Source organism: Panthera onca, chromosome A1 (assembly GCF_046562875.1).
Source record: "Panthera onca isolate mPanOnc1 chromosome A1, mPanOnc1 haplotype 2, whole genome shotgun sequence".
Lineage (NCBI taxonomy): Eukaryota > Metazoa > Chordata > Mammalia > Carnivora > Felidae > Panthera > Panthera onca.
This window is the reverse complement of record NC_138339.1, coordinates 3,994,922-4,066,226: the sequence shown is the minus strand read 5'-3', so window position 1 is coordinate 4,066,226 and position 71,305 is coordinate 3,994,922. Positions and strand designations below refer to the sequence as shown.

The following is a 71,305-nucleotide window of genomic DNA, read 5'->3' as shown; positions in this document are numbered from 1 at the left end:
ATGGTTTATCCATTCTGTTGATCAATAATCCACATGCGACTATTATAAAGGTCTTATGAAAGACTTTTCATACACACAGACACGTTTATTTTGGACAATTTACCCAGGAGTGGGATTACCGTGTCATAGAAGCAGATTTACCACTTTAAGAAACGGACAGTTTGCCACAGCGGTTATATTCCCGCCTACAACGTGTGAGAGTCACCGTGTCCTTTGTGTCCTCCAGGCTTTTCTGTGGTCACCCCTGTGCATTCCAGACATTCTAGTGCAATATGTGTATCATTACATCATATTATAGCCAATGCTGCATTGGGTTTTTAATGTGCAAGCTTCTTGATGATTAATAAAGTTGAGTAGGTTTTCACAGGTTTATTGACCTGTGTGTGTGAAGTGCCTATTTGCCTTTATCGCTTTTGAAACTGTATTGCCCCTTATTATTGAATCCAGGAGTTCCTTATATATTCTGGTTACAAAATACTTGGACTTATGAATATGTCTTCATAGTCTGTGACTTGCTTATTTCATTGATAGTGTTTTGTGATGTAGAATTTTTTCTTTCCATGAAGTCTAATTCATCATTTTTTAAATTTTGTGAGCATGTCTTTTGACTCATTAGAAACCTTTGCTTACCCCAAGGTCACAAATATAGTCCTTTGTGTTTTCTCATTTTCTTGTTTACATTACCTTATTTTCTTGCTTACATTACCTTTACATTTTGGTCTGTCTTAACTAGGATCTTGTATGGAGTGAATTCCATACAACGTTTTAAACGGATCTCATGCAAAGCACATTGTAAGACCTAAATTACAAGGTATTAATATAGAGCAGTGGGATGGTATACTCCTTCCTTCCTCAATTTGGCATTTAATACAGATTTTGACGACCAGCTTTCATACACCTGGGGGCATAAGACAGCCCCCTGAGATCTGCCTGCTTTTCTAGCATTTCCAGCTACTCTCAGGGCCCCACTCGGACCTATCGGCCACACTTGTCTATCGCTGTCCGTGTCCTTGCCACCGAAATAGCACTTTCTTTGCATCCCTTTCTTTGCATCTCCAGATGGATTCACCTCCCTTGATTTCTTCCTCTCTCTACTTCTAATACACACACACACTTATCATGTCCTTTATATTTATACAAATGCATACCTTTTCTGGTGCTCTTTATTGCTTCCTACAGATTCAGAATTGGAGCTGACATTATTCTTCAGCCTGAAGAAATTATTTTAGTGTTCCCTGTAGAGAAGATTTCATCGGGAGAAGTGCTCTTAGCTTTTCTCTTCTCAACACTTATTTCAGTTAATCTTTTCATTTCGAGATAGTAGTAGATTCATAATCAACTTTAAAGAACAGAGGGATTCCGTGTATCCTGTACTCAGTTTCCTCCAATGATAACGCCTTGTAAAACTACCCTACGATACCACAGCCAGGATACTGACACTGGGGCAGTCAAGATACGGAGCCTCCATCACTACAGGATCTATTATGGTGCTCCTTTTAGTAACACCTCACACTCTCTAACCCGTCGGTGACCCCAAGTGACCACTAATCTGTCTCCCCTTTCTGCAACGTTGCCATTTCAAGAATGAAATTACACAGGCTGTAACAATTTGGGATTGTCTTAGCTTCGTTTTTTAAGGCTATTTTTCAGGATATTGAATTCTGGATTGACAGCTGTTTGCACGTGTACGTACGCGTGCGTGCACGTACACGCGTGCGTGAACATCCTCTATTTTTCCCGATTTTGGTGTTTTCCGAGCATTTTGGAATCGTGCGTTGATGTCTTTCGTCAATCTTAGACCATTCGGAGCAAATATTTCATTAAATTTATTCTTCCTCATTCTCTTCTCCTTCTCAGATTCCAATTACAATGCTGCACTATTTGATATTGTCCCGTAAATTAAGACATTTTTATCTATTGTTTTTTTCTGTTGTTTTATTTTTTAAAATATTTTTCCTCTTTGCATTTCAGTTTAGAGCCTTCCAATTAACCTGTCCTCAAGTTTACCGATCATTTCCTCTGCTGACTCACTCTGATATTAAACCCAATAAAATATTTATTTCTGATACTATATTTCTCACTTCTAGCATTTTTACTTGATTTGTTTTATACTTTCCACGCATCTGCTAAAATTCACCCTCTGTTCATATCTCCTGCACACTTTTTCCAATAGATCATTTAACATATTTCTAGTTATTTTACAGCTTTTGTCAAATAATTCCAACATCTGAGCCACCTATGGGTCTACTTCTATTTACTGTTTCCTTTCTTCATCATGGTATATGAGAACAGTAGAGACTGAAGTAAATAGTATTTTTATCTTAAAGGGCACTTCCTTTCTGGCTCAGGCCACTGGTTTGGAGGGACCGAGTAAATGTGTCTTACAATTAAGCCAGGTCTGAGCTTTTTGGCAAGTTTAGTTAATTCACCACGACCTTCAAATGTTTTGAGAATGGGATTAGGATTTTCCATTCTGCAGTGCTTGGGGTCTGGGCTGTGGCAAGATTTCCCAAATGTCTTCATGTTACCCAAACCGCCTGTTTTCCACACCATGAGATCTTGAGATTTACAAGTCAACCGATATTTTGAGCTCTCTTTGCATTCTGGTGCAGCCACGGCCCTTGGGGCACCTGTTCTGCCTCGGTACGTGGACGGGCTCTCTCCGCTCTCCCACCCACCTGCAGCTAATGCCCGTGGACAATCCCCCAGGTCTCTTGCTCATGCCCAGCCCTCGGCAGCTGACAATCCACAGCGCCTCTGACTGACTGACATCAGTTCTCATGTGCTGCTTCTCCCCTCCTCTTGTAGGTGGTTGTCTTGGACTTGGAGGAGGTGCCAGGAACGTTGGGGGAATCTCCAGCTTCCTGTCCAGCCCTGATCCTGAGCACTCGAGGAGGGCCTGTGCGAAAGATCGGTTCTGTGACTGGGGCTCCTCGGGATTCCAATCTGTCAGCTTCGTGTGGCCATGCAAAGACTTTTAAAATTCATACCCACTTCTCCTTATCCCCATCTACGGCAGAACCCTGTTTCTCTTGTATGTACACCAAGAATGAGAGTTGCTCTGGGTCTCTTCTCGCCTCTGAAAACCTTGCCATTTCTTGCAATTAAGTTCCTTATGGGATTCCCCCCCCCCCCCCCCCCCACACACACACACACATTTTAAGCTCTCTCACTGGTTTGGAAAGACCACAATTTCGTGGCTTATACATCTTGTTTGGGTTATCAAGAGCATCAGTCTCTTGGGAGACATCTTCCACGCCTCTCACCCTCTATTTCCTATCATTTTTTCTCTTGAGTTGTTTTCTGTAATTATTTGCAGAGCACTCTTATACCAATATCTCCTGATTTGTAACTGATCTGCTTATATCCTGTCTCCTGGCTTTATACTTTGAGATACACACGTGCGTGTCTGCGTCTTGTTTTTAGTTCTGTTTTTCACACCGATTGTCTGATAAACCTCCATCATCCCTTGTCCTCCTGTTATGCTTTCATATTCCCGTCCAATTTCTTTGAAATGTGAAATACTTATTGTGTGTATTCTAAATCTGGGAAATAAGACATACACAAAGTCCATAAATCTGGAGTTTGTTCTTACTGGAAGTTCTCGTCTCTTCAGTTGTTTTATGGGTATGAGTATGAATTCATGCTCCTTGGAACTTTACCGGTGGGAATTCTTTAAGGACTGGGCTTTAAAAACTCTTTCCTCCAACAAGCATTTCCATTCGACTTTTCCAGGTGCTTTAGCACAACTAAATTGGGATCGCTGTAAACTCACCTGGAGGGACTGGGGCCACATAAGTGGTGCACATTCCTATCCACACTCACCAGTGCAAGACGTGGGGTAGGAATTCTCATGCAAGATACTGTTTTGTGTGTGTGCTGGGGGTGATTTTTCCTGTTCCATCCATAGCTGGGATGGAGGGGGGGGATCCTGTCCCTACCTTCTCCTTCTGTGTTTTTTTTTCCCCCCCTTGGCTTGACCTAGAATTTCGTCCCTACCTGGGTCCTGGCTTCATGGGGTGCGGTTGTCACTGATGGAACCCGTGTTCTTCTCTCCCCAGGCCTCGTCACCTCTCCCCTTCCGTGTGGCCCGCACACCTCAGTCCGTCTGCCACCTGAGACTGGCTTACTCCCTCCCATTGTCACACAGGCAGACGCTGAAATGATGCCTCCCCGAGTGGATTTCAGCTTCCTTGTCCTGTCTCACCTTCAGCAGATTTTCTTATTTTCTGCCAGCTCAACTGTGCACTATGTTTTAAATGTCTTACTCAGCATTTGTTAGTTTGCAATTCGGCAGGATTCCTTCTTTAACTTTTACTACCTCTGTTGGGCTTTCCTGACAACTAGTGTGCAAGTTTGTGCTTTCCAGGGGCCTCAGGATCTGTATTTTTAAAGCACACTCCAGGACCTGGGTTAAGTGCAGGACAGTTGGGCAAATTTCCACACACTCGTCTGGATGACCACTTTCCAGAACTTTCGAAGGAGAGAGCCCGCTCCTTCCTCGGGCCAGTGGCCCACTTTGACTTTAAAACCTTTGGGTTAAAGTGGCTTTTATATTAGCCTTTACTTTGGCAGCTGTACATGCTGAAGCGAATGTAGATATTACTAAGTTTAAAAGTAAGGTTGAATAAATCCGTGCCAGCTTCGTAAAAGGGAAGTGCGTAATCGATTCTGGAATTACATGGAAACGCCATGAGCCGGTCCAGGGTGAAAGTGGAAGTAAGTAAACTTGGAATTCTTCACACACGGTCATTTTCCCTTTTTGCAGAGAAGAAACGCCTCCTGCACGGATACGCACGCTGGGGGCAGATGATGGCACGGGCACTAGGAACAGCGGGTTCGAGACTGAAGTCACAGAGACCTGGCCGGGTCTGGGGGCAGTGGGGCTGAGAGCACTCGTTTGTCTGCCTCGTGTGGGCCACTGGCTGTCCCGCTCTGCTGGCCGGGGCACACCAGCAGCTCCGTTCTTCTGAGACAAGGCGAGTGGCTAGAAATCAGGGCTCACCTCTCAGATACTTTTGTTGTGCCTTTGCTCAGTCTACCTGGATCTGACTCAGGAAACACCGTATCCACGGCCACTGACACTTCACGAGGTTGCTAGAAACAGAAAGAAGCTCCTACATTCTGCATAGTGCTCTTTACAAGCCATGCTGTCACTGACTGGAGGTCACCTAACCTGCCTGCCGCTCAGCTCTGGAGGCAGCCGCAGCGATGCCCTTCCCCGATTTTCAAGCAGGCTCTAATGCAAACAGAGATACAATATTCCTCTGTTTTAATAAAATAGTCTGTCTTGAAAAGCTCTACCGAGCAAACAATTTAAACATTTAACCGAATGAAATTAGTGGCACTTAATTACTTCAATCATTAACACAGAAGATTGTGATATTTGGGTATAAACATGAACATGTAAAGCAAATCTCCCCTCTCCCCACCCCGAAAAAAACCCAACCGGAATCAACAAGAAGACAATAAAGGCAAAAGAAAGCAATCAAAATAATTCCTTTCCGATGGTGAAAGGTTACTAGCTGTCAATTCCCAAACCACCAGGATCCTGCCCAAATGCTATTAGAGCATTGATGGGCTTTGCTAATAAAAAGCAGTGTCGTCGAGGTGAATGTCTCCTTGATCGGGGATCATGGGGCAAGCTGAGGGCAAAATACAAGGTGGTACCATCCCCCCCCCCCCCCCCCCCCCGCCACAGTGTATGTGTGATATTCTCTGGACACTCCTGGCTACCCAAGAACCAAGGAGAGGGGTTTAAGTGCTTGCTATGGTGGTGTGGGAAACTAAGGCAAATGAAAAATTAAATTCCCTTACTGCCTGCAGCCCACTGACAAGTCCTTGAAACGGGCTGAGTGACCTCCCTCCAGGAGCTCAGCTGCCTCGATGACGACACTTTGCTGGGGACAAAAGAGCCCCTTAGCTTTTAACACTGTCCCAACCTCGAGGACCCTGTAAGCCTACTTCCTTTATCTCACCTGCCCTGGGACATATGCCGGCAATCCTACTCCAAGCTTATGGTCCCCGATACACATCTGAAAGGGCTCATGACTGAGGTTTTATTAAACGGTAATAAGTGGTGTTTCCCTAGCAACAGCCACCCCTCAAGGTCCTGGAAACCTTGCTTCCAAAATACCTTAGAGACTTACTCTATCCCTAACCCCCTCCCAACCTGAGGTTATATAACGAGTTACCCGTCAGGACCCCAGGGCAGCTCTTGTGCCCACGGGTCTCGTCCCCGTGCTTTAATAAAATCACCTTTCTTGGGGCACCTGGGTGGCTCAGTCGGTTGGGCGTCCGACTTCGGCTCAGGTCATGATCTCGAGGTCCGTGGGTTCGAGCCCCGCGTCGGGCTCTGGGCTGACAGCTCAGAGCCTGGAGCCTGTTTCGGATTCTGTGTCTCCCTCCTTCTCTGACCCTCCCCTGTTCATGCTCTCTCTCTGTGTCTCAAAAATAAATAAATGTTAAAAAAAATTTTTTTAAAAATCGCCTTTCTTGCACCAAAGGCGTCTTCAAGAATTCTTTCTTGGTCATCGGTTCCGGCTCACCCCACCATCACCCTAAAACTTCATCATCCTGAGCTCAAGTTCTCATGATCTGAATCGGCATCGTTCAGGGGTACTGTCTGTATTTTCTACAGAACAAAGTTTTAAGCCCCACCGAAATTTCTTGGGTGACTCATAGAAAGATGTGACGTATGCGATGCGCGTCTTCTGTCTCGCTACACCCAGACGGAAGACAAGTCCCAGGGACGCCAACAGCCTCAGGAAGTCACAGGAGAACACAGACATTCCCCCACCCACCCTCCACCCGCAGGAGGGTGCGCGCTCCCGGCCCCAGTGGTCCCACGGAGGCTGCCCCGTGATTAACAAGGAAGGGTGTGATCTCTCAGCAGGGTCTCTGAAGGTCCCTGCCAGAAGCCCCTGCCCCAGGGGGAGCCCCGCCACACCAGCTCACGCCGCCTGTGCGCCCCGTTCCTGCGGCCGGTGCAGCGCGCCCCCTGCAGGCCGGCCAGGCTCCGACGGGCACCGCCTGCACCAGATTTCTTTTAAATCCCAGGCACCAGGGTTTTCTTATTTTAAGATTTTTCTTCTCCCTCTCCTTTCTCTCCACGCGGCCACACTGTGGGATCTCAGAGTGAAAGGGGCGCAGGTAAAGGGCACGATGTAAAAACAAACCGTTCGCCATATCATTTCCTTGATCTCAAGCGGGCTGGGAAGGTGGGGGTGTGCAGTTGAGCAAAGCCAGAAATCAAGCAACGTGAACCGAACAGTTCCTGGAATTGTATTTACGTCGCTTTATTTTTTCCCCCATGTCAATGTTTCTATTTACAAATTAAAGTTATGTATTTCACAACGGCATCGGAATCCAGAAAACTAATTTCCCCATCACTAAACAGATAGGCTGTCCGAACAGAAAGACGCAGGGACATTTTATTCTGGATGACGGCTTCAGGCTCCCTAAAAATACGAGTCCGGAAAGGTCAGGAAGGAGTGAGTGCTTTAAAAACTATTTTCCGCTCCACTGCAGATTTAACAAACACGTCTCCAAGGTGCAAACAAAGGCTGGCCCTGGGTGGCGGAGGCAGAGAGGAGGCTGTCTGAACAGCCCGCTGAGTCACGCCCCTCCTTCCGCCCCCCGTAGGTGGCTCCCCAGGACAGCACGTGTCCCTGGGGCCTCAGGCTGAAAGGACACTACAGACCCTGCAGGCATTCCGGGGACCGCCCTCTGAAAGGAGTCCCCAGCATTCAAAAGAGCACTTCTTCTGCATTTGAAGGGGGGGGAGGTCCACCTGGCTTTCTCCGTCAGTCTCTCCTTGATGTCCCCAGAAGAGAAATGACTCTGGAGCACTGGCTGCCACCACAAAGGACCCGGACTCTGCCTTTCTAGAGGTTTCCACACTAACGAGACTCCGGAGGAAGTGAACACCCGACGACTGGCAGGGCCTCCCCCTCGGGGTCCCTTTCCTCTTCTCCCCAAGGTCCCCAGGGTGACGTGAAAGCGGACGAAATCCTGACAGCCTCCGAGTTACTGGTGGGGGCGCCCGCCGCTCAGCAGGGACGGGGCTGTGGGGGCTTCCCCTTAACCCTCCTCGGCCCAGGGCAGGCGGTGGGGGAGGGGGGGGGGCGGCCAGGGCTCCACGGAGCAGAAGAAACCCCCGCAGGCTAAATGCCTGTTTTTGAAAGACTCTCCACTTTCTCCACAAACGTACTTTTTCCCCAAAGGAGAAGCATTGGTGGGAAAACTACAGACAAGCGGGTCACTCCCGACGTGCCAGTGGTCTTCCTGCGAGGGAAGTTTCCGCAGCTCAGACTTGGGTTGCCCAGACACCTGCAAACATGACTGCTGTTTGCTATTAAAATAAGGCAAGTCGGGGAGCGCCTGGGGGGCTCAGTCGGTTGAGCGTCCCATTCGGCTCAGGTCACGATCTCGTGGTCCGTGAGTTCGGGCCCCGCGTCGGGCTCCGTGGTGACAGCCAGAGCCTGGAGCCTGCTTCGGATTCTGCGTCTCCCTCTCTCTCTGCCCCCCACCCCCGCCCCTCACACTCCGTCTGTCTCTGTCTCAAACATAAATGAACATTGAAAATATGAAAGAAAATAAGGCCAGTCCTCAATTATCTGCTAGTGACTGATGGGCAGATCGAGGTGGGCTTTCCCCAGTGCCTGTGGGAGCAGGTGCCTGGGCCCCCAAGGGACACGTGGGGGTGGTACCCAGGAAGGGCAGAGTGCCTGGCAGTTGTGGTTTCGGCCCTATTGTCAATCGTTTCGCTAACCCCACTCTGTCACTTTCCATTAGTCCACTCGTTCAAGGTGGCCTTAAATACCGCATCACACAAAGCAGGTGTAGACAGACACTGACTTGGTTGGCTCATCATAAACACAACCCCCCCCAAAGTTACTAGGTGGTCGTGTTTTGAGGACTGTCAGGAAACCCGAAGTAGGATTCCTCCGAGGTCAGAATGGTTCCCCTATTTGGGGGTTGCTGCACACGGATCAAAGCTGGTTTTAAGAGTCTGACCGGTGTTGGCGTGGACTTCAGGGAATCCTACGACGGCCAGCCGCCCGAGTTGGGGTTCAGGTATACAAGCCACCTGAGTGACAGCTGGGTTCAGAGCCACCACACGGCCCTCCCCGCCTTCAGGGGGAGCAGGACCCCAGCGGGAGTGCCCGCTCCCAGAAGGCTAAGGCTGGAGTGAAGGGACAGCCCTCCAGACCGGACTCCCTGCCACCTTCAGCTTCTGAGGGCGCCCACTTACAAGGGTACACGTGTCCCCCCCAGTCACTGCGGGCCCTCCCATCCCCGCCAAGCCGGCAGCCTCCCCGGAGGACCCCGCCCTGCAGGCAGGGGAGCAGCAGACAGGAGGGCCCGCAGCCCCGCTGTCAGTAAGCTCTGGGTCCTCGGCAGAGAGGGGTGAGGCGGGCACACGGTCCCCCACGTTGGCGTCAGGCCATCCGGTGGGAGTCGGGAGCGGCTGGCGGATGTGGAAGGAGCCGCGGGCCCAGGAAGCAGGCCGGAGGGAGACCGGGGGGCCAGCGTGTGACCTGCTTCCCTTTTTAATTTGCTCTGTGCACACGGTACAGAATTAACGCGGAAAATTAAATTAAACCTTGCACCGGGTCCCCATTTAAACTATTAAAAGTGGATACACGGTAACACACTTACACCCAGAAACATGGCGACAAGCAGATCAGCTGTGAGCGCGAAAGGTATGGGGGGTCCAGGGTTGACATTTCCCAGCCCTCGCTTTCCTCTTCCGTCAGCTGCGCACCCGTGATGCAGGGTGACGTTATCCCACAGCAGCAATTACCGAGCATGTATTAAGAAAAGAATATTCCAGGGGCGCCTGGGTGGCTCAGTCGGTGGAGCGTCCGACTTCGGCTCAGGCCGTGATCTCACGGTTCGTGGGTTCGAGCCCCGCGTCGGGCTCTGTGCCGACAGCTTGGAGCCTGGAGCCTGGAGCCTTCTTCGGATTCTGGGTCTCCCTCTCTCTCTGCCCCTCTCCGCTCTCGCTCTGTCTCTCAAAACTGAACAGACATTAAAAAATAAAAATAAAAGAATAAAAACGAAAGAAGAGAATATTCCTAACGATGCACCAATGACTTAGAACAGACTGTGGTTCCCGATGGCGGGAGGTTACCGGTCCCTCCTCTCCCCCTTCCCCTGAAGGGAATGGGGGGGGGGGCCGTGCCCCTCGCGGGAGGCCTCTTACCCGCGGCCCCAGACCCCCCACTCTGGCACTCGTGGGCGCAGGGGGGAGGCCGGGCCCTCCGAGAACCAGGGGTGGGGGGATCGGCCCGACGGGCCCCTGGCCCCCGAGCACAGAGCCCCCAACAGGGCAGCACCAGCCGCCAGGTATGGGCACCAGGGGCCCCAAGTCCTCCCCCAAGAGCCGGCAGACGCGGTCGCTCTCCCAAAACCAAAGTCACACCCTCTGCGCCATGTGAGTGCGCCGAACACAGGACCCGGCTCAGGAACCGCTCCTCACTTCAGACAGACCCAAGAAAGTCAGTCTCCCTCAGAACTCTCTTCGGAGGTACGAAAAGGAACTTTCTGCGTGTCACAACCACGCGCAGAATTCCTCCCACCAAGTATCCGGCAAACGGAAGGAAAGAAGCGAGGAAAGTGTATTTCAGTTAATGGCTCGGCCCTCCTTCTGAAACACTTTCCCCTACGTTTCTAGAACGTTCCACACCGAACCCCTTCTCTTCAGTCTCCGGCAGGTGGATTAAACTTACCAGTCTGAGCTCCACGTGCGCCACTGACCGCCTACACAATGGTCCTGCGCGAGAGGACGTGTGAGGGACGGCATCTGAACAGGACCCAGCGTGTTCAGGGCGGGCAGGGGGGTCTCACCGCCGTGCACACAGGACCGGCTCGTCGGGCGAGGGGCCCACAGCCTTCCCAGCCACTATCGCTACGGCCTAGGCACCTGGCCACCTTATGCGTGTATCCGTTCGTGTCCAAGCCCTTTGCTCCAGGGTCGTTAAAAAACATCCAGGAGAGAATCTAACAGGCAAAGCGTGTGCATTTGTGTCTGGCGGGAGGGGTAGGTATGCTCTCAGGTACCGCTGAGCTTTCGTGTGACCCTTTCCAAACATTCTCCCCATTTGCTGCTGGGGAGAATGGGCCGAGGCAGGGGAATCTCACTCGGGAACCAGGTGTCCCGGGGTGAGAGGCTCTGTGACTGTGCACTGTCCTCATCAGACATCCCAGGCAGGTGCCCTCTGTGGCCCGGCGGGAGTTGCTCACGGGCGAGGCTGCAGCGCCCTCTAATGGCCACGGTGCAATTCTTCCCATTCCCAAATTAATCCAGGCTCCTAATTCTTGCAGAAGTTCAGTCTGTGAGTTACGCCACCACATGTCTTGAAAAACGAAGCAAGCAGTGACCGAGAGCCATCAGGGTGGAAAATGGCAGCCTGAAGGGCCGCATGCGGGCTGATTTTCGGAACGAAGAGTGGGGACTTCCTGAGCAAAGTCCCTGCAGACAGGGCTCGGCAGTGAGTGACGATCACGGCCACACGGCTCACCGCCCCTGCTCACCGCCACTGTCCCAGGGACAGCTCCTCATCCTGTGCCCTTAGCGTTAGGGGGCCCAGCCCAGAGTGTGTGGCCTGGCCTGCCCCGGGCTGTAATCCTAAGCTGTGTGGGGCCCGGCTTGGGCTGCCCAGACCCTGTGTGGTTCCTGGGTGCACAGGACCCCGCTCTAGCCTAACGCCCCATCCAACCCCAGGTTCAACTGCACATTCCCTTTGTTGTTTATTCGTTTCCCCTAAGTGATAAAACCTGCAACGGTGTTCTGCCTGGAGGCCAACATTCTCCACCAATGACACCTACCGAGGTCCAAAAGCCGTTCTGAAGCCTATGACCAGTCCATTTACCAGGCAGATTCTCCCACAAGCCTGTCCGCGGACCCACTCTTCTCCCTCCCTTAACGCCCTCTCCTTCGGGAAAGGATCAGGGAGTCCCCGCCACTTGCGGGGGGCAAAATGCATCACCTCACCTGACCTCGCGGCTCCAGCACAGAGAGACGGCCACCTGCCTGCCTCCCTGCCTTCTTAGCCTTGGCCAGGAGACAGCCGCCAAGGGGCCACCCCACTGTCCCCGGCCCACACAGCCCCAAATGTCAGGAGGTACCGAAGCTGGCAAGTTCTCCTTCCCCGTGATCACACACACAGCTTCAAACGGCCTCCCTACACCGTCGACTCCCCAACTTCTGCCCGATCTCATCCACCCCCAGACTTCTGCCCGTAAAGGCTGCCCCCTCCACTGCCATGTCTCGTGGTCCCCACATCCCAGACGCACACCTAGGACTCGTGATTCCAACCACCAGCCTCTGCACCTGTCCTCAGTCCCGGTGCCCGACTCTGTGACCCGGGGATCCCGATTCCGACCTGCCCCTCCCGCAATGCATAGTTCAGCAGTGACCTTACTTCCAAGGGGGACTTGAAACCATCCCACCCTTCGCCCCCTGCACTGCCGCCCCGTGCTCTCCCCCGACTTCCCGACAGGTCTCTGCTTCCCTCTTGCCCTCCTCCCATCATTTGCCACAGTGGAAGGTGACTTCGTGGGACACCTCGGTCAAACCTCCCTCTAAGCACGAACGCGCCCGGGGCCCCCGGGTGCCGGCGACGGGCCCTGGGCCCTTGCCTGTGTGACTGACTGAACAAACAGCACGCGCTCCCTTCCACAGCGGCCTCCTTCCTGCACGCAGCGGGTTCTTCCCTCTCAGAGCCAGCCGCCTGCCCGGGAGGGTCACTCGTCTCCTTTCAAGGCTCGCTCCCTCCGCCCAGCTCCCAGCTTGCCGGCCACGGCCTCAGAGGGACCGCTGCAGACAGAGTCTCCCCTGCTGTTCCGGCGCAAACCTCCACGTTGACCTCACTACACCTGCTCCAATTTCAGACGGCTGATTCACTGGGGGGCCGGGTTTTTCTCTCCCGGCAGCTCACAGGTCTTTGAGAACACAGCCCGGGCTGTCCGCTCCCCAGCTCCTCCCAGGGAGGCCCCAGCACGGAGCCCATGCTCAGTAAATACTGGTAGAAAGAACAACCCGCCAACAAAAAGCTTCCAAAGGGCAGCGCAGAGTTATTCATAAACGTCAATTATGTTTGTTATAACTGTTTTAAAAACACGAGGCAGGAGTGACAAAAGAGTTGTCGGATGTGATTTTTTAAAGGGCAGCAATATTCGTAAGTAAACAGAGAGGGGCCATCAGCACGTAATTACGCGGGATCCAGTGACGCCAAGAGCATCTCGGAGAACCGAGACCGGCTTGATAGCAGCACGTGGCGTATTTCCGTTTTGGAGCGGCCGTCTTCCCCTTGGTTAGAGTGGAGAATTTTCCATCTGTGGTGATAACACCCAGGGTCACCCTTCGCGGATCAGAACAACCACGCACGTGGCTTACTTTTTATTTTTTATTATAAAAAACACATACAAGAGTTTTAAGAAATGATGAATATAAGACAAATCGGAACCACGGTGAGTTATTAAACCCAACTTCTATGTACAAATACTACAATTCCGAAAGTGGAATATCATCAAATGTGAAACACATTATAGCACTGTCCATATGTACACGGCACACACAGAGACCCACCCGCGCTGGCCTCTGAATCGTTTAGATACACCTCGCGGACACGACCCTGCAAGTGACCTTTGCTCAGAGGCGCTCCCGGTCCTCCTAGAGTGACAGGGTTTTAAGGAACTGCAGAGACAGGAAGAAGACGCGCTACGACGGGGCCCGAAGGCTCTCCCCGGGTTCCCTCTCACCCGTGGCGCCCCCACCTGGAGAAACAATGGAACAGTCCGTTTCCAGCTAAGACCGCGGAAGAGTCTTCTAGCTCCTTCTTGGCCGATTTATTTTTTCCTAGTCAACCATTCCGGCGCAAAGTCCAAAATTAGCTCAGGAACCAAATCAATGCTTTTATATTAAATTCATTATAAAACGCCACTCAATTTTAAAAAGCGACTAAAAGGACACTTTCTGCAGCAAAAAAGGGCTAAGTTCAAGTTTTTGTTGTTTGACCAAGACACAATAATACAACCCACATGTCATGGAATCACAACAGCCTTAAGTGAAATGTATGCGGTTTGGGGGAGGGCGGCCCGGCCCCTGCTGGCTCCGGTGTCCTCGCCAGTGACGGGCGCGCCTGGACATCCTCTCCTCTGCGACGACGTTCCAAAGCCTCAGTCGGGACTCTGCGAGCTGACTCAACTGTCCGGACTCGGACACGCGAAGGCACTTCTCTAGACGCAGGGGCGCACGGCTTCTTAGCCCACCTCCTCGGCGCACAGGCAGCTGACTTCCTCCAGGCAGCTGAGCACCGCGGAGGGAACGCTGTGAGAGGTCTCTCTGCGCCAGGCTTCCAGGATGCGGGAGATCTCCGCTGGGTTGCTGGGACTCAGATCGCAAAGCGCGTACACAGCTGCTAGCTGTATGCCCCACGGTATATCTGCAAAGAATTTTCCTATCAGTCGCCACGCGAGAAAATGCCTGTTATTCAGAATCTGAATGCCGTAATCTGCGGAAACACTCTTCAAACACAGGTCACTTTCTGCCAGCAATGGAAAGTATCAGAGAAGAAACCCACGGTGAAAAAATTAATGAAGACCCATCCACACGTGGCAAGAAACACAACGGCAAGAGAGCCGTGTGCAGGCCGGCACCCAGGGCACGGCCGGGGTGTCCGGGCAGGAGGCTCCGGAAGGATCACGCTCCACATTTATGTCGCGATGGAAGGTGGATCCCGGAGCACCCCTCAGGTAAGTGATTGCATTACACAGCCACTGCAAGTGCGTGTAAAAGGGCTACTCTGAAAACGAACACAGACACGAGAGGAGAAGAAAAGCCCTCCCCGGGCCGCACTGCCCCCCCCCCCCCCCCATGTGCCTGAGAGAGGCAGAGGAAGGTAGGTTACAGCGAGGTCACAGACCACGTGTGCCAGGCTTCTTTCTCATTTAGCTTAAGTTTATTTACAAGTCCTTTAATGAAAATTTAATTTAGCTGAATTTCAGTTAAAACTACAATTCAAAGAACACAACATAAAACCCACATGTGCTCAAACGTCAGTTCTGAAACATAGCTTTAAAAATTACTCACCCCTCAAATAAACATTTTAAAAAGGCGGTGGGGGGCGGGGGGGGGGGGGGGTGGCGCCTGGGTGACTCAGTCTGTTGTGTGTCTGACTCTTGATTTCGGCTCAGGTCACGGTCCCAGGATCTTGGGATCGAGCCCGGTGGCGGGCTCTGGGCTGTGCGTGGAACCTGTCTGGGAGTCTCTCTCCCGCTCTCTGTGCCCCCCCCCCCCCCCCCTCACGCGCATGCCTTCTCTCGAAAATAGACACACATTTAAAAACATGAAAACCACGCATCTCCCCCAGCCGCCCGGCAGCGAGAGGTGCTCAGAGCAGGGCGCACAGTGGGAACTCACAAGAGGCTTAAAGGGGCCGCGAGGGACTCAGAACAGTCTCAGCGGACCCGGGTCCTACCTTCGTCCTGGGCGTGCTGAATAAACATGCCGATGACGGAGCTGATGCTTTTCACAGCAGACGGGAACCCTTCCTTCAAGCCCAACTGGCCCAACCGACCTGGGGGGAAACAAACCGAAACGTAAACGGTCTTTGGTTACATGACAACTCTTCCCGGGAATGTAAAATTCACGTTTTCTCTCTTCTGCCGTTCCGCACATTAAGGTGAAGGATCCTCAAGCCGAAACGGCTCCCTGTCCTCACCCGAGAGCGGGCGGAACAGGAAAGCATCGGGACGCCTAAAGCACCCCTTGTCCCGCTGGGGGGCGGGGGCAACGGTGGCCAGGATGACTAACCGTCCCTTCTTCCGGTCACACGAGGGCGGCACGCACGTGCGGCTTTCTCCCCCGAGGGAGCCGAGAGGGAGCTCAGCGGAGCGCGTGGTCTGGCAGGCTCCGCGCGACAGGGCTGACTTGTGCTGGGTCGGGAGGACCCAGGCGAGGCCGCGGCGCCGGCAGCCAGGTTCTGGACCAGCACCCTTCCGAGCGGCGCAGCCCTGGCCGTGCCGCAGCCCGGGAGCGCGCGGGCGTGGTTTGCACGGTCCCCAGGGTCCAAATGATTTTCACAGCGGAACAACGCGGACTAGGAGGCGACCTGCCTCTTCCCGATGCTGAGATAAGACCCAGGCTCAACACCAGCGCAGATCGGACGACTGGGTCCGCGGCACCGGTCACGGCAGCGGCTGCAAGGGGGCCACTGCTGCCACCAGGAGCTCCCGGTGAAAACAGCTACTTTCACGGAACGATGCCCCCTCCGAAGCACCAGCAGTTAGTCTTGCCGCGGCCAGCAGCCCGTAAGCTGCTGTGGGTGTGGGGGGCACACGGCACACGGGGGGGCCTGGCCAGGCTCGGGCCGGGGAAACGCACCGCGGGGGCTGCCTGAACCCGGAGGGAGGCGGTGCTCTTCCGAGACACGCCCACATTTCTCTGCCGAATGACTGACAACCTACAGCTATTCGGACCCAGACAGACCTGTTCTCAAAAACGAATAAAGCGAGGAAATTTATCACTACTGTCAGTGATAAAATGTGCGCTCTTGTGCCAAATTAGAATTTTGGAAAAACCCACCAGCCATCCTGCGCCTGACAACTTCAAAATTTAAGACTTCTCTGATGAGATCAGTGATGATATTAATGTCTGTTTTCTGGATGTTGTTGACGGCTGGAAGATCTGTGCAAATCAGTATTTTCCGAGGGAGCGAGCAGCGCGCCTTATAAAGTCGCCCTGGAGCCCTCAGGACCCGTGACCAGCGGGTGATGCGGCAGGAAGGCCCCCTGGTGACGGTTCAGACCCCACTCCATCCGTTTAGGGAGTCGGCACTTGTGAATTTTTACGTGGTGTCCCAGCATATCCACAATGATCTAAAAGGGCTATTAAAACACTCAGGAGCTCCGTACAAAGCTGGATTTTCTTTACACACTTCAACCAAAAAACCCACTGCAAGAACCCGGTACAGCACGGACAGGCCCTCGGATCCTGGCAGAAAAGAGGATCTGCCCCAAGATAACCTTCTCCTCGAGGTCGGTTTTGTTTGGCAACCACTTTCCACGGAGAATGTCATTTATGTTAACACCGGTTTATCATCACTGGCTTTAAGTGCTAACGGAAGCTCTCCCCCAGTCAGTAGGACCTGCAGTGACAAGCCCTGGGGGTCCTCACGGGGGGGGGGGGGGGGGGGGGGCACATCCCTCTGAAGGCGGAGGAAGCACGATGATGCCACGCGCCCAGCCCCGCCCACCTGGATCCCTCCTGTGTTCCGCGGTCCGTGGAGGTGGGCTTGCTTCGAGGTGGAACCCCGTTCCCTCCCTCCAGGCGCGGCCTCGTGGTCTCCGCCCCTCCTCTCTCACAGGAAGGGGATTCCGGACGAACTTGGGTGCCCTTTTATCCACGTCCTTTTTCTGAGTTTTTAGCACATCGCCCTGTAATCTCACTCTTCTGTGTCTGCGTTTTCTCAACTCTACACACACCCTCCGCTGTATCTATGTACGAACCCAGGCCACCAGCTTCGCTGCCATTTTGAACACGGAGAAACCGAGACCTAGGACACTGAAGGAACCTTCATCACTTAGCATTTCCTACAGGAACCAACTCAGTACTGGCTGCGTGCAGCCCAAATGCTGTCACAGACAGCTCGATAAATTCCTACTGATGGATGGATGCCTGGAAAATTTCGAATCCAGGATGAAACTACAGACATCTGGATAATTCCCGGGAAATCTCTCACCGAGGTTGAAAAGTAATGTACTTTAGAGATCAGGAATTTCCATCAGTGATCACTCAATTATCTGCTTCCAATTAGATCAAACTGCTGTCTGCCCCCATCTGTCCTCTGAGACAATCTACTAGGGGTGCTCAACATACACACGACAGCTGAGCAGGGGAAGGGCGTGTGCCAAACACAGACACGGGCTCGCTCAGCCCAGGATGCGCATGTCTTCCCAGATAATATAATGGCCCCTTTTCTTTAAATTAAAAGTGCTTACTGAACTGGATTTTATAAGCTCTTTAAATTAATGGAACTTTCAAGGATCAAATGATCAGTAATCATGAGTCGGAGGTAGGTGGCTTGGGGGAAAGACCTTAATGCACGAGAACAAAGATGAGAGACAAATCTGCCCTACAGACGGGAGAAACGGTCCCCCCAGAAGGAACCTGAGTCCAGGGGATTCGGCCCCGTGAAAACACAGGTAAGAAACACGGAGTTCACCTCGCTGTCAAAGGTAACAACCCCCAGCACTCAGGGAAGCATGAGGGAGGCAGCTGGGGGCCTGCGGGGAAGGTGACCGAGTAGCCCCCAGGGTTCCCTCAAGTCTGCAGGTGCAGGCAGGCCACGGAAAACAGGAGTTGAGGCGACGTCAAAGAAAGGGTGAAAGAAAGGCCTGGCAAAAGGCTGGGTGGAAATGGACAAGCAGAGGCTACTTCAGCCTGGCCTGCAAATGCCTGATGTGGGCAGTGCTCCCCTGGCTTCTAGGCTAAATACCAGGTGGGCCCCGGAGGGTTCCTCAGCTCTTAGGGGCAAAGGTGGCGCTACACGGCTTTGCACTCGACCGAGTCCAGCAGCAGACAGACTTCTGTCTCCGCTCGGCCACCTTCAGCAAGACCTCAGACGAGGGCTTGACCTTCCCTAGCCTCACCGCTGCCCTGAAATGAGCAGACTGAAGCAGGTTCTACCACTTCTCCACATCCCCCTTGATCTAGAACAACCCAAACACTCCCCAAAAGGCTCTAATACGCTATCACTCGAGCACGTCAGAAGAAACCCCACTTACTAATCATGTAGGACCACCTGCGGACAGCACTGTTCATCCCCCCATCCAACGTTAGGTGACCCCCGGCTGTTCTGACAGAAAGCGTCGTGGGTTTCCCATGGAGTGAAAATTCATTTGGGATTTTGCCAGTTTGGAAATAAAAATAAAGACGACTCCTCTATTCTTTGAATGATGAGTGTGTCACTATTAGGAAAATCACGGCTCACCAGGTTGTGTGCCGAATTTTATAGCGTCAGCTTCAGAAACCGCAGGAAGGTTCTCTAATGGAGTTTCCTCTCGGAAACGGCTCAGACTCCAAATGGGACAGCCGTGCAGGGGGTCCGTGCACATCCGGCCGGGACACAACTTCTCAGAGCTCTGCAGCTCTAGAGAACAGGCCTCACCCGTCTCTGTCCCCACCCCCCGCCCCCATCGCCCAGCGCCATGGCTTCAGCGCCCACAGACGGCCAGAGCTGGCCAAGCTGAGCCACCCTCTCTGGCACCGGCCTCTGCCCGCCGGCCCTCCCCACACCCGCCTCGGGCAGGGACGCCGCGGCGGCTACGCCGGGTGTCTGCAGACCCAAGGAGAATCCTCCAGGCCCGACCCTGCGCTTGTTTTCACCCTTAGCACATCCTAGCTATCCACCCTCTGAATCACACTCATGTGTTTATATATTACCATCTCCTCCCGTAACGCTGTTAAGTACGCGTCATCGTTTACTCCTAGCTTATGTAACTTCATTACATATGGCTGAACTATGTAAGTGTACACATATTCTTTAAGAAGCTTCTCAGGGAATCTGGACGCCCGGCCAAAGGTGGAAGGCACGGACTCCGGAGAGCCAGCCTCAGGGGCGAAGCACGTGTGGGGCCGACCCTCCACCACAGGTGCACGGGGACCGCACGGAAGCCACCAGAAGCGCAGCCCTCCGCTCTCCCACGCCCGCTTCCTCTCCCGTCACAACCACAAGTGTGTAAATGGACAACCTCCTGCAACAACAGTGGCAAAAATCACACAGTGTTTTGTAAGCGTGACTTCAAAAAGTTTCGTGTTCGTTTCAAAATCCAAAGATACTTTATGGAGGTTGATATATGTATTTATAGACTTAACATCTTTTCCTAATTTTTTCTTCAAGAAGGTTTCTCGGTTGAAAATAAATCAGTTCAAACTATGAACATCTGTAAGAGAAGACGCTACCGAAAGGAGAATGTGCAGACACACACGCGGCCCGTCTGCCGTCCCCTGGCCCTCGTGTCCTTCCTGCTTCCTGCTGTCGCGGACTGTCCCGGGGGCCTGCAGGGAGGGGCTCTGCAGGGCCCGTGTGGCGGCAGCGCCCACGGAGCCGCTCGCCCCCTCCACCACCCACGCCTTATTCATCTCTGCAGGTGGCTCCCTTCCTCCACAGTCGCGGGCAATCACTCCGGGCTCGCACGCTTCACTCCAAGTGTATTTTCTGTCCTTTCCAGTGAAATTAGAGTCTTCCTTGAAAGCAGGTTGCCGTCTTGAACCATTTTACACATTTACTTAGCGCAAGGTTCTTAGGTTTGCATGTGAAGCAGATACAGAGCAGGAATCCTTCTTGCCGAGACGGTAACAAAAGCAGCCACAGACAGCTCTAAGTAGAAGACTTACTTAGACAAAGTAAATAATACTCTCAAACCTTCTTTTGAGCGGTACTGTCTTGAAGTTCTAAATAATTCAACTCTAGAGATACTTGAAAGTCGCAGGAAGTACCTTCAAGGATCTGAGGGGCTACAATGCAGGTTATCAGACGAACCTTGTTTGTTGTGTGTCGGGGGGCAATGCTACATGCTGCAGACAGAGAAGTCAGTTCCGAGTAAGGAGAGCCTTCTGAAAGGTAACAGATGTCATCACGTAAATCCCGCAGGGCTTAGAGAGCACCTCATCAGAGATGAGGCAAAGAGGAAAAAATGACTAACACTAAGAAATAAAAATCTGTGGGAGACAGGGAGGAGCAGAACCAAAAAGCCACTGAGGTCCTCCTTATCTGAGAGGCCTCATTTAAAATACGTTTAAACAACGATTTTCATTCCTACATATCAGCTTGGAGGAAAACAAAGTTGGTTCCCAGTCACGGCACCACAGGACGTGACCCTGCCGAGGCAAACAGGAAAGAACCCGGGTGCCTGGCGGGGAGGCAGCCGACTTTCAGGAACCAAATGAGACCAGAGTGTCCTTTAGAGCAACTCTGTGCCCCGGCTGGCATAGGGCAGTGTGTGCCTGTGCGGCTACGAACAGTACGAACTGAGAAGCACACGTTCAATCATACACAAAATATACTGGCACGAAAACTTCATCTCTGGCAGAGTGGGATAAAACAAGAATTTGTAAGAGTAGGAGTAAGGAGAGTAAGTGAGAAAATATCTACTGTGATGGTAATAAAGTCACTCGTTATGGTCAAGTTTCCCCCAACGTATATTATTACACCTTTATTCCCCTACCAAGATACAATCAATAACAAGAAAAGGCTTAATAAAACAGACAACTCACCAATCAGCCTCAGAATTGATGCTATAATAATGTCGGGAGTATATGCAATGTTTGCATGTCCTTTTCGGTATTTTATCCACTTATCCATGACGGGCCACAGCTCTTTACTACAAAACAGTAACAGCACACGTGCGTGTTTATGTACATGTGCAGGAAAAGAACGTATGTGTGTCACCGCTCAGATATCAACAACTTGAAACTGGCCCATAAAAGACAGACAATCAGTCAAGAAAAGGGACTTCTTAAAAAAAATTTCATTTGTTTATTTATAAAAACAGGCTCCATGCCCAACGTGGGGCTCGAACTCACAACCCTGAGATCATGAGGCACACACTCTACCAAGTGAGCCAGCCAGGCGCCCGAGAAGAGGGATTTCTGAAGATGTAACTTTTTAGGTTAAAATGAGAACAGTGACGGGAGGCTCACACACTCTCCAACTATTCGGGGCGCCTCTGCCCACACTGGCTTCAAAGAGGCTACAAATAGCTATGTTTGCATCTTGATTCTGTTTCCGCCCTTTTCACAAGGCTTTGAGTGGAGAAGCTGAACGAGGTCTCCAGGTCCCAGAACTGGCGGCGGTGGGGGTCCGGATTTTCACTGGGACCCTCCAGACGTGCGCGTGGCCTCTGTGTCCTAGAAGCCTAGCATGTCCTCGGAGGAGCACAGAGCTCAAGAAAACCACGTTTTCGAAACTTTCTACTGACTGAAACACTGCCAATCCTCTTTGCTTTCTCTCCTTCCAAAACCCGATTTCCTTCTTACATAGCATTTGTAGTATTCGAAAAGCTGAGTGACAACACACAGGAGAATAATGTAACTTAAAAGTGCCCCAAATAGCACATTTGCAGAGAATGTTACTCCACTAATTCTGGATTTTTCTTTCCACATGCTTCTCCACGTGCACGTACGTAAAAACCTGGGGAGGGGGACCACAGCGCTTAGGGCTCCGGGACTGGAGTTGCTCAGGCAGAGATCCCGGCCTTCCACACCCTGTCCTCACGCCCAGCAGGGGGCACTGGCCAAAGGACCTCTGGTGAGAATCACTTCCAGTGGTCTCATCGGTCACCCTGCCCACTGGGCTCCCACCAAGAGCCAGGGGATGAGGCCCACAGGAGGTCCGCGTGCCTTTCCTGACAGCACTGGGCAGACGGCTGTCACTTCCTTACTTGTCAGCAAAGGACTGTGAGATGCCGTCATGTCACTACCCGAGCATCCGCTTGTAGCTGTGTATTTTAATACAGCCGTACCTCGTTATACAGAAGTACCATCGTTCAATTTCCTACTGTTTCACATTTACGAGTATAATCTTTCCCTAGTGTTAAGGAGAAAAAAAGGAGAGTACACTTTCCCACAGAATACATTCAAGTATCTCCAGGATACGGACTATCAATCCTTTGTGAATCCTTTTTCGTGTCATAAACTCCTTTAAACCAGCCTTTCTGGGGCGCCTGGGTGGCTCAGTTGGTTGAAGTGTCCAATTCTTGATTTTGGCTCGGGTCATGATCTCACGGTTCGTGGGAACAAGCCCTGCATTGGGCTCTGCACTGACAGGGCAGAGTCTGCTTGGGGTTCTCCCCCTCCCTCGGGCCCTCCCCGCCCCCACACGACCCCCCTATGCACGCACACGCACACACGCACACACACACACACTCTCTCTCTCTCAAAAATAAATCACCTCAAATAGATAAATTAATTAATTAAATAAAATCAAAAGACCCCCCAAACCCTTAGCCTTTCTAAGTCAGGTCCCCAGACAATTACGATCTAATAAGAACTGTTTGAGCAGCTATTTTCTCCTTTCCCCCACCTCCCGGTCTCCCAAAGATGGCAAGCTGCCAGTGCCAGAATTCTCCAGGCCCAGAGAAAGGCAGATTCGTTACATAAAACAGACGCCTGGGACTCCGTTCTCTCCTGAAAGGCCAGGTGAGGAGAGCCACTAATCTGGGCTCTCACTCTGCCTGTTCGCGTGGGTTTTCCCAAGTATTTGAAAGTTAAGATGCCATCGTCACACTTCATCCTACGCTACTGGCTGAGCACTTCCCTCAGTGGACACTGCTCTGCATGCCGGCTTGTGCCAGTGAGCCCACACCCCTCCTCCAGGAGACTCCTTTCCCCTTGGGACAGAGGTGGTAATAAAACAATCTACGGGAAGAAGTCACAGGCACCACAAAAAAACAAAGCAGAGATGTGACGATAATACGAGTCCTTCAAGGGTAGTTTTGCCAACTCTTACCCAAATCAAGATGTCATTTGTACATGTTTCCGCTGCCTTCAACAGCAAAATCTGCTCCAACCAAATTCAGCAACCATTCAACAGACTACCTTCCAATCCAACACCCCAGCTCTGAGTCAGTGAAACGGCCGTACCTTATAATGTTATCATGTGTCCAAATCCATTTCTGGTGGCAGCACAGCAGGTCAATGGCAAATATGTACTCCCAAGTGTTATCACTCAAATCCTCACCAAATTTTTCACTGGACTGGAATTCTGTTTTTGGACACAGCTGTATGGTCAAAAGCAGCTTAGAAACCATGAAACCCACATCCACAGGAGCATTCTAGCAAACGAAAAAAGAAAAAAACAAAATACAATTTAGACTTTCAAATACAGCACCTTTCATTTGTAATCTTGAGTGTAACAAGCATCCCATGAATAATCATTTAATTTTAAGACACCTTTTGAAAGCTGTATTTGAATAAGGAACTACGTTTATCTTAGTCATAATACTTGTCCTAAGCTGATTATAAACCAGTGGTGGGTAGGCCACAAAAAAAGCTCCAGGCGGGATGCAGAATCCAGTTAGGTAGAAAACAGAGCAGCTGCAATCCAGATAGAAATGCAAATTGTCATTACCTCAAAGCAAACAATTAAAAAGTTATAATAAAAATTTTTTTTTAACTTCAAAAAAGTCCTTTAAGTTCTAACATCTTCCTGACCCTAGATATCAGTCTTGTTACAGAAATTGATAAAATTTAGTCACCCAGTACTGGACTCCTTGACCTGGCTTCATTCACACCTACGCACATCTGTTGATATTTACCCACGTCCTTGTACCTATTGGCGGTCTGAACGCTCCTTGCTGCTGAACAGTTCTCCATTACATGACGGACCAGTGTGCTTATCCACTCACCTACTGACAGGCTTCTGGGCTATTCCGGCCTCAGGTGATGCGTGAGAATGCTGCTGTGAACACACATGTCTTCGTGTGGACGTTAATTCGACTTCTTGGATAAATACCTAACAGTGGACTTACAACTTTTTCTTTCTCGTCCTATTTTCTATTGGGTTTTGTTATCAACGGTAAATAGGAAGCTTTCAATCTTTTCTTATACTTGCAAAAGACTAGAGTAACTTAGTTCTTTATAAGGTGAAGCAAAATTCAGGTGGAGCCTATACATGCTTTTTATGTTTTACATCAACTTTTCCAGCTCTTCTATAAACGTTAGCTGACAACACTGTCTCTTCAAGTGTTCTGCCCCAAAACCAAATCTGATACTGTTTACTTTGTTAGAAACCGTCCTTGGCTTCCAAATCTGCCGCCATAGTTGTGGCTAGTGGTCTTCTCGCACTCTTTATCCTACGACCGTAGTTCTATTTTCTTTCTCGTTTTGAAATCTTCAATATTTTCCCTTTTCTCTTTTTTCATTAGTCCGACCTGAGAGCTATCTGTTTTGTTACTATTTTTTAAAGGCAATGTGTTTTTCTTCTATGTGTTTTCTTTTTGTTCACTGCTTCATACCTTTTAAGCTATATTCTTTTTTTTTTCAGATTGCTTCTCATATTTTTAATTTTTAAAATAATTATCAGCCACTTTATCAGTTTAATAATGAAAACACTCAAACTATGTTAGTGAGTGTAAGTTTTCCCAAAACTAGAGATCCTTGGTATGAAGGGTTTTCCTTTTCAATGATCTGCGAAACACTGACTTTACTTTTGAGTTCCTTATTCCCCAATTGTCCAGGATCATATATGCCAACTTTCAAGATGAGCGGGGGAGGGCACAGAGAAGGAGACACAGAATCGGAAGCAGGCTCCAGGCTCCGAGCTGGCAGCACAGAGCCCGACGCGAGGCTGGAACTCACAGACCGCGAGATCATGACCTGAGCCGAAGTCAGATGCTTAACCTACGGAGCCAGCCAGGTGCCCCGGGAATCTTCACTTTTTAAGAATTAAGGTTTTCACGTAACCAAATTCATGATGGGTCTGCACATGTGCTATAGGCAAACAGAAAAATTAATATTCTTCATTCAAGTTTACTTTACATATTAATGAATTCCAGTGTGTCTACTGCTTTTTGTCTCTCTGAGAGAGAAAATCTGCAAGTCTTGTACTATAATGGCATTCTTCCCCCAAGTATTACTCGTTTTTGTATACCTTGCACTTGATATTTTTATTTGATATATGGCAAACACATTTCTTAAAATTCTGCTTTTTTCATAAAGAATGTCTTTTATCATCAAATCACCCGTATCTGGTTTCATCCCGAACAGGCCAGAGGAGCAGGCTCCAGTGCACAAGCAGGGGGACCAGGCAGGGGCACGTGGCCCCGCAGGGGACCTGGGGGTGGAGGTGTGATGGTGGCCATCGCGGTCAATGGCTGGAGACGGAAGGGCCCTTCTGACTCAGTGACTGATGGGAATCTGATGATGCCTCCCAGGACTACACTCTGCTTTGTCTAGACAAGTTGCCAAACAGATAACAGACTTGCTTTTAAATATTTCCTTAACTTGTATCCACCAGTAGCCCTTTCCTGTACTTTCCATAAGAAAATAGAAGTCTAACGAATATTAATATCAAAAAGCACCAAAAAGGAAAGCAAAACGGCATATAAAATTCGACTACGTGCATGGGCCAGGATAATATTAAGAGGATATTAATACACAGTCATTTAAAAACAAACCAAAGTCAACCCCTCACTGAATTCGACATCTCTTCGAGTTTCCCACTGGCAATTCAACATCCAGAGATTCTCATTCGATAGAAGCTACACACAAAGGAATGCAAGCTAGATGCCATATTAGCACTCAGATACCAAATAAACACATAGGGACAAAGTACTGAAATAAAGAGAAATCGCATCGACCAAAAAGAAAAAGAGAGTACAGGTTGAAAAAATTCAAAACGAGGACTTGAACTTTTTCACCTCACCATTTTTTTTGCCTCTCCAAGTGCCTACTGCAGACAGCCCCTCTGAGCCCTGCACACATACACGTGGACTTCACCAGCCGTAAACCAGTGGACAGAAGAAACTTTTGTTAAATTAACGCAACACGTTAAGTCTACACTTCTTCCCAAGCTGGCCCGTGCACATTTCCCGAACTAAATGCATAAGCTTGGGCTAAAATGGTATTTTAAAGGATCTCATACAAAGAGGAATGTCTCTGAAATGCTGGTGAACGAGTACGACCCGAGTGAGTACATTCACGTAAGATCTACGAGACGAGCAGCACGGTTATGAGAATAAGTAAAAGCCAGCCTCACCTTTTCCCAGTTGAGGAATGCTCTCAGACAGTTCCGAACCTCTCCTTTCGCACGCTGCCTGGCAACCAGCTGCATTGCTTTATTAATCACCGACTGGGAAATAAATATATCATGCCACATGTTTGCAATGAACAAAGTCAATTTTTCTGATTCCGGAAAATCTATGAGAAAGACAGACAGACGATAAACCTTTACATCTGATCAAGTGAATAAGTTACAAGCTAAGAACAAATTTTAATAACTGTGCTTGTGCCTCGCGAGGCCTCTGTACAGTGAAGGGAGGGAGCCCGAAGAGGCCCCGGCCGCAGTTATTTCAAAATCTGCTTCCTTCTCCCGCAAACCCTTCGCTCTGGTAAACCTTCCTTAATTACATTTTAACCATGACAGCTCAGATACACCACTGAACAATGAAAAGAGCCACGGAATCCAAAACACGAAGCCAAGGCAAACCGCTCTCTCCAGATTCTCCAACCCTAGAACCTTCCCGTTTCTTAAGCGTCATTTCAGGCCAGTTTTTATGCATCTGTAAGACAGAACTCACCGGTACAACACTTTTATAAAAGGCTTTCGACTTGGAGAGATGTTTTTATACACTGCGGAGGACGATCTTCTATCGTGAATGCTCTTGCCCACGTCTGGCTTTGTTTAATCAACCTAAGCCACGTACAGCTCACACACAACAAAATGCACCCTTTTCAAGCAGACGGTTTGGTGAATGAATGGATCTGTGTGGCCCCCACCGCAATCAATTTAAGAACATTTCCGTCACCCCAAATTCCCATGGTCTGACCCTTTCCAGTGCGTCACTTAGTCCCAGACACAGACAACTCTGATCCGCTTACTGCCACTTTCAATGAGTTGCTTTTTCTCAAATACGTACGAACGGGTTCGGACGGCACGCACTCCTTTCCGTCCGGCTCCCTGACTCCACAGAATGTTTCTGCGGTTCACCCGTGTTGCCACGCACATCAGTGGTCCCTCGCTTTGCGTGGCCAAACAGTGGTCAACTGCTTGATATAGCACACTCGTTCCTTCACCTGCTGAGGGATGTGGGCTTCCAGCCACAGGCCCCTGCAGATGGAGACGCTACGAACAACCGCGAGCCGGTCCAGTGAGCGTATGTCTCTACTTCTGTTAGGGAAGGACCTACGAGTGGGATTCCTGGGTCATTTGGTAAGTGAGTATTTGAATTCTATAAGAAACTGCCAGTGTTTTGCGACGTGGCTGAGCCAGCCAACACAGACTTTTACCCTGTTTGGCAGGAAGCGCATCTCTCCCGTTTCCTGTTGTATCTCACCTAACGCTGCAACGTGTTGAAAGAGCAGACGACCAAAGCATGAACTCCCTGCACTCTCTTGATGTGTTCTTCCTGAAATCTTGGGTCCTGCCCCAGGACCTCTGCACATGCCGCTTCCTCTGCCTGGCGTTCTCTCCCTCGCTTTTCTTGGATACACTGCCTGGCATCTTGCCACCTCAAGCTCAAAGGTCACTCTGACAAGGAGAGCTTCTCTGACCCCACAGACACTCACAAATCCTCCCTCCACAGCACTATTCGTTCACTCATTCAACAGATACTCCGTGACTGTGGACAGTGCATTGCTCTGGAGTCGGAATAAATGGGGACAAGACGAAGTTCCTCCTTTACGGAGCATGCAATCTAGTGGAGGAGAAAGACAAACAGATTCAGACACGATGGAAGCGGGGGTGAGGGCCATGCAGAAAACGCCAGGAGAAAGACCGCAGGAGTCCGTGTGGGAGGTACCACGTGAGCCCCGAGAAAGCTAAAGGGAAAGCTTCCCAGGGGAGGAACCTGTGCCCACGAGCCTGAGGGGAGCGGGCTGAACCCCGGAGGGGGCTCAGCAGAGGGCACGCAGCTCGCCTCTCTCCTGCCCACCACTGACGATGCCCTGCATGAGCCGGGGTCACGTTGGCTTGTGCGCATCTGGGTCGGGCTGTGGCCACCACCCAAACCCGAGGCCTGGCACGCACCCCGTTACCACTGCTGAGGAAAGCAGGGCCTGAGAGAGTAAACAAGGCGAGGGAGAGGGCGACACACAGCAGTCTCACTCGCAGCCCGGCAGGCGGCGGACATGTCCCGTCACCCGATGCACACACCCCCCCAACCCCCCCCCCGGAAGATTAAAAGATTAAAGGTTAAAAATCTTCACGATCCAGGTCAGACTTTCTGGGCTGCAGTCAAATCACATTTATGCGCTGTGTCACCGTTCACAAACATTGCCACCGATGACGTGTGATCAGGAAGGGGGCTTCTGTGCCGACCCGTCCGTGGGGACAGAGGGAGCGGAGGGGCGACGGGGCCCAGGGGAGCCCTCCTAGGGTTCCACGTCTCTGGTCCTCGTCTTGTGGGCTTTACGGCTCCGTTTCAGACGCCGCCTCTTCCAGCCAGCGGCACGGCAGCACGCTTTGACACCCACCTTACAAAACCATCCTCCCGTCTCGTGTGGCCCACACCTGACTCTTGAGTGGCTACACTAGGAACAGACAGACACACATCGTGACGACACTCTATGCACAAGCAGGAACACAGGTGCTGCTACGAGCAGGCCAGCCACGGAAACTGCCCCCCAGGCAACGAGGCACGGCTTCACCCGGCCAAGGCTCTTCACGGCCTCGGGGAAACGCACCAACGTCCTGCGTATTTGCAAAGATACACAGCGATCCCTCGGCTGCAAGTACAGACCCAGTGTCGCGGGGAAAGTACACAGATGTCAACACAAAACGACCACCGTGTGAACGCACCTTCCTTCAGTAGGCTGTAGCAAAACAGGCGGGCTCGCTCCAAGTCTCCCAGTTGCCGGCATATGCCCACGTACACCCTGCAGAGGGCGTGGATGTAACTGCGCTCCAGGGAGATCTTCTGAATCTTCAGTTCTGAGAGGATGGAGTGAAGCAAGCACTCTGCTAGATGCTGGGTCGAGACACAAAGAGAAAACACAACGTGTGCCGACATTTCGTCTGCTTACTAAACAACGGCTACAACTTACAGATGAAGTCTGTCTGTCGGGACCACACAACGTGCCCCGGAGCAGCAAGCAGAGGAGAGCGGTGACTGCGGAGGACAACCCGCCTCGCTCGGCCCGGTGAGCCACGCGGAGCGGGGGTCAGGGGCCGCGGCCGCGGGCTGCCTGCAGGTGCCACAGGCCGCGCCCGAGCACGCCTGGGCCCCTGAAGCCGCTACCTCCCCACCAAAGTCCACTTCCTTGCTTTTCGCCGAAGTAACTCTCTGATCTACTCCAGTTCCTGTTTTCTGAACTCCTTTAGATCTTAAAAACACCGGGCAACGTTTGTCTTGCTTTGGAAGAAGGGCGTTAAATAATTTGATCCATTTGTTCGTTTCAAACGAACCTCCCGAAGTCACTCGCACTGCTCTCGCGCTTTCTGAAAGTACGCGACCCAGGAAAACTACGTGCGTGTTTCTACCACTCCACTGCGAAGAGGTGCGGGTAGGCAACACGGCAGGGGCACCGGAAGGAATCCGCACAAGGTGTCAACACGGGTACTCAGAAGACACAGCCCTGTGAAGGCCCCACTAAACCACCTGTCGGTCTACACGATGCTCCCATTTCTGTTCCCCCCATCTGGAAGCCAGCACATGGTCGGGCTTCGTGCGTGACGTACATCAAGGGAGGGACGGGAAACCCCGCGCTATCTTTGTGAAAGACGCTCACTCTCGGGTGTGTATATGGTGCAATTCATGGAAAAGAAAGGCTCCACCACAGGAGACAAATCTGCTGCTTTGAAACAAATCATTTTGAGCCTTTCAACAGGCCAGAATCGATGGAAAATGTGCAACGGTGGTCCTGACAGACACTTTTTTCCTTCCAAATTATCAGGTATTTGATAAATACAAATGATCAAATCTCCACTGCCTTATCACATCCCACGTGTATAAAATGCTGACTAGAAACCAAGTATGGGTCACAATGTGGACACGGGTAACTGTCCACCTCTGGAATAAAAGTCCTGTTCAGGGCCATCTGCCACCGGGCTGCGAGCAGACAGCCTGTCTCCGAGCACATGCAGTTCCTAACGCTCGTACAGAAAAGTTCCACGTACCTTTTTAGTCGTGCTGAATTCGTGAACAACTTCCTTCTCTTGATCTCTCATTACGGGCTTTTTGGAGATATTTCCCACATACACGTGACTCCGGATGACAGGCAGGAGATCAAAAGACGACTCTGCAATCTTCTTCAGCGCGTCAGCTATGGCTTTGTCGTGGGACTCTACAGTTTCTTTCGGGTTTGGAGGCAACTGTGAGGCTGTGCTGACGGTCAGAAGAGCACTTCTCTCCTCCTCTGTCGTCATGCCTTCAGCCTGAGGGAGGCTCCTCCGGACGGTCTTGTGGACTCCTTCTGCAGCGGCGCTCCCGGGTTCTGGTTCTGGGGACCCGCTGTCCAGCCGCAGTCTCTTAGCGCTCCTCAGCGTAGATGCAGACAACGTCCTTTTCCCACCTGAGTCCTGGTGAGTCCCCGTATCTTTGGACTTATCCTGACTGCAGTCACTCCCAGAGCTGCCCCCCGTTTTCACAAAGGCGGTTGACGTTGACGTGATTGCTTTGAATCCTGTGATGGCGCCGACGGGCCCTGCTAAGTTCTTACAGTCAGCAGGTGGGCCCCGGGCGAGCTGAATGTTCCCTTTGAGGATGTTGAGGGTGCGGGCCCTGGCAGACAACTCCGGGTACATGCTGTCAAGGATTTTGACGGAATTCTCCTGGGGTCCGGCCACAGCCGCATGGGCAGAAGCGAAGGGGGGAAGGCGGCCCGGCACAGGGAGGGCATGCTTTGGCGTCGCAGCACAGAACTGCAGGGGAGACGACAGGATCCTCTCGCCGGCTGCTGCGGTGGATGGGGACGGGGACGTGCGCGGGGGCGAGGGGCATCCGGGCTCTTCCGGCAAAGGAGACATCGCAGGAGGCACCGGGATTTCACACAAGGGAGAAATGGGGCCGATGGGAGAGGCGGGGGAGGAAGGAGTGGAAGTGGCTATCAGAGGAGACACCGGCCGGGAAGTCCGGGGAGGGGTGGCAACCAAAGGGGCAAGCAAGGGTGGCAGAGGGGGCCCCACCTCCTGCCGTATTTTACTCAGGGTGTCAGAACAGTCCGTGGGGGTCGACGTGTCCGCATTGGCTAGGATGGTCTGAGTTTGATTTCTCTGGGTTTTTGCGTTCTCTCTTTCCCCTAAAAATGACTGGGAGCCTTCACTCTGATTAGCTTCAACTCTGCTTGAAGCTGAGGTCTTTGCTGGCTTGTTTGACTGATCTTTGTTGGTCACCTTGGATCGATTCTTATTCTTGCCAAACGGCTCTAGTTTTGAGTTAAAATACGTGTGATCGGACGCAACCACCTGAGACTCGAAGTTCTGGTCGTAGATTTCGGAGCTAAGCCTCACACTAGGTTTGACCGGCCTGTTGCGCAAGCGACTTTTATCGAAGTTGGTGCTCTGACTACTGCTGGAGATTTCTTCCTGGGCACCCGGGAGGCTGCCGCCCTGGGGCTCCGGAAACGCAAGGCCAGGGTGACCGGTCTCTGGAGACTTGTCCACAGCAGTGACGGAGATGAAACCGGCTCCCGGGCCTCCCGGCTCCGGGGAGACAGCGATGTCCTCCGGAGTGTCGCACAGTATAACCTGGTCCACGTTTGGCATGAGAGCCACCCCGTTGATGATGGTCCAGTGGTCCCCCTTTTCAATGACTAGATTCTGATCCTTGTTGATCAGCACATTGATGACCTCGGAGGTCACCGTAGAGATCTGGCACTGGAATGTCGTTTCTGCCTCCCCTTCGGCACCGCGCTCCGCCGTCTGCCCCGCTCCCGAGTCGGCGTGCAGGGCTGAGGGCTCCGCCGCTTCTGACAGGCCCTCCTCCCCACCACGGTTCGGGCTGGTGACGTGGGAAGCGGCCTCGGGTCCGCCGGGGGCGCTTCCGTTCCCCGCGGGACCGCCGCCGGGAGAGCCGCCCTCGCCGGCCAGGCCGGCTGCTGGAGGGGGCGTACCCGTGGGCAGTGGCGAGGGGTCCCCTGCTTCCCGAGGTGGGCCGTGCTCTCGGACGGGCCCGGCGGTCACGGCGTCGTGCACGTTGAAGAGCACGAAATCGGCAGCATCCTCTCCGGCGGGGCCCTCGCAGCTGGCCTGAAGCTCCTGTCCGATCTTGGTGAGGACCTCTGACAGCGTTTCCAGAGAGCGCCGAGAGAGCCGCCGCGTGCCCCGCAGGGGCCCGTCCTCCTCCTCGGATTCGAGCCACTCTTCCGGGGTTTCGAGCGCTTCTTCGTCACACAGCTGCTTCCTGTACTTTTCTCCTGATGACTCACCTGGCTTTAACTCTTTGCTCATGTCCTTACTCAGGGTTCCTTTGCTAGAACATTCTGAAACAGAGTCCCCGGAACTATAATCTCTCAACTGACAACTTTCGAGAAACATGACGACCTCGGACGTAGAAAGTCCGTCTATCTCCGACAGAGTACTGATGTTGAAGTCCTGCAGGGCCGAGGTCAGACACCCCACCTCCACGGAGGGCTTGCTCTCGGCCGCGCCGGCCCCCAGGGCTCCCCCACCTTCCCCGGAGGTGCTGGCGGCCCCGTGCCGGGCGGCCCCCGTCACGGCCTCGGGCTCGCTCTCGCCCTCGCTGCAGCTGGGCGCCTCGCTCTCTTCCACCTCCGTGTCGCCGCCTCCCGCCTCCCGGATGCCCGTGTAACAACACGGGGCCGCGGCCAGGGCACCCGGAGGGACGCCGCGCGTCTCTTCATCTTTTCCGAGACCCGCCGACGGGAGCGCCGTCCCGGAGGTGCCTGGGTCTCCGGGAGAAGCGCCGCCCGGGGTCGGCGACGGCAGCTCCAGAGACCCCCTCAGGCTCTGCCGCCCGCCAGGAGGGTCCTCGGGCACGGCCAGGGCCCCCCCGCCAGATCTGCCCGAGCCCCCACACGGTGCTCCTGCACCAGGAAAGCTTCTCGACACGGGTGCCGGCGTGGCCGGAAGGCGTCCATCCACAGGCAGCCCGGACGAGTCCAGATTCGGGGCATGGAGGAGCAGACCTTGCTCCTGTACTGCTTCCGGTGCCGAGGCTCCCATCAGGACATCCTGGTTCGGGACTGGGATCTTTTCACAAGAGAAAGACAGTTTGCTACCTGTGGAACAGTGAGGATTTTCTACAGGTAAAGAACCGCTGGGAAAACTGAAATCTAATTTTCTCCTTGAGGCAGAAACTTGTGGCGAGGTCCCCCCCGTAGCAGCCGCCCCCGGCATATTCCAGGCCGGGTCCTCTCTCTCTCCACCACGTCCCGCTCCAGACGCCGTCACGAAGGCAGGCTCAGTCCTCTGCGGCCCCCAGTGCTCTGACCGAGCCCCGTGTGCCGTTTCGGGTCTGGCCTGCTTGGTGATCACCGAAACTTGGTTAGGCAACAGTGACGGAGCGGCCCTGAGCCCCGCGGGGTTATTTCCTCTGGCAAGTTCAGGCCTGGACGCGGGTCCCCTGTTTTCTAAGGCTGGCACTGCCTTTTGTAACTGACGGTCAGTCTTGTGTTCGTGTTCTGATTTAGCTCTCAGCCTTTCCTCGCTACCTCTCCTTAACAGGTCACTCTGGTGCCAGGAAGGGCTTTTCCCGAAGCCAAAACCACTCTTGGTCAAGCCGCACTGAGACTCCACCAACGGCGTGGAATCCGCCCTGGTCAGGGAGGGCTCAGTTCTCGGACCCTGACTTCGACACTGTGCCTCTTTCGCAGCGTTTACAAACACCGACTGCGGAAGCGAACAGACTCTGGGCATGCCTTTCCCAACGTCTGTGCCCTCGACCTCACTGCTACTTAGGTTACTAAAATGTGATGGTCCCAACTCGGGGCTCAAAGCATACAAGCTGTTTTCCAGATGGTTCTCTCCGGCAGGACACTCTGGGGGCTCGGGCTGCAGGTCCAGCAAGGTGAAGGCCTCAGCTCGTAGCTTCTGTTCTGAGCGCTGCAGCTCGGTGGGGGCGGAGTCAGGAGGAGGGCGTGCATCAGAGGAAGGCTGGGAGTCACTGCACACGGACGATGCCCCCGAGGTAGGAGAGGAAGAAAGCCTGGCGTCAACACCGAGCCCCGTGGTGCCCACTGTGTGACCTGCGTCGTCTGCTGGTTCAGGCGAGGCTCCTAAAATGAACCTCCGAACATCTCTGTCTTTTCCCAATACCCTACACATTCCCTGAAAGTGGTCAGAAATGGGTACATGATCCGATTCAAAAGGGATTTCGTTTGTCAGTGTCCACGTGGTAAACTGGGGTTTGGGCGATCCTATCATTTCGGACAGCAGGCTCTTTCCTTCAGATTCCACGAGGTCACCGAACGGTCTGCTGCCGAGGGGAGGGTGATGCACGTCAGCCCTCCAGGGGGCCGCCGCCCCGTCCTGGACCTGGCGGCCAGACGTCCCCCCACACACGCTTCCTGCCGTGTCATCGAGCGTGTTCTCCGTCTGCACCGACTTGTCCACCTCGCGACCCTCTCTCGGTCTCTGCGCCTCATCTAAAATGCCTCTTTCCCTGTCACTCGTGGCTTCCGAGGACACTGCCCAGGGTTGCTCGCGAGCTAAAGCGCGTGTGGCTGAAGGCTCTCTCAGGGCCGCTGTGACTGTCCCAAACCCAACCGCTGTCACTCCGTTTACTTCCAGTGCAGTCAGAGTTCTGGAGGCTTCATGTGATGTGAGCTTTTCCTCCCGCGTATCCCTCCTTCCATCACTTCTTCTGGATGAGCCAAAGTAATGCGATTCAGACGTCTCATCTTCTGAAACAGACGCGGCAGAATTTCTAGGTTGGGACGACTCATCGTCGCTGGAATCCGTATACTCTCCAAAGTAGGTTTCCTGAAAAACGAAGGAGTTGTTCCCGTTAGTTAAGACTAACTGAACCGAGTGAACACAACTTACCAATTGCATGCATCACAGAACACACTCCTGCTTCCTGAAGAACCCGTAACACCCATCTGCAGAAGGAGCATCTCCTCGTGTGCAGCCCACAGGCGACGGGCGAGTGGCAGCGGGACACAGACAGCACTGCCTCGCCTCCACCCTGACCCTGTCCCAGAGCCCCACCCCCACCGCCGGCTCCTCCCACAACTCACAGCCCCACGTGGCCTGCGGTCTGTTCTCCTAAGGCCGGAACAGTCCCTCTCTCCAGCTCTTCCCCTCCGTTTCCTGGCACAACGGTGTCCAACTCGGGACGCACTGCCCTCTAGTCCCCGGCCTCCGGGTCACTCTGGCCCAGGCGCCCAGCTCCGGCCCAGCGCCACCAGTGTGGGCGGTGCACCTGGCCCCCGCTCTGGTGATGCCACGTAGACCTCTCGTGCCAACAGCCCCTCTCACCAGGCTGCACCCGGGGTGCCACTAACAAGCGGACGGGCTCCACTCTTTCAACGGTGCGCACACAACACTGCTCCTTCCCACACAACCCGCTCTCCGCCTCCGTTCCAGAAGCCCTCCACCACCCCTGGGCAGCCCCGCGGCCCGGGTGAACCGGCCCCCATCACACAGCACCTCCGGGAGAGCTACCTCCTCAACCGCGGGGCCTCATTCCACAAGGGAGACTACGGACCGGCGAAGAACAGCACGGACGTACGCTTGCCCCACCAAGCCAATCCTTTCCTCCCCCGAAATCTTAGGCACTTTTATCTGGTTCTCTTCCTGTCCTGCCACTCGTCCTCAACCTCCTCTCCTCTTCGATGTGGTCACCTACAGGCAGATGCGCTCCTGGGACCCCAGCCTCTGCTGCTACCCACCCACACCAAACAACCTCCCAGTCCCACGGCTTCTGTGACACCCCGAGGCTGGGGAGCCCCGACGTCTGGGCGCGCCGCAGCCTCCTCCCGGGCCCCACGCCCGTGGGCCTAACGTCGCAACGCACGTGTCGCCTGGAAACCCACGCACACCTCTATCCGCACCTGACACCGCGCCTTCCCACCCACGCAGGGTTTCTTCCTTCCTCTCCTTTCCAGCATCGCTGACTCCTGAGCCTCCCTTTCCACCACGTGGAAAACCTCGCCAGAGGCCGCTCGTTCACCTCCTACCATTTCTCAAGCCACCCCACCTTGAACCCCAGTGCCGCTGCAGGGATATGACCTGTGGAGAAGGCCGGCAACGGCTGAGTCGGTCAGTGACGTCCCCGTCCACGCTCCCACCTCCCTCCGGACTCTCCCCACCGCCTACACTCTGCCACACAGCGGCTAAGCGGAACCTTCCAGCTGAAAACCTACCAGCCGATCCGCCTCCCGGGATCCACCGCCTCCCAATGCCCCCACGATCAACTGGAAAGTCCCGAGGCCCCAGACGGCCCTTGCACGCCTGGTCGACGTGAGCATCCTCTGGCACGGGATCACCTTCAGTCCCACAGGTGTGTAAAGAGCTCCAGCACCGGACACACCCTGCCCTCTTGAACACTCAGCGGGCTCCTGTCCTCCCAGAGCTTCTCTGCCCGCCCTGGCCTCCCTGAGGGCCGAGCCTCCGGCCCGGGTCCACTCCAGCCCCACGGTGTCCCTCACGGCTGCGCAATCGCCTGCGCCCTTCCCCACCCCACTGCCAGGAGCGACCACGTCACCTCGCGTTCCCAGTGCCGAGCACGGCCTCCGGAACAGAACGGACACGCGCTGCTTCGCAAATGAAGGGAGCGACTCAGAGGAGCAATGCTTTTACCTGCTCCTTAAGCCAAAAAGCATACAAGTCTGCTTTATCCAGACTGGCTTCCTAAGAAATTACAACAAACCTTCGTGCAAACACACAAAAAGATGACGAATTCATCAAGCGAAGGTGGGGAATTGGGCAAACGCGGGTTAACGGGCATGTGTGCTACAAACAGGGATGCCCCATCTCTGAAAACAACTCCGTGCCTACACACATTGTTTGTAGGGACTCAGGATTTGGTTGTGAATAAAGACAAACAGAACACGACCCTAACACAAACCACCAGTGTCACGGCAGCCACGCTGGTCCCAAGAACACGGGCACGCCTTACGCAGTTCTCACTTCGTCCCCAATAAAATCTGGCCCGAGTATCACCGAGCACCTCCCACCGAGCATGGCTAAGTGCCAGGATGGGCAACGTGCCCACTGGATAACTCAAATCCAAAGCGCAAACTCACAGGTGCGAGCGAAGAAGGTAACGTGCTCAGGTGCGGTAAGGACACCAGAGGCGGGGACGGCACCGGAGACAAAAGAGGAGGGGGAAGTCTGAAGAAGTCGACTGCAGCCTGGAGATCTTCATCAAAAAAGCGATCACGATCAGAGAAGTCAGCGCTGTCCTGCTCACTCCTGTGCAGCAGGACGTCAGGATTCCGGCCCTCGGGAGACACGCGTTCGGGACGGTGAGCAGCGGCACCGGGCCCCTCTGTTCCCACACTCTTACAGGCAGGGAAGTCGCCCTCTATCTCCATGGACAGTTCCGTCAGGCACGTCTGCACGGCTGCGGCTCTGAGGGGACCGCCTCCCGCCAGAGGGGGTGCGCCAGCATCTTGGGACTCTCTGGGTGCGGGGGGGTTTTCTTTGGCGGGTTTTTCTGTGGGAGACAAAAGCTAATACTAAACATCTATAATATCAAGAAAACTTACAAAAAATATGCTAAACGTTCAAAATGCTTGTACTATTGAGTAAATTCGAATCAACAGAAACCTCCTTTAAAAGGCAACCTGCCAATCCCTCCCCACAGATCACCCTAGAAGACCCGAGCACATTTCCCATAAGCACAGTTCCCTAGCAACAAGCAAGCCAAGAGGGCCGGCAGGCAGAGGGAGGGGATGCCCCCCGCCCACCAGCAGCACGGTGCCTGGGCGGAAGGCACCACGACGGCGGGTAATGGGCCTGGACGGCACGTGCCTTCTCTCAGTAAATCTTCCACACAGTGAGTAGTACTGGGGAGGAACGGCTCTGTGCATAGAGGCTGACGGGGAACATGATCTTCAGGTCTGAAAAGCAATCAAAAATCAGCCAACATCAAGCCTATCCCGTGGTCATATTTATACAACGCTCTAATTAAGGGACTCAGCTAGGTCACATAAATGCTTTGTATCACAGCGCACCGGGAAAATTACAGTAAAAAGCCAATGGTTTGGGGGTCTTGGTTTTGGTGAACTGTAGCGAACTGTCAAGGAAGATGTTTGTGTCCTGGGAAGTAACTGGAAACAACCATCTGTCATCTATGAAAGTTGTAAACATATGTTTTACACAAGGACTCAAGGCTGCCTGGAGAAGTGACTGACTGACTGGAGGGCTGGGGTGGGGGGGGAGGGGGGGGTACCTGAACATCTCACAGAGCCAGAAAGAAATTCTCCAAACAGGCTGGGGGTGCCTCAAGGGCCCCGGAGCCGACCTGAAGATGGACCCAATCACCAAGTGGGAAAAATCTGAACAATGAAATGATATGAGTTATGATGCAAATACAGAATTCCGATTAATGTGTGTAGAAGGGATGAGAGAAATGCAAAATCGCTAACAAACTAAGTAGTAATTGTAGCACAGGGGCTTTGCCAGCGGGCTCGACTGGGAGAGAAACAGACTGTCTGCACAGCATCCCAGTGTCCCCCTCCAGGCGAGTCACGGCGACTTGCGGTGGAGAACCCTGGTGGACGCCACCTTAAAGCAGCAGCCCTGCCCCCCCCCGCCCCCCGTACATGCCCCCTCCCCTGCAACGGCCCGAGCACAGCGCCAGGCGCTACTGGGGACCTCCTGCCATAAACACGGTCTTCACCTAGCACGACAAGACAGTACACAGACAAAACTGATGGGTTTCCTCCCGCCCCGAAGACGTCAAAGACAAGAGACAAGGCGAGATGGATGGACCGCGGACTGGGGCCGAGATGCGGGCTGGGGGCGCTGTGAGGGGCAACGTGGGCTCGGGGATGGAAACACCTGGAATGGAACTGGAGGCATCCGTGTGAGGCCCAGCTCGGCTCAGAGACCCGCGCTGAGGGTGACATTCAGCGGAATCTGGATGAGGAGCCTGAGGGGGATTCTCTGCCTTATTTTTATGAATTTTCTCATAGAAAAACAAAAAATTCGAAAGAAAAAGAAGATGTTTTAGGATTTAAGATTCCAAAGATGCCATGTTTTCCTTTTTACTTGAAAAAGTTACCATTAAGCCATAGACTTACCCCTCAAAATAGTTCGCTTTTAAATAAAAACATCGGATTATTAAACAGAAAGCCTTTTAATAACACCTTTAACGACAAGAAGTCGCGTGCTCATAATAAAACACGACTACTGCCTGCTGAGGCAGGCGGAAGTGTCCCAGGGTGCTTCTGGCTGAAGGCACGAAGAGAGCGATTCGGGACCGCAAAGACGGACTCACGAGACGCAGGCCCCACCGGCCCGTTGGCGGTGCGTCTACCCAGAATGTGACAATCTGCTTAAAAGCACCCCATCACCGTGCCTCTCTTCGCCTCACAAAACCTCACGAGTTCCGAATCGAGCACTGATGAGAACCAGGAACTTGTCTAGCAACCTTTTTCTGCAGGAACTTTGCCTGCAGAGCTGGGGAGTAAAAACTAGGTCCACGTTTCTACAGATTTAGATCCTCAATGATCTGGCAATTCAGAGCAGCTAACCACAAGAAACTAGTTACACCGAAACAAAAACGGCCGAGAAACGCTTTCCTCTAACGCGAGACCACTAACTTCTCCCCATCCCCGCTGGTACGACCAACCCCGATTTCCAAATCCTAAATCCTGGGTCGGGTGCACGTGGGCACGTGGGAGAACGCCTCCACAGCTTTCCCCTGCAAATCGGGGTGTCCCGCAGATTAGGTCAAACCTCCGAAAACGCATTCGGGGTGGCGCTGCGCAGTGACCACGTGACGTGACGGCGCGAAAGGAAACGGGCTCTCGTCTGACCACAGCGGTCCTCTAAAGGAGCCGATGCGAGTACGGCAGGTGGAGGCGACAAGGTCAACCAAAGGCACTGGGTAAGCTGCAGGGAAACTGCACACGGCTGGGCTGCTACTGGATTCAGAAAGGGCCGTGGCCCCCGGCGTCCTGCCGGCTCCCGCCACACGCGCTCCGTCGTGTGTCCGTCCACTTTCTCTGCACGTTCTCTGCTGGAAGCCGCCATTTAAACGGTAAAAGCCGAAGGCGCTTTTAATTTTCTTTTGATTTGAATTTCAGGCCCCGCTGAAGGGAAAGGAGCTCCGTGTAACGAGAAGGACCCACGCCAGCCCATCTCGCTCTCGTAACGGGAGATGTCACAGACTAAAGGCGTACGACACCCCAGGTAAACGCTTCTACTTCCACGTGTGAGAAGTGCTTGCGGAAGCTGCGCTCTCACCTGGGACACACCTGCTGCCTTCACCAGGTAGTCTGTGTGTTGTGTTGATACAGAGCCAGAGTTCCTTCAGAAGCAGTTTTACTTTTCCTGTGAAAAAGAGCAAAGTATTAAAGACAGGTCACTTGGCCCAGTCCACCCAAGGCCAAACACACTCGTAGGAAATCGAGAGCTCCAAGACTAGGTTCCCGCAACATCGCCCCCCGAGCGCAAGCACTGCGCGTAACACGCAAAGGCCTGCGATGCTTCAGCTCAACACCGAAGGCTGAATGCACGCTTGGTTTTGTTCGAGGGGTGGGGGAATGAGAGGGCACGGGATTCGAAGGACCAAATCTACTTGCTGTTGAAGGTCTCTATCGTCTTTGTATATGCGTGGGCCAAACACATCTCTGGCCTTGTCACAGAAGGCGGTGAGAGATGAGGGACGGAAGCACGGCCAGAATGACCGACGTCGGAGATGCCGGCTCCCCGTATACGACAGACAATGTCAGAGAGGCACCCTCGGTCACAACAGGGTGTCAGAGAACCCGTGAGAACTGACCACGCTGTAACTGACCCGGGGGCTTCGTGGATAATTGAAAGATCCATTAATGGTTTTCAGGGGTGACAGGGTGGGAGACAAAAATACGTGTGTATAAACACTTGGAAAGGAAGGGATCATCACACACACAAACAGACACACAGAGAAGCGTATGCTTTTATAAGGAAAAGTGAAAGTCTCTGAATTTGTATGAATTTTCAAAAGGGTCTGAATTCCTCAAATAGTTCAGAACCATCGGTTCAGGTTGAAAGGTAAGTATTTTTATAGATTTAGATCCTTGATGATCTGTGAATTCAGACTTTTGTAACTAAGACAGGCCTAACGAAATTCGTGTAACATTAAGAATACGACACTATGGTTTTTAAGTGAGTTTAGCATTAATGTGTACACACATTCCAAAAAACTCCCAGAACAAAAAATATTCTTAAAAACTTAAGTATGAACGAAGAGCCTGTGGTCAAATCTGCATCAAAAGACCAACCACGCTAAGGAAAGTTCAATTAAAAATGCGCTTTAAGTGTTAGGTAATTTGAGGCCATCTCAAGCTCTATTATAGTTTCCCTGAAGCTCTTAAATTAGCCGGAAGCACTTATTGAAAATACTGAAATCTTTAATCCAGTTCTAGAGAGGATAAAAGACCAAACACTGTAATGCCCTTTGCTTAAATGACCTGACCGGGATCCCTGCTTATTACGTATACCCAAAGCAGCAAACAAGGAACCTTAAAAAAAAAAGAAACAGAGTTACTTTTCTATCCTTACGGAGCTACTGCCCACAACTACGCCTGTTCTGAGCATTCATTACTTCTCATCGGACAAACACAAAAGTCGCCCTTCCCAGTAAAGCAGGAAAAAATCCACCCTGTGCTTTCCTTACTCAGCTGTGAAGAGGAAACCTCATTGGGTCCAACTGCACACCTTCCCCCACGCCTGTAAAGTCCTCCCTGAATCAGAATCTAAGGCATCGACGAGCATCTCTGAACCTGTCTGCTCCACGGATTTGTCAGTTACACCACATGAACACCACGCTTCCTTCATCATGATGAGCTCGCAGTTACGTTTTGATGTCTGGGTGGGCGTGGGCTTTGCTCAGGTTCTTCCTTCCCAAACACTCGATTATTCTGAATACCTATTCTTCCTAATAAGCCTCGACCGCCTGCTTGTCCTTCCCCATATGAAACCGCAGCAGGGTCTGCGTAAGACGGGAAAACTCACATCTTTACACAGCGAGTCTCTGATCCAGGAATGCAACGTTCCCTTACACGTTCTGGTCTTTAACGCTCTCCACGGGGTTTATGGATTTCCCCGCTGAGGCCCGGCGCACACGGTTTATAGGTTTTCTCTTCCTAGACGGCTGACGGTCCCGCGGCCTTTGGAGGATGGGCTGTTCCTGTCCCGTCCCTATTCTGACAGGTCACCGTCGGGCACCGCACATCACACTCTGCCAGCAGAGTCCACAAGACGGTCTTACCATCTGCAATGATGACAACTCTGAGCCTCCCTCATCGGATCTACAGCTCGCCCTCGTCTGTGCTGGCCCTGCCCCACTGCTGACGGCCTCCAGCCCACACAGAGTAGACGGCACAGAAAGCACGCGCGTCCGCGTCTCACGGTAGTGACAAGGCTCCTCCGTTTCACCTTTCTCGATTTCAAAATGTGTTGTTCTCGGGGCGCCTGGGTGGCTCAGTCGGTGAAGCGTCCGACTTCGGCTCAGGTCATGATCTCGCATTTCATGAATTCAAGCCCCACATCGGGCTCTGTGCTGACATCTTAGAGGCTGGAGCGGGCTTCCCATTCTGTGTCTCCCTCTTTCTCTGCCCCACCCCACTTGTGCGCCCTGTCTCTCTCTCAATAATAAATAAACATTTAGGGGGTGCCTGGGTGGCTCAGTCGGTTAAGCGTCCGACTTCAACTCAGGTCACGATCTCGCGGTCCGTGAGCTCGAGCCCCGCGTCGGGCTCTGGGCTGACGGCTCAGAGCCTGGAGCCTGCTTCCGATTCTGTGTCTCCCTCTCTCTGCCCCTCCCCCTTTCATGCTCTGTCTCTCTCTGTCTCAAAAATAAATAAAAAACGTTGAAAAAAAAATTAAAAAAAAATACAAAACAAAATGTGTTGTTCTATTATTACCTCACCACGTATTGTTCCCTGAGGAACGGGTACTTTTTCTCTTCGGCAGCTGTTGTGGCATTCCTGAGACAAATCTGTGAGTCGTAACTTGTGTGTGTTCTCTGCTACTACTAAACTTGAGTCCCCAAAACTTCATCTAGCGTCTTGCAGCCCCGTTCCTGAGTGACCGCGCTTGGAGTCTTGAGGATGTGAGCACGGGATTCTCAGCCGCCTTTGGTACTGGCCTATTTGAGTTCGAGAGAATGACATGGAAAGCGGTCCGTGTTTTTCTAAGTTCTAAAACGAATACATAACAATAAAGACATTCGTCTCATCCACTGGCGCCTTTACAGAGCTCCCTTATAAGTCATCTGGATCTTCGACGGTGTTAGATCTTTATTTTATTTTAATTTCTTCTGGGTTATTTTTCCTGTTCAGGTTTACAACTATCCCGACTCAATCTGAGCATGCTTTCCTTGAAAATGGCCCATTTCACAAACACGATCAAATCTGAATATAAATCTGTGAACTAAGTAATTCTCTAACTGCAGTTTTGTTCCAGTTTTCCCAGTCCTCGTGCTTTTGTCCCTTCCTGTCTCGGTCACACCTGCCGAAAGGAGCTGTGGGCTCCACCAGCCTTGCAAAGATCCAGCTGTTCCATTTAAAGGTCCCAAATCAATTGCTTTGTTTCCTATTTCATTAACTTAGGTCCTTCCTTCCATTTTCCTTAGTTTCTGTTTTCCGTTGCATTTTCTTACTTTGTTATTCATCTTCTGTAGGTCTTGCTTTCTAGAATAATCACATAGGCCCATTCGTTCCTGTGAATGCCATACTGGCAGGATCGCAGAGACTTCAATACTGCCCTACTGTTTACTTCCAAAAGGACTTAGTATTTCAGTTATTTTCTGTTATCCAAGAGGTGGTTTGTGTCTATGCACATTTAGTTACCAGACAGGTTTGGTAAGTAATTTTCCCCCCTTTGGGTGAGGGCAGGATTTTTGTTAATATCTTATTAAATATCAGCATCTTAATAATATATTAGGCTATAGTTCCTGTTGTCTAGTCAACCTTCATATATGTTTGAAAAGTATTTTAAAGAATTCTACGTTTGTGGTTTAAAAGGATTAGATGGAAATCACCAATCTGCAATTATGAAATCAACTCTACCTCCTACTTTGTCTGCTTTTACAAAATCAACTGTTTCTGAGAAGAATACTAAGGCCTCTTATGGAAACAATGTGACTATTCCCTCTAGAATTTCCAGGCATTTTTACTTGATGCAGTTTCGTGATTTTAGGTCTATGACCGTAGCATTTGCTTGGCGAACTGATCAATCACCAACTGATCAATCAATTTAATCAACCTGGATATTCCCTTTTAATTCATGTAAACTCATTTCCAGGCTGGAATTACTTTTTGCCTGATTACGGCTTCAAGTTAGCATTTGTTTGAAACTTCTTTATCCATCCCTCTATATTCAACTCCATTTGATTTTACAAATACTTCCTACGACATGCCAAAAACAAAGGTCATGCACAAGAAATCACACCCAACACCTGAAAGGCCTTTCTAACATAAATATCACGTGTGTGTCCTGCTCCTGAGTTTCCTTCAACTACTTCTTGCCGACCTTCTGTCCCGAGGGCTCTGTCCTCCCCTCGCAGAGGTCCCACTGGAGGACCATGGGGACATCGCCGATCTGGCTTTCCACAGTCGAGAGCCCCACTGGCTCAATTTCGCAGCCGCAGCCGACGGGTATGCTCTTAGACTTTCTCTCACGACATTACCTCTATTTTTAACATGTTCTCCTCGTTCATGATTTAATCCTGTTTCTTCAGGGTTCTTCTCCTTGAGTGTGGTGGCTTCCTTTCACGACTGCTGCCTCTCAGTTTTAAATGAAAATCGAGGCAGGACATCTTTGAGAGCCAGTGTGTACTTCTTCAGCCTCCACTTCCCTGGCAATAAACGAAGGGTCTCATTTCACGGACCTACAGGTCTCTACCTTCGGACGGAAGGGATGCAGAGTGAACCAGTTACGAGGATTTACCCGGAGAATGTAAGTAGCCCATTTTCTGCGAACCTGAGTGGCTACCCTTCAAAGCAGCCATAATTCCTCAATTTCCTGATTTCCTTACATCCACACCCACTCCGAGTGCCTCCTGTGCCATAAATGACACTTCACAGACCCGAACTCTGAGCCACAGCGTGTGGACAAGTTCCAGAAACGGCTTCTGACATGGAAAGGCTACAAAATGTTCACCCTTGAATCAATTACCTGGCAAACCTCTCCTGTCCTGCTCTTTCTCCCACTCCCCGTGCCCCTGCGTGGAAGCAACACAGGGCTTCTGCAATAAAACTTGCTTTTCGAGGGCTGCCGTTTTCTCTGTCGTTTTGGGTTTCATCACCAACTGACGCCACCTGCTTTACATCTTCCTCCACTGCATACTTTTTTTTTTTTTTACATTTATTTATTTTTGAGAAACAGAGACAAAGCGTGAGTGGGGGAGGGGCAGAGAGCGAAGGAGACACAGAATCTGAAGCAGGCTCCAGGCTCTGAGCAAGCGGTCAGCACAGAGCCTGATGCGGGGCTTGAACCCACGAACTGTGAGATCATGACCTGAGCCAAAGTCGGACGCTCAACCGACTGAGCCACCCAGGTGCCCCCCCTTTTTAACTCTAAAGGAGAGTTTTGTGTTATTTTTTCTTTCCCTGCCATTTTTAATGGAACTTAGAAGGAATAAAAGGGAAATGTGGCATTCAGGCAGACTTTTTAAAAATGAAGTCAACCCAACACTCAAACTTATGAATTCTTTCATAAGTATAGATGGCCCTTGAATGACACGGGGGTCAGGGGCACCAAGCCCCGGCAGTTGAAAATGCACATGTAACTGTGACTCCCCTAAAACCCAATTACTAATAGCCCACTATTAACCTGAAACCTTCCTGATAACATAACAGGCAATAACACATATTTTATGTTATACACATTATATGCTGTAGTCTTACAGTAAAGTAGGCTAGAAGAAAGAAAACGTTGTTAAAAACTCAGAAGAAACATTCACAGTGCTGTACTGTAGTTACCCACATATAAGAATACCCACATATAAGCAGATACGTGTGTAATTCAAACAAGTGTGAAGGGCCAAAAGAGTGTATTAAGAGAAAAAGTGTTACTTGGGAATTAAATCCACCAAGGTCCTCAGTGAAATAATTCACAGATTCCCAAAGACTTCACTTACTTAGAAGAAGTAAAACGTACAGCAGACAATATGCTCAGCGTCACGGTGAGGGGAGGCAAAAGACCAAAGAAAACACAAAGCCGGGCTAGAGAGCAGCCAAGGGGATGGGGTGGGAGGGTTCAGTTTGAGACGGTGAGGCCTGAGCACATCAGATCCTCAACCACCCGTCAGTGCAGAAGAGAAGACGGGGACACCGGCAGCCGGCAGGTGGCTGCGAGAGGCCAGCCCAGCGTGCCCGCTGCTTCCCTGGGCAGCACGTCTGCCCAAAGCCTGGCTTCCCGCATGTAAAGGCAGGAAGAGCAGGGTCAGAGCACACGGAACGTAGCGAGAGCAGTGAACGGCCAACCGGGGTCCAGGCAACTGCAAGGCGTCAACTATTAAAGCCTCAAGCCCAGGAAAAGCTGGTCCTATGCTCGGAATTAAAAGAAAAAAAAAGGAAGCAGAGACAAGGTAAAGGAGACTTCCGAAGAGACACTATCTACACGCCCAGAACGACACGAGTGGTTTTAGTAATTTCCGTTTGGATGAGAAATAACACGCTGGTGAATGAAAATACCATTAGTTACTTATTTACCATTTTCGATCCATCCCTTCCCGAGAAAGTGTGAGACAGGTAGAGCAGAAATTCACAATCTAGGTTTTAAAAGTGAAAAACAAGGGCGCCTGGGTGGCTCAGTCGGTTGAGCTTCCGACTTCAGCTCAGGTCATGATCTCACAGCTCATGGGTTTGAGCCCCGCGTCGGGCTCTGCGCTGATGGTGCAGAGCCTGCTTGGGATTCTCTCTCCCTCTCTCTCTGCCCCTCCTGACTCTCACTTTCTCTCTCAAGAAAAATAAAAGTGAAGAAAAAAGAAGGAAAGTAAATGGCCAAAGATCAAACAATAAAGAGGAAGATTAAAGCAAAAACTCCCAATTTCTCAACTTCCAGAGTTAGACCTTCTTGCCTACAAGATAACACACTGAACGACAAATGCACACGGATGCAACCCCTCGCTCCCCCACGACTGCCCTTTTACTTTCCTGTATAAATGCTGGCCTCCCCCAAATGCTTCTGTCCTCCAAAAATACAGCAGAGGGCTTTGACTCCAGTTTTCCTGCCTGACTTTAATAATCATTACACATCTGGCACCTAAGAAAGTTTATAAATTAACTTGAGAAACTTCGTAAGAAAACTATAGTTATTTATTGACAAGTATGGAAATTATATCTCTGACAGTTTCCTTTTCCAAACAATATTGCTTTCTGAGTCTTTCATTCGCTATTTTATTTGATCAGACAGCAAGGTGGTAACACGTGCAGACCTGAGGGAGACCTAAAACAGGACAGGACGCCTCGCACATGAACACCCGCTAAACCTCAGAGTCTTCCTAATTACAGGTGAGAGCAGCGAGCCACCTCCCAAACCACTGAAATCACGCACAAGTAAAAAGAAATCTGTAATATACTCACTTTTATCTATGCTTCCATAAGAATCGCTTGAAATTTGTGTTCCGATATGTCTCAACTCTAAAATCATGGAGGAGAAGACTGTTAATAAAGAACACTGCATGTCGAGCCAGGATTTTTAAGTAGGCATGAAGTGAATACTCACCCTTTGCAGTTTTCTGTTTAGAGAATTCATCCAGCCGTTCCTGTGAAAACAAAAGGCTGCCAGTGTCTGTAGGGGACAGAGGGGGACACAGAGCGCAGGCGCCCCACACCCAATGTGAGACGGGGAGCTGAGCGGGTCCTGCGGACTCTTTCGTGGGGTGGCCCCGCTCCTGACTCCCGTGGGACCAGGACCCGCTGGGCTGACGGACAGGACGAAGCCCCGAGGCTGGCAGTTCCCACGTGTGTGTGCTATTATCTGTTACCTGTGTCTTCCTAAATTCCTTCTCGAGTATCTTCTTCTCAGTCCTCAGTTGCTTGAAGTCCTGAGTTTGCTTAACAGCAGCCTCTTTCAAGAGTGCAACGGAGAGAGAGAACGATAATTTACCAACTTTACAACTACCGTCAGCATAATACTCAAAATATAATCTGAGTTTTCCTTATTTCACAGAACTTTAACACAAACTTTGTAAGTCGCTGCTCCTTCAGCGTGTTATCGGTCAGGGATAAATGTAGGAACGCTTCGCATTTACACTGTTATCTGTGAAACCACAGACTTGGCTCAGACCCTAAGACTCCTTTCCGATCCCAGCACAAGCCAGCCCGTGCCCTCTGGTCAGGCAAGAACCCAATACACATGAGCCTTCCAGAAGGAGGGGCACTGCTCCCCCTTGCTCTTCAGCAAGAAGCAACGTTCACGCTTCAGACGTGTCAGAAGCGTGGCTTCATCTCGGAAGAGTTCCTACCACCTCTGTATTGGGGAGGGGGGCAATCTTTGCCATGCTTCTTCTATGTTATGCCTTCCTGGAGTTCCCTTCAAGTACATACTTCTAGCGAGTGCCTTTGCTCTAGATGTACTTTTAAGGAATTGTTACAGTTCTTCCCTGGATCTTCAGCAAATTCTTCAATCTGGCTTTTGGTTCTGAAGCACACGCTCCAAATACATTAATCAAGAATTTAGGGGAGCCTGAGTGGCTCAGTCGGTTGAGCGTCCGACTTCAGCTCAGGTCATGATCTCGTGGTTCATGTGTTCAAGCCCCACATTGGGCTCTGTGCTGACAGCTGGGAGCCTGGAGCCTGCTTCGGATTCTGTGTCTCCCTCTCTCCCTGGCCCTCCCCCGCTCATGCTCTGTCTCTCTCTCTCTCTCTCAAAAATAAACATTAAAAAAAATTAAAAAAAAAAAAAAAGAATCTAACCAGCATTGACTTCATCTGAATATGTTCAGACACAGCCGCCATGAAAACTAAACTCCCATAAACCACTGCAGTAACGATCCACCCCTGACTGCTCCGACAAGCCTGAGTATTTCCTTACCTGATTATTATGCCACATCACTTACGAGGAAAAAATATTTTTGTCACACGGGAAATAAAGGCTACACTTTTGCTTCAAAGGAAATCTGTTCTAAGAGCTATACACAGTCTCCCAGGCATTTCAGATGTCTTTGAAACGTTTCCTAAAATAGACACTTCTCTCCACACACTAGCAAGAGAAAGCAGCACTTAACAAACACAGTCATATCGTGTTTACTACCATATTGTCAGTGTTTGTGCAAAAACCCAATCAGAGGAAAACTTGTTAAAATATTTATAGAGTTTAAATCTAAAAATGTAGGCTCAGTCTAGGTAAATTAATGATGAGAAATATTTTCAGCTAAGTCTCTTCTCTGTGCCCGATCCAACTACGTTGAAATTCTTACTCCTCACTACATGAAAAATGAACCACGCTCTGAAGGAAGGTGGGATCCATTTGATGAAACAGCCCACGCAGGAATGAAAGGGGGACCCGGAGACCCGCAAAGCCCCACTGGTCTCTCTCCCTGATGTATTTCCGTGTTCCAACCACGTAACGAAAGGGGAAAGAACCCAAAGGAAAGATCTTGAGATCAGTTCCTGAAAGGGCTATTAGCCATCCCGTGAGGACTCAGCTGACCCTCTCGCGGTCCCTCTGTGTTCTGCCTACTCAGCGTAGACCAGGAGCCCGAATCCAAACGCTGGGGCGGGGAGGGGGTCAGAGACAAAGGGATGATACCCAGGGCAGGCAACTTCTCGGAACCTTTCCACGGATGTGTCAAAACTGTCTAAAAACATCAAGTTTCCTGGCACGAGAAGTAGTATTTTCTTTCTACTAACCTCTTATTTCAGGGAACAATGAGAAAGCCTCCTCAAACTCAACTTCCCGAATTAAATCCTTTTCCTGACTGCTGCTTTTTAAGGTAAAAACACGGGCCGCTCCTAGTTTGGGCCACGTTTCAGACATTTGCCACACAGTATGCTCATATTCCTATTCCTCCCCCGGAAGGGAGCGTTGCCGCCGACCCTCCCGCTAATTGTGCCCTCGGCGCGGCCACTCAGGGCCCGCCCTCGAGAACCACGCAGCCACCGGGCCAAGCACCACAACCCTGTGAAGTCACCGGTGGGACTGGTGAGAAGAGCAGTGACCCCACCAGCGAGGTGACAACAGTGCCCATTACCTTCCAGCTTCTTCACCTTGGCTTCTAGCTTCTTCTTCCTATTGAGACAATTTTATAAGTTAAAAAGGTAAAAACGGTCAGCTCTCAAACCAGAAACACGTACGTTACAATTCACGGTACATAGATTTTCTTAAATCGCTACAATTTACACAACAAAGGCACGTCGGTCATGATTGGTCATGACGAGCCTCGCGCCTCGACCACTGAAATCACCGTCAACTGTTCTGAAGGCAGAGGAAACCCGAGAGAGCGCGCTACGCGGCTTAGCGTGCCCTGGTTCTAAAAAACTCTCTTTCCGCCAAGTCTGGGGTTTCCCGCAACTGCAGCGGCCTCGCCACCAGGCCGAGCCGAGGCGCGCAGACGGGCTCCCGCGAGCGGTGCGGCACGGATGCGGGTGGGGGGACTTCTGGGGCGCACGTGCCGGCAGTGCTCACGGCCCCACGGCCCAGGAGGCAGGGGCCGCCGAGCTGCACCGGTTTTCAGGCAGACTTTGCAGTCGGAGCGAGTGGGAAACTCCGAGAAACCGTCTCTGAGTAACCACCGCGTCGGATCGACGTCACCGCACTGCGTGTGTGGCTCCCAAGCTTTGTGAGGAGCGGGGAAGTGACCAACCGGGTGCCTTCAGACGGCTCTTTTTATTAATGGTGACAAAGACCCCACCGCACAGGGCACAGGGCAAGGAGCTGACGGTCGTGTCCGAAGGCACACAGAGACGCGTGCGTGCGCGCGCAGGCAGACATAAAAACTCTGGAGTTCTTTCTCTGTGCAGCTCTTCAACGCGCCCAGGCTTCTCAGTCCTTCTTATAACCTTCACGCGAGGTGTGACCTCCGTTTTACAGATGTGGAGACTAAGGCCGAAGGACCGACTCGTTTACAACCACAAGGTTAGTTACAGGCAACAACCCAAAGACAGGGAGACAAATGGGACGGATGGAAGCATCAGCTCTTTTGGAAAAGGAAAACCGGATTTGCACAGTTATCTTAACACTTACTGAGCATCTGTTTTCAAGCATTCTTCTTTCACACGAGCATACTCCTGATGAGTGTCCTGGTACAACTTCAGAGAACTCTGGAAAAAGATAACATATCTTATCTTATCACCATCAGTGATAACTTATTTTGACCTTGACCAGCAAAATTATTATCACTTAACAGTAAGAAGTTAACCAGATGAATACATACATTAGGCAGGAAACCACCATATAATTCTTTGAACATTTTAATAAAGATAACCAGATCCTTAACGTAAATTTAACACGATTAATAGTCTCATCAAAGAAAGCTACTAAGAATGTGAAAATGTACTAATTTTAGGGCAACTCCAAATCTCTGTAATACGGATTAGCAAATATTTTGGTCTCAACCAGTTAAAATTCAACAAAATCTGAGGAAATTTTAGAGCTTAATAAATATAAGCTATCATTTTTACCATACAAAAATATAAACAAACCATTATACTTAACGATAACTGGGAAGAATGTGTTAACACCCATTAACGTGTATGTCCTGATGGCCAGCACAGAACGGGAAAGACTGTCACCGAGCACTGTCTCCTACTACGTGCACATGCGGGGTCTCTAACTGCCACAGCTCCGAGAGGGGTTTCACGACCCCCTTGTACACGAGGGGTCTGAGGATCCACAGCTGACTTATTCCTCTAGAGCCACAGAGAACGAGTGACGGATGAGGGCTTGTCACTGGGGTCTGACGCCAGTGTTCCTGCTTCCTCTCGGCTGTGGCTGCCGACATGATTATGTGTCAGAGGCAGCCAAGATTCAACGTCGCGGCTGTTTCCGTTTCACCTTCTTTGCATCGTTCGACACAGAATAAAGACTTTCTACAAAAGTATTACGACCGGTCACTGTTGAAGCAGGTCAGACAACCGATCGGTGCACGGCATTGCTAGAACAGCACAAGGTGAAGACTGGGAGGCACAGACACTACGGTGACAAGGGCTTGGAGAACAGGCTGAGAAGACCAGCGTTGTCCCAGCTTAGCTACGACATGTCTCAAGCAAACCAAGCAACCGACTCTACTGGCCTCTGACTTACGGTACCTGTAAAAGCCATAAATTCTCTCCCAAGACTCCTGGGAAGAGTAAGCCGAAATTCATACTGAAGTGCAAGTTTACAGCACTTTTTTTCCACCACCCCCCAGGTTTACGGAATTTTAAATCAACTGCAACTTGATTTTGAAACAGAGAACATGATCTCTCTACCTTTAAGTTTGAATGTTTGCTTTTCATTTTATAACTAAAGCAAGACCAACGTGAATAGGCAATCAACGCAGGACACGCAATAGCCCTAAAAACCCACGGTTAGCAGGTTCCTCCGGAGAACCTCAAAGAACACAGAAGCGATGAACACAGCATTATAGGGCTAGCAATTACCATGAGGACCAAGCCATGAATCAACCCGTGCGACCTTCTCTAAAAATAGTAATACGCTTAATGCTTCTTGACTAGCACCTGTTTCCTTTGTGAAGACGTAAAATGCCCCCTCATTCCAATGACAGTGAATAAGCAGACCTTAGTTTACGGAAGGTAAAGCTTTGTGGGAAAATCCCTTCAGGTACCTTCTTCTCCTCTAGCTCTGCTTTTAAAGATCCCAGCTCTTCCTGACATTTCTGCAGAGGAGAGATCTTCTGAAGCATCTGTTCCACTTGGTGATGCAGAGTACTGTTCTCTCTAAAAATGGACAATGCGTTAGCGTCAGTCGACAAAAGTATCTCCAGCATGTTACTAAACAGACCTACTGATGATTTCCTGGTTTCTCTAACTTGGACCAGAAAAGAAACAAGAGAATGTCTCATTTGAAATGCCTTCTCTCTATTTACATCAACATGACCTTCATGCTGCCCTTTGTTCCTTTGACATGATAGTCTATTTCTAATAAAAAGTATATGAAACAGCTACCTGAGACGCTCTCAGTCTGACGGAGAATATATTAAAGAACAATCTGTCAGATACTCTGGCTTTTCCGATCTGGAAGTCATCTCCATTTACTCAAACTAAGTGACGGGCAATTTTGTGATCCAGGTCATAACAATGTTTTGCCTTCTTCTAGGTGACGAATGTATTCAGAGTATGAGACACTGCTAAATGTTAAGTCCGTTTAAAATTGTTTAAGATGCACAAGATAACCGCACTTAACAGTCCAATTCATACAGACCACAATTTGATTAACAGTAAACTTCATTTCAATGGCAATGCCATGGGTTCAAGTATTGAAAAGTCAAATGCCAGGCTGTAATTTAAGACCTTGATAAGAAATTGATTTGGATAAAAATGTAAATCTTCTTCTATTATGACCATCAAAGCAACACTGTATACAACGGATCAATCCTATGTGACACTTTGATTGAGTCTGTTTAAAAAATCTAGTCTTTTAAATGTCTACCCCAAAACAACGATGAAAACAGGTAGCTTACCTTCTTGCAAACTGCAGCTGTGAAACTCGTTAAAGAAAACTCTTGAGAGTTTTATCTACTGACACTTGTCTGAAGATTAAACTCACTTTAAAAGTATCTGTAATAATCTCTGTTCAATATACATACAGGCAAGATCACAATTCCTAGAAAACAATTATTTCACGTGCCATTTATAACACAGCAATAAAAATTTTTACTACGTTATTCTATTTACCATACCATGTACCTAAAGTCAAAACACCTACTTCTCTAAATTGAAACAAGGTATTCAATTTAATACAGATTAATATGAAATTCCAAGAATAAACACAAGGTAATATTCAACCAACGAGCAACACCTCCAATCCTGTAAGTAACAAAATCCTGAAACAACCTACCCTGGATTTCTCAGATGGTCCCCAGCATAATTGCAGCAAACAAGAGTTTAGGTTCTTGCACAAACCATCTACCACTACACTTAATGAGCAAGGAGAAGAGAAACACAGGGAGAACAGGAAATCTAGACGACCTTACTCTGACAGCGTCCATGGTATGATCACTTCACCCCCATCTCACGCTGCCAGGAAAACGTGCTAAAAGAACAAAACAATTATCCCTTTAAATTTCACCTCCTGGAAGTTTCCACGTTTACAGCACAATGTGGCAAATGTCTACAACATCACACCTCCATCCTCCTCCCAGAATACAGACTGCTCCAGATCAAGGACTATATTCACTCTTACCAGTCTTTGCAAGAAAGCAAAGTTCAAAAATATCGAAAGGAAAAATAAAATATACTCTCTGTCCTTCAGAAAAAGGAAATAAACTTAACACAACAACCAGAATTACACAAAAAAGTAGGAAATGAAGTTACAAAATAAAGCCATTTAAACCTGCACCACAAGCACCGTGGGCTGCGAGAGCAAGCTACTGCCCACGCGAGGTACAGAAGTCCGTACTTGGGACCAACGCCAAGTACGCAGCTAGGCCGCAGAGGATCAGAGCACAGAACGCGCATTCAAGAATTAAGCCCGAGGCTTACCAGGTTTTAATAAACTATTCTAACAATTTTGACTTTAAAATTTGACAAATTTTTGAAAAGTGAATCAGTTTTCCTGCTAGATTACATGTGTTAATTACCTCAAAAATTTATGCCAAAAAAAGGATATAATGAAAGTATATACTCTTCTAATACTGGAATCGCCTATTTCCCTATTCAGCTAATTAAAAGTATTTCTATTAATTGTTTCTGCTCAGCTTTCATGATCAAAGATATAAAAGATATTATTACTATCAAAGATATCATTGCTCTTACCATAATATACATTTAGTTAAACAGACTGCGAATTTCAACAAATAAAGCACGAGGGGCTTTCACTGACCTATTGTTTTTAACATAAAAATCCAGTACTAAAAATAAGTCTAAAGCTTATGCCTTCATTTTATTACTCGAATCACACAAGTTAGGTACGGTAGCACCAACACAAACAATCAGTGATCACACACAAGCTCAGGAAAGTCAGAAAGAGTATCGAAGCAGGCCTCAGGTTCCCGACAAAGCTGAACAGCAGAATGTGTCCCGAGACTGAAGCTGAACTTCAGCGAATCCTCACAAATACACCTGTGCTATTTTTTACGGGGGAGATTCCCTTCGTGATGAATGTTTTCACCACAAAATGCAGAAAAATGAATCACACACACCATCTGCACCCTCGCAACAAAATACTTCGACGGTTACTGAACAAATGCTGACCACGAGTCCACGCCTGTCTTGTCAACACAAGTCACCCCGATGAGGGATAACATCTATAGTAATTCTCTACAAATCAGAAAGCTAATTAATAAAAGTCAATTTTCCAACATTCTGACTATTCCTACAGGGCAAGTCTTTCAGAAATTCCAAAACATTCTCACATTCAGCTTCACGCCATTCCTAAACCCGCAGAACATACGTCACACCTCCTCAGGACAAATGAAAGAGACCCACGCGTTCGAAAGTTAGGAAACCTGAAGAAAACCGAAGCCAGGGACAAAACCAGACTGTTCTAAAACGGACACTCACAGTCTTTGTCATTCCACGCGGTCACAGGAAGAGACTCACGTCCACGCTGTGTTCCTCCCTTAGAGGCTGTAAATCCCACCTCCCGAAAGATAACTGAAAATCCCCACGGTTCATTAAGAAACTATAAAGATCTAAATGTTAAAATTCGAAGGAAAAAGCTGGTAAAAGGATATCATCACATTTCTTCTGATATTCTGTTAATAAATTACTGCAACAAAGAAAAGAATTACGTTACCTTTTTGATCTGGAAAATACATTGTTAAAATCACATTTCAAAATATGCCAGGCACCCTTGTTCCTAGGTTTCTGGCAACAAATTTATGCTTAATATGTATGCGTGCGTGTGTGTGTGTGTGTGTGTGTGTGTGTGTGTGCATATATATCGCAACTGTATCATATATCGAATATATATGTATATTATACGTACACATCACCTTCAATTCCTTAGAAGCAGCGCTGCACTGATACATGAACTTTTAATTTAAATCCCTTTGACTGGAGTAACATCCTAGCCTATAAATCCATGTGACTTTTAGAATATTAAAAAAAAAAAAAAAAAGAGAGACTAAATCTCATCCCATGACTATGAAATACTTACTGTGAGGAAACCTGAGGTCCAGTCCTAAAGCTAAGAGGGCTTTAAAAACAGAAAACAGCTTGAAACAAAATGTCCACTCTGTCTAGCACAGATCACTTCCCAAGCTGTAAGGCTGGCTGTGAAGGGCTGTGGGCCAGTAACGCAATGTGAGTTGCACTGTGACCCTCAGCACGCGGGCCCCAGGTGACAGACTCAAGGTCTCTTTGGCCCAGGGGTCTAACACACCACCTGCTCCGGCTCATCCGTTGGGTTTATGAAGTTCAACCAAACACTTGAAAACATACTCACTCTGTATTAATAATTTTTTGCTTCAAGGTAATTAATGCTTCGACATACTCGTTTAAATTCTGGAAGACAAAAACAGCTACAGTCAGCTACTTGTTTCATAAGTTACTCTACACAGATTCTCTGTGTAACATATTGTGAAACACAAACATGCTGTTCATTCACTCTGTGACATAAAAGCAGAAATGAAGACGCTACTCACTTTACCTATAAACACAGACCCACACACTCCGGGTGATCTTGAACCCATGCTGTATCTCTCTGAATTTTTACGCGAATGACACTCTCTTCCCGACAGCAAGGGAGCCGTGCAGAGGCCGTGACTTGTGCTCTCAGCGACAGAGTCTGGTGAGTGAGTAGTCACTACCTTAGCTCACCAACTACCAGTAATCATCAGTCTACAACTTACTCTGCCTTGTTTCTGAAGGGACTGAAGACAACCAAAAAGACACAGAAGTTACAAACACACACACACACACACACACACACTAAAAATTAAAAAAAAACACAGGAAGGACAAGTAGGAATATTAAAATAGGGACAAGATTCAATGAAAAAAATTTCATTTTATAAGGATCTGTAGATTTTAGGGACTAACTACAAATCCGGCTCTACATTGCTACTATCGACAGGGAAAACATCATTAATTACACTGCTCAAAGTGTTTCTAAGATTTAAAAGCAAAAATTTTTTTCCTTAAGTGACTTTTTTCCCCTTCACGTCTGCACATTTCATTAGCAAATATTTCAGAAATAAGTACTTATTTTCACTGATTATACCAAAACACCTTTTTCTAGATAATCCAAATGATTTTGAGAATTAAAGAAACCTCTCCCTCTACAGTGCCACGTGCACCTTCTTCAGTCCTACGCGTAACGTGATCGTTAAAATAAAAACCGTATACACTGAAAGACAAAGAAAAAAATCTTAGCTCTCCTCTGGCCCCACCCCCAATGAAAGACCTCGATTCCACGTCGCCCATCTCCCTCCGGAACCGCTCCCACACACGACACTGGGTGTGCTCAGGGCACCAGGGGCCACCGCGGGCCACGCGGGTTCTCCTCAGCCTTCACCCGCGCCCCACGAGCGTCCCTGCCCATCCCCTGTGAGACGCTGCTCCCCGTCCTTAGGATCGAGCGCAGACAGGCTCCTGCAGCAGGGACAGTTACGGGCAATGCAAATCTCAGGGCCCCTTTTTTTTTTTTTTTTTTTTTTAACGTTTTATTTAGTTTTGAGACAGAGAGAGACAGAGCATGAACGGGGTAGGGGCAGAGAGAGAGGGAGACACAGAATCGGAAGCAGGCTCCAGGCTCTGAGCCGTCAGCCCAGAGCCCGACGCGGGGCTCGAACTCACGGACCGCGAGATCGTGACCGGAGCTCAAGTCAGACGCTTAACCCACTGAGCCCCCCAGGCGCCCCATCAGGGCCCTTATTTTTTCATCTGTGTTTCTCTAGGAGCGTGACTGACAAATCTCTGCCGGCTACTCACAGTTCTTCTCCTCTTAGTTAACAGCTCCTTCCTACTGTTTGCTCACTGGGAAGTTGCCCTTTCCGAGGGGCTGCCACATCTAAGGCACGGTGACATTTCATTAAATGTTACAAATGCACATACGGTATGTCGGGTGACCGCTGAAATACACCCACGTAGGCATGTATACGTTTTAAATACTCAGAGTTGAATCCGTCACTTTTTACAAAATTTCCGTTTCCTGATGTATTTAGAAAGTTCTATCCCACCCATGACGCCAAAATAAAAGGATTCTCCTCTACGCTATCCTAGTACTTTCATGCTTTCGTATTTTGTATTTCTAGCTTTAACCGCTCTGGTGCTGGGTACAATCCAGACTCTCAAGGCTGAAGGTCAAAAGGGCAACAGGGGGCCCATTCATTTTTGTATTCAATGTATACTTGGCCTCCCACGTTGAAGAAACAATCTTTCATTAACAAATTTGGGGTGTAGCAACAGACTTCCGGGCCCAGAGGGTAAGGAATGCATCTGCTTTTGCGCCCTCCCTAAAAACCAGCTGAAACTGAAGTCAAGGAACTTTCCGCCAAAGGCAAGACCCACAAAGACGAGGGCAGAATAAGAGACCAGTGGCAACTGGAAAGCAGATTCAAGAACACGGATTCAGGGGGCTCAAGAGAGCAGGGGGGTGGGGGTGGGGAACGGGGACACCAGGTTCCTCTGAGACCAGAGGCCGGCAGACGGCGCTAACGTGAGAACTGGTCGCAAGCTCTCTTGCAAGCATTTAATCCTCAAATTCCTACCTCTCTGCCACCATCCAGGAAAAGGTCTGCTGTGAGGAATTCTCTGCCCGGGACACTGAACGCAGTGCCAGAAACAAAGGGACGAGCCGCTCCTAAACACAGAGGGGACGCTGACCACCTCCGGGCCCCACGAAGCTCCCAGATGCTGGCAGCCAGTCCTTTTGCCCTCCGGGCAGGAGACTGACCACACTTGGTCGGAGGAAGTGTAACCAGCCTGCAGATGAGATCTAAAGGCACTGACAGGAGATCTGCTTCAAATAAACGGCCCGCCAGACCTTCTGCGTGAAGCCCGGGGTCCTGAAGCCCCGCACTCAGCATTTCCCGCCAGCACCTTAGCCAACAGTTTTAACACGAACAAATAATCAAGGATTTCCGCACATCAGAGAGAACCCTGAACGTGAGCGAGAGAGACCAAAAGAAGACAAAGCAACTTGGAGTAAATAAAAACTGAGACGAAAACTGCAAGAACGGTAATATGAGCGGAGGTTAAGTGATGTTACATTCACGAAACAGTATTTTTAAAAGGAATATACAGAGTTCCTAGGAACTTTATTATAGCTCTCAAAAATTAAAAAAATATACACGCACGAGGACGGCTAAACAACTCAAAATGACAGACAGCAGCAAGTGCTGGTGAGGATGCAGAGACCGGAACCCTCCGAGTCGGGGGTGGGGGGCAGGAAACGGTGCAGCTGCGTCGAACAGCTGGGCAAGGGCTCACACGTTAATCACCTGACCATCCAGCAATTCCACTCCTAGGTCCGTGCCCCGAGGAACCGAAAACACACGTCCCTGCCAACCCCGCACACTGTGGTTCACGGCATTAGTCACGCTAGACAAAGAAGTAAAAAATAAGCTAATGAAACGGATAAACAAAATGTCACACAGCCACATAACGTGATTACTCGGCAATGAAACGGATGAATGCCACCCGCTACCACAGGGGTAAACCCTGCAAACATCACGCTACCCACACGAGCTCACAGAAGGCTGTATGACTCCATTCATGTGAATTGCCCATAACAGGCAGATCCAGAGACAGAAAGTAGATTAGCGCTTGCCAGGGACGGGAGCGGGGGAGACAGGGAATGACCGCTAATGCCTAAGAGGTTCCTGGCAGGGGCGAGGTGGGGGACTCGGGTGGAGAGGAACGTGTTTTACAAAGTGGTGACAGGGTTGCAAAACTGTGACCGAACTAAAAACCACTGAATCGCACACATAAAAAGGATGAATTTTATGGTATGTGAATTGTATCTCAATAAAACTGTCAGAACTAAATTAAAAACAGGAAAACAAAATAAAAACCTCAAAAGAGTTGAGGATAAAGTGGAAAATCAAAGTTCCCCAGATAAAACGAAACACAGACCTAAGAACAAAGTAAAATAAAAAGCAATTAAAGTTATCCGTGCAAGATCCCACATGCCCAACAAATAAGAGTTCTAGACACAGTAATTGGAAAGATGGACAGATGATCAAAGTCATTCTGATATTCAAGGAAAACAAATCTCAGAACCAAAGCCAGACATTTCCAAACTGAAAGGTCCCGGCACATAAATAGAAACAGAGTCCAAACCAGGAAACATCAGCACCAGGTTTCAGGGCATCGGAGACACAGCAAAGACCCTACAGGAATCCTGAGAGAAAAATGAAACCAGCCAAGTCGCATGCAGAGAATCTGGAACCAGAATGGCTTCAGCCTTCACAACAATCTGGAAACCTAGAACCCCGCAAAGTTTTGAAGGAAAAGTGAATTCCAAGGTAAAATTCTGTGCAAGCTAGCAATCAGCTGGGGTGGTAAAACTGACATTCTTGGTTTTTTTCTTCCAACAAGATTTTACGTAAATTCAAGTTAGTTGAAAGTAGACTCTTCCCAGTCAAAAGTTCTACTTCGCAGACATCCTTACTGAGGGAGGTACTGCAGGTCATGACCACACGTGACCCCCCCCAAACTCCTGGAGTAAAGCCAGAGAAGGCGACGTGGCACAAAAGACAGAGGTGACGAGAATCGAGAAGGCGGCTGCGCCCCGGAAAGGAGCAGGCCCCAAGGCTCTGCACGGAATTTCCCCGCTTTTTTTTTTTTAATTTTTTTTTTTTTTAACGTTTTTATTTTTGAGACAGAGACAAAGCATGAACGGGGGAGGGTCAGAGAGAGGGAGACACAGACTCCGAAACAGGCTCCAGGCTCCGAGCTGTCAGCACAGAGCCCGACGCGGGGCTTGAACTCACGGACCGCGAGATCGTGACCTGAGCCGAAGTCGGCCGCTTAACCGACTGAGCCACCCAGGCGCCCCCGGAATTTCCCCGTTAAGGAGAAAACGACAGAGCATCTGGCAGAATGAAAGCCCTGAGGATTTTCTGCCCTAACTGGCAGAGAGCTGCAAGTAAATGTGGTTGGTTCGCACCATGCATTTAAATTATGATTTTTTAAGCACAAGTGATCCTTCCTTTTTTCCCATCCTCTTTCCAGTTCTTTGCCAGTGGATTTCATCTTCCCCACCTTGCTTCCAGATGCCGTTCTACAGTGCTAAGTACCATGCAAGAGACATTCCAGAAACCTCTAGAGTCCCACACAGCTGGATTCGAATTCCTGCCCCACCTCCTTCCAGCCGGGGAACCTTGGGCAGATTTATTTAGCCTCCCTTTGCCTCAGGACCCTTTCCAATCCTATAGATAAGCAGACAGAGCACTGGGAGGGACAGAGCTGGCCTGCTATTGGAAGTAAACAGGATGAGCCAGGAAAGGGTCAACCCGTCCCTGGCATACAGCAAAGAGTCCTTAACATGTTCAAGATGAGCAAGCTGAATAAAGGCTAGAATCACTCATCCGGGGAAACAAACAAAGAAACACAAGAAAGGAAAAGTAATCATGATTTACTGGAGTACAGCTCTGAAGACCATACAGTCAGAATAACATCCGCTCAGAGCAGGGACGGAACCGAAATTACACACGGGCTGAGAAAGCAGGGGAGCAGAGGGAGGGCAGGGGCCTCAGGGGCAGCAGGGTCCCGGCTGCAAGGAGAGCTCAGCGTGCACCTGCCGAGGTCAGCCATCCGACAGGACGCCTGACACCGAAGACCGAGAAGCAGCAACACAAGTCTGTCACTTCGCGCTATTCAGGTTCGTTACAACACGCACCGCGATCAACTCAAAGCGGGACGGGAGGGAGGTGGGGCTGGGGGCTGCTGGCTCTTGCCCATCCGTGGACACATCTTGTCCATCTGGCCACCTCTCTAACCTGTGTTCACCCACATTCGCTACGGGTAAGAAATGAAAACCACAAAACACAGCACCACACAGGGGAAAAGCAGACGAAGCAAAGACCAAACCACAGCACTCGAGGCCCTGACTTTTCCCTCTGAGCCTGCCTTCGCGGCAGCTCAAATCCGGGCAGATCCTGCAGCACCCTGACAAGTCTTCTGTGTCTCTCCAATCTGGTCCGAACCGTCTCTAACCAGCACATCTCGGGGCTGTGAGTGTGCAGCGGGCCGTGTCTAAGTGACTTTCGCTCATTTACGAGTGCACACGGCCCTACGCCGCCCAGCCTCGGGAAGCAGGCAGGTGTGGGAGCTCCCCTCCAGGACAGGCTGACGTGACGGGGTTCCCGGGACCGCGGCTTCTCTCCCAGCCGTCTGGCGCTTCTGGAAGTCGCGCCGCAACGTCTGCCGGAAGGCTCGGGCTTCCTCCCGGTGGTCCCCCATCGCTAACCCCACCTTGTGTCCCCCTCCAGCCCTACGTCGCACTTACTCACTCGTCCACCAATACGGCTCCCAGACCAGCACGTCCTGTCACCCCGACTTACTCCCCACGTACTCCTCCACAGTGCGCTGTTTCAATTTTATCCACGAAGATCCTCTGGACGGTCACGGCGCGCGTCTAACACTTGACGAAAGTAAAGGGCACCACCGTTTGCTTACCTTCCCTCCCTTCTCCCAGAGACGTGGAACGGGAGCGGTGGCGGAGGGCACAAGGCGAGGAGGGGCGGGACAACCTGGCAGGGGGCCTGGGGCAGGTGCCTTTAGGAAACCGGCACCGCCACCGAAGGGGTCAGCAGACGTGCAGACAGACAGCAAGTCAGTTAGCAGAGGTGGCGACAGGAGAAGTACGGTGCCCAGGTCGACCTCCACACTCCCATCCGGGCTGGCAGATTCTTGTCTGCGGCGGCTGTGCCGTGCACTGTGCGATGTTCGCGGCGTCTCTGGCCTCGGCTCACGAGGTGGCGGGAGCACCCCCTCGGCCCCCCCGGGGCACGTGTGGGAACAAAGGACACGGCAGGTCTGAGACTGTCCCCAGCAAGGCCTGCTACAAGGGTGCCCGTGGTGGTGTGTGGGGAATTGGGATTCTAGAGGGTTCCCACCCTTTGCTCGATGCTACGAGTGGCTCCCTGTGCTGACCTGCAGTGTGGTTTCCGCCGAAACTTGCTTTCCTTCTGGAATCTGAGCGTGTATCCGCCCGACCAGCCCCCAGCAGACACTCCGTGTGTGTCACTGAGCACTGCTGGGTAACGTCCCTTGAGTCCAGTCACCCTCGCTGGGCTGCCTCAGGGCCCCACCCCAGGGCCTTTCCGCCCGGCAGACTCTGCTTTGTGCGCTCCGGCCGTAAGGACCCGGGCGAGGAGGACGGCGCGCTCACATGCATGCTCCTGGCCAACCCCTGACCCCGGGTGTGGGCTCGCGGAGCCCTGACACAGCGTGGCCCCCACAACGTCTGCAGACCCCGCCAACGAGAACACAGGCTATGCTCCTGAAGCTTTCAGGGACACGAAATTCAGAGAGAGACTCCACGGAGGAGGCTGAAGAGACACGAGTGCTCTACAACACGTTTTCCTGAGCGGGCCTCGAACCAGCGAGAGGCAGAAGCTCCTCCTTGGCCCGGAAGCAAACTGCGAGGGGCCCAGGGACTGGGCGAGCGGCTGCACCGACGCTCGCGTCAGGACTGGAGGGCAGCGGGCTCACCATGCTGAAGGGTGCTCGGATTTCAGGGCAACACAGCCCGAAGCGTGCAGGGCAGGGAAGGCGTGTGTGCACAGCAGGGACGAGGCCCACGAGCAAACCCCTGGACAATCGGCGAGTGGGGCGAAGAGAATGCCGGAGTTCCATGTGCTATTCTGGCGACTTTCTTGTACGTTCTAAGTTAAGTCGTTTTTTTTTTTTTTCCCCAAAAGAAATTATTTTTAAAAATCACAGTAATCCATTAACCCCTAGGCTGGGGGTGATGTGGCTCGCTGCTCACCTTGAATCCTCTCCAGGGTGCCACATCTCCGCCTCCTCGTCCTGGTCAACTTTTTATCAACTGCAATCATTTAAAGTCCACACTGATCTCCACCAGAGCGGAGCGTGTCTCCTGAGCGGTAAACGAGGACCCCCCTGTGGACTCCTTGGCGTCGAGTGGCCGGGAACACGGCAGGAAGGTAGGGACGCCCCCCTCCAGCGCTGCTCCGGGTACTTCCCCGCCAGACCAGCTGAGTGGCTCCGCTTCCCGGGAAGGCAGGACAACGTGGCCCCCCTTCGGGCCACGACACTCTCCCTTCACTCTTTCTCCTTACTCAGCTAAGAATCATCCTCAGACCTCAGTTCAGATTCACTTCCTGTAGGAAGCCGCCTTCCGCTGCCCCGCCCCTCGGTGCTCTCGGGGTACCTCGTGCATCCCCCAACGTGGTACCTGTTTCCTACACTTGCTCTGTGGTTTTCTCGCCATCTGTAACCTGAACTAGAACACGAGCCTCAAGCCCCTTCTGTCCGTGACTGTATTCCAAACTCATACCATGACGTGACACGCACACACATTTGCTAAGCGACCGACAATGCTGGGAGTGTCCCTTGTAACACAACCACTTACAAACCACTTACAGTATGTCTAGGAGAGAACAGGTTTCAGGTTCTAAACCACAGGCAATTATCAGTGGCAGTCCAACACAAGTTTACATAAATCACAGGCTCGATTCTGCTCTGAGGACGGCCAGAGAGCATCTGTCCCGCATCCAGTCCAGTGACACGAGCGCAAAAGGATCACCATGTGCTTCGGCCTCTCATCAGGGTTCCCAGGGTTCCCAGGGTTAAATGGTTTTGCTCTGCAGGGAGTGGAACCGGTGGCAAGGGGGCCTCGCCTCCACCAGAACACAGCAGCCTGTGCCAGACCTAAAACAACCAGCTCAAGAACGGTCACTGGCAACAGAGTAAGGACCCACACTGGATCACGTGGTGTCTCACACTCAGGAACCCATACGCACCTTGGGCCAGAGCTCAGTGACAAACCACTATCACCACTGAGGGTGACAAGAGACAGGAGAGGAGGCACGAGACTACAAAACACAGAGGATGCAGAAGATGTGGTTAATCCGCACCCTGCGGGACGCAGCGCCGACCACAGGGTACCACGAAAGAGAAAGACGGAGTGGGCAGGAGGAGGGGGGCAGGAGGGAAGATTTCCAGTGCAAGGACAGGACCGCGGGACTTAGGACAGACAGCCAGCTTCCCGCCACGGTCCGGAACCAAGGCCTAGCACCCGCCTCCCGCAGGGATGACACCTGCCTGCTTGCCCACGGTGTGCGAGATGCGGGGAGCGGTGCGACACTACACAGCAGGCCACCCTCTCTGTGCAGGGCACCCCCTTAGCTTCTCTGGCACAAGGCGGCCTCAAGTGTGGAACCCGCTGCGGTCCTGAGGCGCTTCTCCAAAAGGTGACCCCGCTCAGGCTGTCAGATCCCTGCTCCCTGTTCTCCACGTTCCCCACCCTGACTTCGCGGGCTCCCATTTCCCTGTGTCCTTCTGTCCCCTTCGGTCCACACTTGCCTTCCGTCAGCAGCTTTCCCTTCATGGACCCCTCACGACAGCACCTCGTCTCACGATTGCCGCAGAAGTCTCCAAAGTTTCCGTAAGTGATAGAGCGTACCCCTCCGGGCCACTTCTGTTTTCCTAGAAGTCCCCTGGGCACCTGGGGGCACCGTGTACCACACAAATCGCCACACACACCACGTGTGACTGCAGCTGGGGATCCCCAATCCCGCGGTCGTTCCAGAACCTCACTCCCACGTTTCCAACGTCTCTTCCGGCCGCGTTTCTACTTCCCTTCCCTCCACCGGTGCTCAGATGCTCAGGTTTTACTCTCTGGTCTTCTAGCTCCCAGACCTGGGACCCGTCTCCTCTTTGTAGATTCTCACATTTAGACCTTTTTCTTCTTTGTTCCCATCCCTGGGAAGCTTCAGTTCCCCCAGGCTTTTGTTATCACTAATGTACCACAGCTGGTGGCACCCCCTCCAGTCCAAGCAGCACATCACCACCTGCTATTTTTAGGGAAGACACGGCTACCACGCGGCAATCGTGCAAGACCTCGCTCTAGTCCCTAAGCTGAGAAAACTAACGCAGAACTGTAAGGTGGTGACCAATGAGATCTTCAATCACCTGCCACAAACCTATTTTCCCAGCCTCACTTTGCAAAATTAAAGACTTGCTCGAGGCTCTACGCATATCTGATCCTCCTCTTCCCCTAAAAAGATGTTCCAGGCAAAAACCCAAATGCAATGGAGTGTCCTGATTTAGGGAAGAGGTCTCCAAAAGCAGGCCCTGCTTTTGTGAATCAAGTTTCCCTGGAGCCCAAGCATGCCCGCTCCTTGCCTGCTGCCCCCACGGCACGTGCCCTGCAATGGCCAGGGGAGGAGCTGCCAACAGCCTGGATCCCAATGACCTTGCCCCCCACGGAACCAGTCTGCAGGCCCCTGGATTGAAGAGACTTCACAGGTCTCCTACTGCTGTTCTGAGACCCAAGTCTGGGAATGCGGCAAGGGCAGGAGAGGGGGAGTCCTCGGCAAGATTCAGCGAGAATCTCTAGGCCAGAGATCGCGCTGGGTCACACAGGCTGGCAGCAGCGGGGAAGAGCAAGGAGTGGGGGGAAACGAACGCTGGGTCAAGGGAATGGGTTGATAGACTGGATGCACAGGATGTGAGAGAAAGACAGGAACCAAGGATGACACTTAGTTTCCGGCCTACACGACGAGAAAGCTACAGTTGCTACTTTCAACTACCAGAGGACCAGGAACCACACTCCTGAAGGAGGACCAAATCCACAGCTGAAAAGTGGAATTCACACCAGTTCTGCACAGAAGCCTCCAACAGCTCACTGTTCTTTCAGAGTAAAAGCCAAAATCCTTACGGTGGTCCAGAAGAGCCCCACAATCAGGCCCTCCTCATTCTGCCTTCATCAGACTCCCTGACTGCTAATAAACTCCACCCAAAACTCTCAGGTTGAAATCTGATCCCCAATGTGACAGCGTTTGGAGGTGGGGTCTTGGGAGGTGTTTAGGTCATGAGGGCAGAGCCCTCAGGAATGGGATTAGTGCCCTTTCCAAAAGACCCCAGAAAGCTCCCTTCCCTTTACACGGGGTGAGGACACGGCGAGAAGACAGACAGACACAAACCAGGAACCAGAACCACGCCCCGCACCCCCCCCCCCCGCCCTGAGCCCTAAATCTGCCTGTGCTTTGATCTAAGACCTCCCAGTCAACAGAACTATGAGGAATGAACTCCCATTGTATTTTACGGCGTTTTGTTACGCAGCCTAGAAGGGGTATGACATCCACATTCACTCCACTGCAGCCACACTGGCCTTCTCTTCCCAAGCACATCCAGCATGCTCCTGTGTCGGGCGTCCACACCTGATCTGCCTGCTGGACGGGACGCTCTCCTCCCAAGATGTCGACGGGGTTCGTTCTCTCACTCCCTTTGCTCAAATAGAACCTTCTCAGAGAGGCCTTCCCAGGGCTTCCTACGTAAATTCCACCAGCCAGTGGCCCCTTCCTGGCCCATTTGTTCTTTCTACCTCCTTTGCTTAATTTATCTCCAACGTATTTATTACTTTCTCATGTAACTTGTTTAATCTGTTCCCAACCCCACCTCCTAAAATGGAAGCTCAAGAAATCAAGAATGTTTGCCTTTTTCCTCCTGTTGCCTAAAACACAGCAGGTTACCTATAAATAGTTTTGGATGAAACTGGCCCAAAGAATGCGGTTTATGAAAGATCCAAGAGACCTTCACTCAAGTTCCTGGGGTTTTGAGGGAAAATAAAAGCACATTATAGACACCTATCCAGCGCAGCAGCTGAGCTCAGAAACGATTTTCCTGCCAGTACAGGACTCCCTTTCTCTCTCCCCTGCTCTCAACACTTAACATTTGGGATCATTTCACAGATAGCGCCCTCAAAAAAAAAGAAAAAGAACAAAAAAACACCTTATCTTGATGGCCTATCTGGCCTACATTCTTCTCCGGTCTCATCCCAGCAGCCACTCTCCCCTCCACACTGTGCTCATGCCAAGCAGACACTGTTCTGCTCCCCAAAGACCCACTGCTCCCTCCCACCTCCGAACATCCCACCTGTTGACTCCTCCATGTTGACCCCTCCACGCAGGAAGGTCCTCTCCCGCTCTTCGGCTCAACATTCAGGTCTCCCTACCTCACCCCCTCAAAAGCCCTCTGCCCCCACCACGGCCAAGAGGCAAGACCACCATTCCAACTCCTCCTTTTGTTTTCCTCCCAATCCTTAAAATCCTGTGAAGTCTTACTTGCACACACGAGTCTTACTTATAAAGGCAGATCGTGTGTTCTGCTCACTACGTCCCTGGTGCCTAGAACACCAGGCAGAAGGCGTGACAACTTCATGACATCTAGTAGGTAGGGCAGGGAGGGGCCCCACTTTACCACTAATGGTGCTGACAGAAGTTAAGAGACCCTCGATATCAGACAGCTAAGAGGATCAGGTCGGACACAAGTGCCTGGGACCGTTTCTACTACCTCACAAGACTTGGGGCCAGACACTAGTAACTCCTCTCCTGTCACCGTAGAGAACAGTCCCTCCTGCTGTTAGAAACTTCCAGTACGTGCACACGCCTTTGATGAATGACCCTCCCCGCCAACCAGCACGGCCTGCCTCCGGGCAAGAGATATTTCAAGATGAGCCAGAGCAGCCCCAAACCTCGTCCTCGGAGAGGCAGCGGCCCCGAGCATTTCGCCCATCACCCGTCGGCCCCGGGGAAGCCCTGAGACTGGGGGAGTGAAGCAAGGGGCCCCGCCAGCGCTCGCTCACGCTGCCCCCCGCTACCACCACCGCATCCCGGCCAACGAGTGCCGGGTTGCAAGCCTAAATAAAGCAAAGGAGGCGGTTCCCAATACAACTGCAGTAGAAAGGGGGGCGGGCAGGGGAGGAGGGGGAGCTTCCGCCGTGGAGCGGGCGCAGCGCGCGCGGCGGGACCCCCAGCCCCACGCCCCGGCCGGCCGAGCTCCTCCGCGCCCCCGGCCCGGGAAGGCGCCGCACCTGCTGCAGGGAGGCGCAGCCCTGACACCGCGAGAGGTCCGCCGCCGTCCCGGGCGCCGCCGAATGGGTCTCGCCCGGCATCATGGTGCCAACGCCGGGCCCGGTGGGCCCGCGCGCCTCAGGGACCCGCGGCCCGGGCCCTGTCCTCCCTCTGCTGACGCCGCCGGGGCCGCCGCCTGCCAGGCCGCTTCCCGCCGGGTCCGGGCGGGTCCATCCGTGCACAGAGGTCCCCGTGGAGCTGGCGAAGGGCTCTCCCAACCGGAGCCGCCTCGGGCACTAGAGAGAAACGCGACCCGGCGCGGCCCCCGAGCGCGACAGCGCCCAGCCAGGACCCCGCCCCGCCCTAGCTCGCCCCGCCCCTCTCCGCGGCTTGGGGCTGCCCGCGGCGCCGCCTGAGCAAAATAGGGAGGGGAGTCGAGCCGAGGCGGCGGGAGAGGCGCCCACAAAGGAAAAGTCAGGGAGAGCAGAGGCATCGGAGGTGCACCCCTTGCGCTGAGTAGGGGGTTAATCTTTTATTGCCGGCTGGCTGTGTGGCAGGTTCCCGTAGACACCTACAGCCCTCAGCGAGGGGGCGGTGACCCCCTTGATGACGTCACTCAGGCGCCTGCAGCAATGGCAGGTCCCGCGCCGGGACGGGCAGGTGTGCGATTTGGAACTGGAGGGAACCGCTCTGTCCGAGCCCGGCCGGGTACCCGGAGGGGAAGGACGGACTACGCTTCCCGACGCCCCGTGCGGCGGACGACCCCGGGCGAGTCCTCCCGCCGTGGCGCGGCCTTCGCGACAGCGGCCGCTCCTTCCTGCGGGACCGTCGTTCTTCCCGGCAGCTGGCCGCGCTTGCGGCGGTCGGTCGGTCTCTCTGCCAGGCCCTCCCTGCGGCCCGAAGCCCTGGCCGGGGCGCAGCCGGTGACCCCAGTCACGGACGGTGGCAGGCCGCTCCCAAATCTCAAGTCTATACCCCTTGAGAGGGAAAAAACAAAACTCCTCCCCCTGGCCGCAATTACTGGGTGAATTCGGGCCCTGGTCCCCGGCTTGGACCGCAGGTCTTCTTCTTATCCCCCGGCAGCAGAATTCTCTTCTTAACGATCCCAGCTCGTTGCCGTATCACTGCCTGGCTCAGAAACTTCCCGCGGCTTCCCAACGTCCAAATTCTTAGCATTCGATACGAGCATTGTATGTGCTACCTAGACACCCAGACTTCACGGGCTTTTTCCAAAATGTTCAGTACGGACACTGCGACGGGAAACGGCCCTCCCCAGAGAGCAGTCTGGTTCCTCTACAAATACCGCACCCCTGCCCCTTCTTACACAATCTGTGGCTGCCACTTGCTGTGGAGCAAGGGACCAGGGCTCCGGACCTGACAGCCAGATTTCCTGTCGTTGGCACCTAAGGCGGCCCAGT

General features: G+C 51.3%; 1 protein-coding gene across 4 annotated transcripts; it reads right to left on the bottom strand.

The window, feature by feature from the left end:
• Positions 1-13,401: 13,401 nt before the first annotated feature.
• On the bottom strand, positions 13,402-70,235 carry ICE1 (interactor of little elongation complex ELL subunit 1). 4 transcript variants are annotated; one of them, XM_078444234.2, is made up of 19 exons: positions 69,908-70,235; positions 57,345-57,403; positions 56,632-56,666; positions 54,418-54,436; positions 53,563-53,674; positions 51,981-52,057; positions 50,989-51,026; positions 48,781-48,863; positions 48,519-48,558; positions 48,377-48,433; positions 41,049-41,135; positions 37,877-38,289; positions 30,846-35,609; positions 29,529-29,697; positions 26,769-26,929; positions 23,654-23,844; positions 21,287-21,393; positions 15,489-15,587; positions 14,161-14,453 (listed from the first exon to the last, which is right to left on the bottom strand). In XM_078444234.2, the coding sequence occupies exons 1-19, from the start codon at positions 69,989-69,991 to the stop codon at positions 14,272-14,274; spliced, it is 6,777 nt and encodes a 2,258-aa protein (XP_078300360.2). In that variant the 5' UTR covers positions 69,992-70,235; the 3' UTR covers positions 14,161-14,271. The 4 variants fall into 4 exon arrangements, with proteins under 4 accessions (XP_078300359.2, XP_078300360.2, XP_060490311.3 ...); XM_078444233.2 differs by lacking the exon at positions 21,287-21,393 and having other exon boundaries at positions 13,402-14,453; XM_060634328.3 differs by lacking the exons at positions 14,161-14,453; positions 15,489-15,587 and adding an exon at positions 18,774-20,626.
• Between the last annotated feature and the right edge of the window lie 1,070 nt (positions 70,236-71,305).

What these genes read in the sequence shown, in the direction of transcription:
- ICE1 (XM_078444233.2), bottom strand. Translation starts at nt 69,991, where the DNA reads ATGATGCCGGGCGAGACCCATTCGGCGGCGCCCGGGACGGCGGCGGAC. An exon ending in CAAGGTGAAGAAGCTGGAAG is followed by an intron (nt 48,864 to 50,988) that starts GTAATGGGCACT and finishes CACTCTTGAAAG; the next exon opens with AGGCTGCTGTTAAGCAAACT. An exon ending in CATTCCTCAACTGGGAAAAG is followed by an intron (nt 23,845 to 26,768) that starts GTGAGGCTGGCT and finishes TTCGTTTGCTAG; the next exon opens with AATGCTCCTGTGGATGTGGG.